This window comes from Scyliorhinus torazame, chromosome 15, assembly GCF_047496885.1.
Source record: "Scyliorhinus torazame isolate Kashiwa2021f chromosome 15, sScyTor2.1, whole genome shotgun sequence".
In the NCBI taxonomy this organism is placed as follows: Eukaryota; Metazoa; Chordata; class Chondrichthyes; order Carcharhiniformes; family Scyliorhinidae; genus Scyliorhinus; species Scyliorhinus torazame.
Window position 1 is genome coordinate 81866104 of NC_092721.1, and position 72089 is coordinate 81938192.

Genomic DNA, 72089 nt, shown 5'->3' on the forward strand with positions numbered 1-72089 from the left:
TAATGATCTGCGCATAATACCGGGCTTAATGTCATTTTAAAATCTCCACATATACTTACTGAGCCATCGTGTTTTAGTACAGGAACTATTGGTGCAGCTCAATCACTTGCAGTAACTGGTTCAATGAGTCCTGTTTGGACTAGTCTTTCAGCACCCTGGATTGTTTTACTATTGATTACTTATCACTGCTATGTCCTAAAAATACATGTTTAATGGTTAATAATGATTACTCGGTACTGTTCCTATAATTCATCTAAATCCTTAATAAAATAACTTATGTAAAACTACTCCAGTGGCATGCTAACTATTCAGTTTTAAGAGGTATCATCGCTGAACACCCCCTTCACTCACCATCTCCACCTCAGCCCCATTGATGCTGACAGGGGTGTGTCGAGTACTCTGCTTCCTGAAGTCAATGACCAGCTCCTTAGCTTTGCTGGCATTGAGGGATAGATTGCTGCCGCTGCGCCACTCCACTAGGTTCTCTATCTCCCTCCTGTATTCTGACTCGTCGTTATTCAAGATCCGGCCCACTATGGTCGTATCGTTAGCAAACTTGTAGATGGAGTTGGAACTAAATTTTGCCACACAGTCGTGTGTGTATAGGGAGGATAGTAGGGGGCTACGTACGCAGCCTTGCGGGCCCCGGTATTGAGGACTATTGTGGAGGAGGTGTTGTTTATTCTTACTGATTGTGGTCTGTGGGTCAGAAAGTCAAGAATGGGTCAGAAAGTCAAGAATCCAGTTGCAGAGTGAGGAGCCAAGTCCTAGGTTTGGAGCTTTGATATGAGCTTGGCTGGGATTATGATGTTGAAGGTGGAGCTGTAGTCAATAAATAGGAGTCTAATATAGAAGTCCTTGTTGTTGAGATGCTCTAGGGCTGAGTGTAGGACCAGGGAAATGGTGTCTGATGCGGACCGGTTGCAGCGGTATACGAATTGCAGTGGATCAAGACGTTCTGGCAGTATGGAGGTGATGCGCTTCATGACCAACCTCTCGAAGCACTTCATTATGACTGACGTCAGTGCTACCGGACGATAGTCATTGAGGCGCATTGCCTGGTTCTTCTTTGGCATTGGTATAATGGTGGTCTTCTTGAAGCAGGTGGGGGCCTCGGAGCGGAGTAGGGACAGGTTAAAGATGTCCACGAGCACTTCTGCCAGCTGGTCTGCGCAGGCTCTGAGTGCATGACCAGGGATCCTTTCCGGACCCGTCGCCTTCTGAGGGTTCACTTTCTGGAAGGCCGATCTGACTTCAGAAGCTGTGATGGTGGGTATGGGTGTGTTATGCGCTGCTGGGGCACTTGACAGCGGATCGATGGTTTCCTGCTCGAACCGAGCACAGAATGCATTGATTTCATCGGGGAGGGGTACGCTGCTGCTGGAGATACTGCTCGGCTTCACTTCGTAGCCCGTTATGTTGTTTAGGCCTTGCCACAACTGCCGAGAGTCTGCACCGCTAGTCTGTGACTCTAGCTTGGTCTGATATTCTCTCTTGGCATCTCGGATGGCTTTGCGGAGTTCGTACCTGGATTTCTTGTATGGGTCAGGGTCACTTGACTTGAACGACTCAGACCTGTCCTTCAGTAGGGACTCAATCTCGCCATTGAGCCATGGACCGTGATTCTCCGAGTCCTCGCGGGGTCGTAGAATCGCTGGGGGGGGGCGCGAGAATCCCGCCAGGCCGCTCCGACGTCGGGCCATCGATTCTCCGGAGACCGGAGAATCAGCGGCAATCGCGCCCGTGCGGTCGCTGCGGCGCTGGTCAGGGGCCGCTTTCAACGGTGGTGATTCTCCGCGCTTGATGAGCCAAGTGCCCGCCGAGTTCCACCGCCGTGGTTTACATATGGTCCCACTCTGCGGGACTTCGGTGTCCTGGCTGCAGGGGGGCGTCCTGGTTGGGACGCGGGGGGTATCCGACTCTGGGAGGGGGTGCCTCTACGGTGACCAGGCATGCGATCGGGGGCTACCGATCGCCGAGCGTGCTCATTCAGGGTGGGGTCTATGTTCCTCCGCGCCGGGCCCCTGTCGGGCTCCGCCATGTTGCCCGGGGGCCGGCGCTGAGATGGCAACCGCGTGCATGCGCCGGCACAGAGATAGCCATGGCACGCATGCGCAGACCCGCGCTGGCCGTGTAGGGCCGGCTTTCGGTGCTGGAGCAGCGCACAGCACTCCGGCGCCGTTCTACTACTGGGCCCGGAGGCCCGTTGATGCCGGCATCACTCACGTCGGCGTCAACACTTGGCCGCGATATCACAGAATCCCGGCTATGATTTCCGGTTGGGGAACATACGTACTGCTTTCTTTGGCACGCGGTCGTCCACATATTTGTTGATGAAGTCTGTGACTGTGGCGATATACACTTTTAAGTTGGTCGCTGAGTTCTTAAATATGGACCAGTTGACTGTCTCTAAGCAGTCATGTAGGAGCTCTTCTGTTTCTTCGGACCAGCACTGCACAACCTTATTAGCTGGATTCTCCCGCTTGAGTTTCTGCTTGTATGCCGGGAGAAGGAGCACCGTCTTATGGTCTGATTTTCCAAAGTGCGGTCGGGGGATGGTTCAGTAGGCGCCCTTGAATTTTGAGTAGCGGTGGTCAAGAGTGTTGTCGGCCCTGGTGGGACAGGAGATGTGCTGGTGGAATTTTGGCAGTACACTCTTGAGTTTGGCTTTGTTGAAGTCCTCGGCCACAATGAACAATGACTCCGGGTGTTCTGTTTCGTAGTTGTGTACAGTTTTTTGCTTCTAACTATATTTATTTATTTATTTAATATTTTATCTAAACTTAAATGTGACAAGGGGTACAAATTAAGATAATAATTCAATTATGATACTCTATGACTCTCACTCTGTAATTCTACACGTGTATTGCAATTAAACTCCCTCGCACTGTTCAACTCATTACTTCTTCAGGAAACTATGTGACATTATGCAATCGTGTTTATGAACTATTTAAAGTAAATTGCTTGAATTAAAATACAGGACTAAAAATTGGTTGAAATATATTAATGCATTGAGTAAGTAACATCGTAAACACATTTTTTTAAAGATGCACAGGATTGGATTTATACTTTCTCAATTTTGCACATGATAATTCTTAAATGTTGCTCAGTGATACCAAGGTCAAAAGTCAAAAGCCAAAGAATTAATTTTGAAAAGTAATGGGCGGGATTCTCTGAGCCCGTGCCGGGTAGGAGAATAGCCGGGGACGCGGGAAATTCCCACCAAGCCGCTCCGACGCTGGGAGGCGATTCTCCGGTGACCGGAGAATTTGCGCCAATCGCGCCCACCCGGTCGCCGCGTCGCCTGTCAGGGCTGCTGAAATAGATCCCCGTGGCAAATCTCCGTGGGCGATGGGCCGAACTCCTGCTGAGTTCCGCTGAGTCCCGCAGGTGTGGTTCCAACCTGGTACCACCCGGCGGGAGCTCGGACCCGCAGTCGCTGTGGACATCCTGGTGTGGGGGCGAGGGGATCTGACTCTGGGGGGTCCTCCACAGGGTCTAGGCCCGCGATCGGGGGTTTCCGATCGGCGGGCGGCCGTGATCTGGAGGGGGCCTGGCTCCTTCTGCACGGCCCGCTGTAACGTCCCCGACATGTTGCACTGCGCCAGAACGGAGACGGCTGCCACGCACATACGCGGACCCACGTCGGCCGAGCTAGGCCGCCTGTCTGCGCCGGAGCAGCGCTCAGCACTCCGGCGCACACTTGGCCCGGCCAATATTTCCCCATTTTTCTGGTAGCATTTTCAGAGAGTGTTTATGAGCTCTGCTCTTTTGTTTTTAGCTAAAACAACATCTCCATTAAGTTTTATCAATTCTGAAGCTGTCACCTCCAAGAAGGGTGAAATTATCTCTGCCCGCTTCCTTCGATTTTACATTTTTAATTCAAAATTCAATTTTTCAAGGAATTCTGTTTCTGTTTCTCTGTGTAGCATATTACAGGGATGTGGTTGACTCACTCCCCGTCCCCGCTAACCCCAGAAGGAAAGTCGGAAGGACCGTACCTGTTGGATGCCTGCCATGTATTTCTGATATGTCCCCCTGGTGGACAAGCTACAACTCAGAGCACAAATGCACAGATGGATTTAGTGCAGGAGAGTGTACAGTCTCTGCAGCTGTATTTGACAGTCATCATGGGCTGGATTCTCCGCTTTTGTCCCCACGCCATCGGAAAACTGTGGTCTTTTACGCCAGGAAAACTGGCGTCAAAAGGCCACAGAATCCCCATTTTGCTCGGGGCTAGCAGGCAGCCATCATAGAGCTCGCAGCTCTAGCTGCCAATACAGCCCCCCGCACGTCCGGGTCAGAGGCCATGCATGCTCACGGCAGAGGCCTGCAGCGGCCGCGCCGTGCTCCATGGCGGACTCCACAAAATAGTGGCCCGCATCAGTCGCTCACGTGCCCCGGACAGCCCACACACATTGCCCTCAGCCCAAAATGAAGTCCCGGACCGAGTTTGCAGCTGCCACGGGAGGATCCTGGACGGTGTGAGCACACGTAAGCCAAGCCGTCGGGAATTCGGCCGGTCAGCAACGGAGCATCGCGGGGCAGGCCTCAGGCAATGGCCTGAGGCGGTGGATACTCGGCGTGGTGTACTCCACAAGTACGCCAATTTTCGGGGATGCGGAGAATTGGAGAACTGGTGGCGCTTCCAATTTCGTGTGCGAAAACGGGTTCTCCGTCCCGTCGCTGAACGCGATTTCGGCGTCGGGGAGTGGAGAATCCAGCCCCATATTTGGTGCCTGTATCGTACAGGTGTTGAGGTTTGAAAGGGTCATGATTGTTTGCTTTCCAATGCATTCCAGTAATTCCAATTGTTCGTGTGCTGATTTTGCAAACCGAAGATGTGTAAATGTGTAGTCTCGTGATGCAACAGAAACAGGAAATGCTGGAAACGTTCAGCACCTCTGGCACTGTCTGCAACGGGAACAGAAGAATTAATTTGGCTAGAATTCAGGAATTATTTCTATCTAAGTCACTGGCTGTTCATTGGTGGTCCAGGGGCAGGATTTCCTGTCCCTTTCCAATGGTGGGGTCTTCTGGTCCTGCCGAAGGTGACGTCCACTGTAGGTTCCCCGGTGGAGGAACAGGGGAGCCATCCAAATTCCCATTTACTTCAGTGGAACCGGAAGATCCCAATGGTGAGCCATCACCATCATGGGAAAACACGCTGCTGTGGGGGTGGAAAATTCCAGCTCGCATTTTGGGGTTTGTACCAGAGGCTCTACCTCTCTCCATGGCCATTTTCTCAGTCTGTCCGACCTGACCCTGAGCTGAACCACAGACCTCACTTCCTCTCCATCACCATGACTGCCTTTTTCCATCTCTGGTTACATCACTCATCTTTGCCCCGTCTCACTTCATCTGCTGTAGAAACCTTCATCCATGCTTTTGTCACTTCCAGATTTAAAATCACCCATGTTTCCAGGCCAGCCGCACACTTTGCTCCTTCCATAAACATTCTGTTGACCTTATTCTAGCCCAGAAGGAGTCCTGTTAACCCATCACCCTGTACTCAGTGACTTACACTAACTCCTAATCCAGCAAGGTCTCAATCTCCTCATTGTTGCATCCTCCTTCAGTCCTACAACCACCAAGATATCTGTACTCCTCCAATTCTTCCTCTTGCACATTCCTGATTTTCATCAGTCCATCATTGACAGCCATGCCCTCAGCTGCTTGGGCCCTAACCCCTAGAAATTCTTCACTAACCATCTCTGACTCTCTCCCTCTCTCTTCCTCTTTAAAAATACTCCTTAAAAGCCAACCCATCGAACACACTTTGGGTCACCTTTCCTCATATTTTCTTAATTAGCTATGTGTCGGTGTTCTTTTTTGATAAATCTCCTATGAACAACAATGGGCTGCTTTACCAAGTTAAAAAGTGCTACATAAAAGCAAGTTCATGTTATTCCTGATGAATTATTGGTGGGTATTTACCTGCTTCCCTGGCTGTCTTGTTGTTGGGTTTGTATTTCTTTGAAGTCAGAGACAGAGAACTGTGGAAACCTCATGCACTTTATTTAACCTCCGGAGGTTCTGTTCAACCAAGTGAGAGGGTCCAAGCCTGTAAAATATCATCACATGGCTTTGTAGAACATTACATATCTTCTACTTTATCCTACTGCTTCTCTGATGCTTTATGAGGCACAATATCACTTACTTTTAGGATTTTTAATGCCTTTATACATCCTTGCTTTATAATTTCGATAAATTTTTAAAATTGAAATCATATTAACTGACTGCGCAATAACTACGTAACAAAATATTTGGCCAATGCTTCAGCAATAATTACTCTGAGGCATGAATTTTTGGTTTGAGTCATTGGGTTAATTAATACTCTCGCTCTATATAAAGATAGGCAGTGGACACTGTCTTGCATCGTAAACCTGTTCCCCACACGGTGAACAACCAAAATGAAGACAATGCGTGTCTATCTTACGGTGGTGCTCGAACTAGGCTTTCTAGCCTTTGTGTCATCTGCATTTCCATTGTCTACAGTGACGGAGAGAGGAGGTCCTAAGGTATGTAAAGAACTCAAGCATTCTTATTCTAATCTTTATTAGTGTCACAAGTATGCTTACATTAACACTGCAATGAAGTTATTAATATGAATGAAGGTGTATCTAATACTATTCTTTCTTTTAGATATCTAAGAGTATCAAATTAATATGATTAACCTGACCACATTTTTGTTTTGTTCTATTTCTGGTCCTTTGTGCTTTTGATTAAACATTGTTAACAAGACTATTAAAGGATATGAAATATTAAGCCTGCTAAAGCTGGAGTTAAGTCAGTATTTACCGAAGCTGTAGCTTTGCTACTCAATGGGAACATTAAATCTGTCCATTTCTGAATAAAGTACCAAATGCCACTGAGGATCCTAAGAATGCCGAGCTTTGCAACTTTTATTCCTGATTTTATCTTTTGCCCACTGCCTTTGCTACGCCCACGTAACGAGATAAGGGACACTTACGCAGTTAAGTGCTTGTGTGTTGCTTGGGAAATGTTGGGCCACATCTTCCGATTGAAGTGGCAGCAAAAGCAGAGAGTCCGAGAAAGCCTACATGAATCCATGCATGCCACCTCTGGAGGGCAGAGGTCAGCTGCCAGGACCACTCAATAAATACATCCAACCCTGCCCCTGCCATTGGAGACAGGGCTGCATAATCTAAAGTTGTCCTGAAATTTACACTATTCTGCCTAGACTTTCCTGTGGGAGTCCCCCTATTACAGCTGTGCATGTTGGCATTCCCCTATTACGGGAGTCCCTGGGGGGTCTCTCCCTATTTTGAGGGTCCCTTGAGGTGGGGGGGGGGGGGGTGGCATGTGGGGAGGATCTGCGAAAGGACACGTGGGAAGGGAGTGCATAGTTGGCGTAATTGTCCCTCGGATGTACTCCACCAGCTTGGCCCTAGTGTGGTGGATCTTGCAGTGGGCCAAAGGGGCAACCATTTGCCTTTTGCCCACCATGAGGTCCACCATGTCAGGTTCATGATTGCTGACATCACAAGTGTTCCGCTCCCATGTGATTCCGGCCATGGGGACTGGAGAATCACTGGAAATACAAATGGGTTATTAAGACCTTTTTACATTTACTCACATCCTCCCCACCAGCGTGCATCATGGACCTTGTTCACGCTGCCTGCTGGAGGGTCGGAACATTGCGTTCGGTTTGGACCCCGCCGCCGATCCCAATTTTCCCCTGAGAATCCGTCCCATTGTGTTTAAACTTAAATAATCGGGTCATCGGATTAGGGTGGGATAAGGATGATGGAGCTAATGGGAGGTGTTAGGGATGTACCAGGTCTCTCGCAAGCAGACAGAGTTTAGTTTTTGGCTGGAAGGTGAGCTGAGAAGCAGTTGCTGAGGAATACAGCCAGAGATTCTGCATTATTCAGAGTGTCAGGTCACTCTCTTCAAGCAGCCTCAAAAGATCTCTTTCCAATGTTTGGTAGTAATCAGGAGCGGTATTCTCCAATAATGGGGCTATGTCCCCACTCCAGCAGAAAGTCCAGAGTGATTCTCCTACCTGAAGCGGTCTAGCAGGACCCCGGAGTGTTCCTCGCAGCTCTGGCTGCAGATACGGAGCCTCGCACTTCCGGTCGGGAGTCCTCGCATGCGCATGGGGGCGGCCTTCGGCGGCCGCCACTCGTGACATGACGGACTCGCACCGCGGAGCGGTCCCAAAGATATAGGCCTCCACAAGATCGCGCGCGCCCATGGATCGGTGGCCCCCGATCGCTAGCCTGGCCGTCCATGTGGTCCCCCCCGATGAAGGATCACCCCGTCCCCCACCAGGGCGGCGGCGGACGCCACTGCCCGTTCCCGACAGACAAAACTCTGTGGAACAGAGAATCGCGGGAGCGGCATCACGCCGGTTTTTAGGCGTCAACGCCCATTCTCTGCCCCCCGCGCTGAAACTGGGATCGGAGGCTTGGAGAATTCCGTTCCCTGTCTTTGCTACCTCTAGTTCAAAGTGGATTTTGACCTGAGATGAATTTTGCTTGAGTGGAGACAAAAGATAGCAGTTTGGACTTAATGTTTTGTTTTATTGTTAAGCATTGTTTAATGGGTAATTGTGAACTCTTTTCTTGTATGGTGGTAAAGTTATTTTAATCCTGTGTTAGTAATAGCAAAGATGTGGAGATGCCGGCGTTGGGCTGGGGTGAGCACAGTACGAAGTCTTACAACACCAGGTTAAAGTCCAACAGGTTTGTTTCGATGTCACTAGCTTTCGGAGCACTGCTCCTTCCTCAGGTGAATGAAGAGGTCTGTTCCAGAAACACATATATAGACAAATTCAAAGATGCCAAACAATGCTAGGAATGCGAGCATTAGCAGGTGATTAAATCTTTACAGATCCAGAGATGGGGTAACCCCAGGTTAAAGAGGTGTGAATTGTCTCAAGCCAGGACAGTTGGTAGGATTTTGCAGGCCAGATGGTGGGGGATGAATGTAATGTGACATGAATCCCAGGTCTCGGTTGAGGCCGCACTCATGTGTGCGGAACTTGGCTATAAGTTTCTGCTCGGCGATTCTGCGTTGTCGCGGGTCCTGAAGGCCGCCTTGGAGAATGCTTACCCGGAGATCAGAGGCTGAATGCCCTTGACTGCTGAAGTGTTCCCCGACTGGAAGGGAACATTCCTGCCTGGTGATTGTTGCGCGATGTCCGTTCATTCGTTGTCGCAGCGTCTGCATGGTCTCGCCAATGTACCACGCTTCGGGACATCCTTTCCTGCAGCGTATGAGGTAGACAACGTTGGCCGAGTCGCACGAGTATGTACCGCGTACCTGGTACATTCTCCAAGGCGGCCTTCAGGACCCGCGACAACGCAGAATCGCCGAGCAGAAACTTATAGCCAAGTTCCGCACACATGAGTGCGGCCTCAACCGAGACCTGGGATTCATGTCACATTACATTCATCCCCCACCATCTGGCCTGAGAAATCCTACCAACTGTCCTGGCTTGAGACAATTCACACCTGTTTAACCTGGGGTTACCCCATCTCTGGATCTGTAAAGATTTAATCACCTGCTAATGCTCACATTCCAAGCATTGTTTGGCATCTTTGAATTTGTCTATATATGTGTTTCTGGAACAGACCTCTTCATTCACCTGAGGAAGGAGCAGTGCTCCGAAAGCTAGTGACATCGAAACAAACCTGTTGGACTTTAACCTGGTGTTGTAAGACTTCGTACTGTGCTCACCCCAGTCCAACGCCGGCATCTCCACATCTTTGCTATTACTAACACAGGATTAAAATAACTTTACCACCATACAAGAAAAGAGTTCACAATTACCCATTAAACAATGCTTAACAATAAAACAAAACATTAAGTCCAAACTGCTATCTTTTGTCTCCACTCAAGCAAAATTCATCTCAGGTCAAAATCCACTTTGAACTAGAGGTAGCAAAGACAGGGAACGGAATTCTCCAAGCCTCCTGGTTATCCTTTACGGATAACCTCAGCCAGTCCAGGAATTGAGGCCAAGCTGTTGCCCTTGTTCTGCATCAAACTAGCTGTCCAGCCAACTGAACTAAACTGGCCCCCGTTGTTGGAGTAAAGTTTGTTTTGATATACCATATGCTTATTTTTGCGTGGAATCATTCCTGGAGCGAAGTATCCTTTCTTCACTGTCTTACAAATTAAATAAAGTATTGGGGTTTCTGTCTGGTATCCTAGCAATTGTTGGGGTCTGGTCCAGGAACGTAATAATTTGCATTGCAGAGGCTGAACACCAGCTCTCAGACACTTCCTCCTATCTCCCACTGGACCATGACCCCACCACCAAACATCAAGCCATTGTTTACTGGATGGTCACTGACCACATTGCCTCTGATAGTTTTCTGTCCACAACCTCCAAACTCATAGGGCCCCAACCCCGCACAGCTATTTCTACATCTTTCCCAAAATCCACAAACAGGACTGTCCAGGACAGTCCGGGAGACCCATTGTATTAACCTGTTCCTACCCCAAAGAACTCATTTCTTCCTGTTTTGACTCAATCCTCTCTCCTCTTCTCCAGTCTCTTCCTGTCTACGTTTGTGATTCATCTAACGTCTTAAGTCATAACAACATTTTCCAGTTCCCTGGCCCTAACCACCTCCTCTTCACAACAGACGCCCAATCCCTCTACACCTCTGTCACCTTCCAGAGGGTTTTCCGTTTCTTCATCTCACAGATGCTTGAACAATCCCTGTCCACCACATCTCTCTTCTGCCTGGCCAAACTTGTTCTGGAACTAAATAATTCCCCCTTGTGCTTGTCTCACTTCCTGCAACAAAAAGGTGTGGCTATGGATACCCATATGGGCCCCAGTTATGCCAGGCTTTTTGTGGGCTATATGGAAGATTTGTTGGTCTAATCCTACTCTGTCCCGCTCCTGTAATTGTATTTCCGTTACATTGCTGACTGTATTTGTGCCACTGCATGCTTTCATCTGGACTTGGAAAAGTTTAACAACTTTGCTTCCAATTTCCACCCCTCTCTCACCTTCACATGGTCCATCTCTGACTCTTCCCCTCCCTTCCTTGACTTTTCTGTCTCACGCTGAGATTCTCTGTCATGTTTCTTGGTGGCGGGAAGCGACCCTCTGTTGGCCGGCAGTGGGATCTCCTGGTCCCGTCACTCTCAGTGGGATTTCCCATTGAATCCATTCCACATTACCGGGAATTCTGGAGCAGAGGTGCGCAGTCGGCAGGACCGGAAATCCCGCTGGCATGACCAGCCAGAAGATCTCGCCCTCCATTTCTGGCGATAGACTGACCACCGATATTCATTACAAATCCACTGACTCCCACAGCTACCTCGACTACAGATCCTCGCACCCTGCTTCCTGTAAGCTCTCCATCCCATGCTCCCAGTTTCTCCACCTCCACCACATCTGTCCTGATGATGGAATCTTTGAAAATGGTGCTTCTGAAATGTCTGCTTGTTTCCTTAACCGAGTATCCCCCCTCCACCCCACCCTGGACCTGTGTCAATTTTGACCCCTTTCTCAGACCTCTGCCCTCACCCCTTCCACTCTCTCCTAGAAAAATAATAGGGTCCCCCTTGCCCTCACATTCCACCACCAATTTGGTCAACTACGGCACAATGCTACCACGAACCACGGACAAATTCTCCGTCGGCTAACGTCGGAATTGGGAAACACGATTGGTCGGAGTATTGGTTTTGACGCCAAAATCATGACGGGCGCAAGTTTCACGCCAAATCACAATTCTTCGGTGCCTCGAAGGTGGCATCAATATGTTTCAGAACACATGTACAGTAAACGCCATTGGCTTATCATTAGCAGGCCTGATCAGGTATTCGCCAGGGCCTCCGCGATTTTCTACGTCCACCGGGGGAATTCCCAATGGCGAAATTCACTTTTGCTTTTAAAAATCGTAAAACAGGTGCCGTGGCTGCTGAGGGAGGGAGAGGGGGTACGGAAAGTGGCCAACATCATCATAGTTTGCCAATGGTTCTGTTGCTGGGTGGGGTGGCTTCTGCTAGGGCCAGGGCGATAGCGAGGGACGGCAGGAGGTGGGCTTTGGGATTGGGGTGGACGGGCATGGAGCACCATTGCCGCGGCCAGCAAGGCAGCCATGCAGCTGCACATGCCGCTGACTGCCAACTATGAACTTAGTGGCAAAAAACGTATGGGTTGGGTGGACCCCCTGGACCCCTCCCCCTCCCCCCCATACCCCACCCCAGGTGCCCTCTGGCCCCAGCCGACTCATCAACGGGATGGACGTGCTCCAGCACAACCTGTGCTAGCTTGTTGGCTGGGATGAGTGTGTGTGGAGAATCGTGTGTATATGCAGCTGCAGCTTGTCAGTCTCCCGAGTGTCAATCATGAATCCGGTGAATCCCGCACCGTTTCTCATTGGAATCGATTGTGTTCCACATGGCGCCGGTGCTAGCCCTTCAATGGTCGCTGAATCGGTCCAGTTTCAGTGCCAGCTTTGTTGTTGTGGAAGTCCACAAATCCTGCCCCGGCATCAACACTTAGTTTCAGGAACAGGGAATTCTGCCACACATCATGGGCGGGATTCTCCGCCGGCGGGATGCTCCGTTTTGCCGATAGCCCGGGGGTTTCCCAACAGCGTGGGACTGCCCCACAATGGGAAACCCCATTGACTGGCCAGCGTAACAGAGAACCCACCAGCGTGGTGAAGCTGAAATGTGGCACAGTGGGGTGGAGAATCTAGCACCATTTCCTCAGCCTCCCTGACACGTTGCAGCACTTGGGACCCAATATGGAGTTTGGCAACTTTGGATTGTGACCTTGCACCTCAATCTTTAAGCTTTAATTTTTAAAATTAATGAATACATGTATTGCCTCAATGCAAACTCTCCACCTCCCCCTCAGGCCATCTGTCTTTTTTCTTAAAGTTGCTACATCTTGTTGCAAACACTCGTGGCTACGGCTTAATATCTGACACATTCTACCTCTCTAGTTCAGATGAAGAACCAAATGGACTCTGAACATTAACCTGTTTCTCTCCCGACAGATACTGCCACACCTGCTGAACCTTTCCAGCATTCTTTGTTCTTGTTTCAGATTCCAGCATCTGTTGTATTTTGCTTATTTTCCTGAATTGTCCAAGTTTGTCATCCTGGCATCAAAGCAGCTGGTGATGCCAACATAGTGCCAATTCAATGTGTTTGTGGATGTCGCACGGTTGTGTGTGCCCATATCAGTGGAGAATGTTGGCAGGGTTTCAGTGGGAACAGCCGGCACTGGAACCTGCTCCCGGGGAATACACATCCTCCTTCAATGTATTTGCATTTTACATCGGGAGAGATTATTGAGACTAAAATTTCCCTGTATGAAGGGTGTCGTGTTGGGTGTTCCGATAAACAAACGAACCAACGCGGTTGTAGATGGTATAACTCTGTTTTATTATTCTGTACAATAATAACTATTAACTTCTGGCTGTGGCTCGTACTTCACCAGCTAACCTGTGGACCCAGCTCTATCACTATCTTAGTGAGGCACTCAGCACATGGTCTATGTCTGAGTGGTGCGCTGTGAGCTCTGTGCTCTGAGCTATCTCCTGGTAGACTGAGCGGGAACTGTGGTGTTCCCTGTTTTATAGTGCGTGTGCTCTCACTGGTGATTGGCTGCGATGTTGTGTGTGTGTTGGTTGGTCCAACTACCTGTCCATCAGTGTGTGTGTGATTGCACCATGATATGTTAATATGGATATCATGACATCCCCCCTTTTCACAAGGATATGTGCCTACATGATAATAAATAGAAATGTGTACTGAGTGCATCTGAGTATGTGTGTGCAATATTTACAACATGTACATGAGGCTAAACTATATACAGAGGAAGGTGTCAGGTGCAACAGAGCAACGAGGTTGTACCACAAACAAAACAAGTGCAATCATCGAATATCGAAAGAGAACTCCTGGAACGACAAGAAAGAAACACGTTAACAGTACTGTAAAACAATTCAGTGAGTCCAATGTGCAAACAGACTCATAAGTCCAGTCTATTAGGTGGGCGACGCATTCGGGTTGACCGCCTCAAGGGTGGGTCAGGATCCACCGGCTGAGGAATGGGCCTGGCCACGGGCGAGAGAGGAATAGGCAGAGTGGCAGGAAACTTAACAAAGTCGACATCAGGGACAACAGGAGGGCGTGGCACCGGTGGATGATCACGTAGCGAGCGCGGAAGCAGCTGAAGGGCCCGCCGATTACGCCGGCGAATGGAGCCATCAGGCAGGCGAACCAGGAACGAGCAGGGAGCCACGCGGCGGAGAACCTCGGCGGTTGCCGACCAGCCACCCTCTGGTAGGTGTATGCGGACGTTGTCTCCAGGCGCCAGGGCAGGAAGATCAGTTGCCCGAGCGTCATGTGGCACCTTCTGCTGAGCACGCTGCTGTCGCATCCTTTGCAGTACTGGAGCATGGTCGGGTTTAGGAACATGAATGGACAGCACAGTGGTCCTGAGGGTGCGACCCATCAACAGCTGGGCTGGCGACAGGCCCGTGGACAGTGGGGCCGAGCGATAGGCCAGCAGGGCTAAACAGAAGTCAGATCCGGCATCAGCAGCCTTGCAGAGGAGCCGCTTCACAATATGGATGCCCTTTTCCACCTTGCATTCGACTGGGGATGCAAATGGCTGGATGTCAGGTGTGTGAAGTCGTATGAAGCGGCAAAAGAAGACCATTCCTGGCTCGCAAAACAGGGCCAGTTGTCAGACATGATGATGAGCGGAATTCCATGGTGAGCGAAGGTTTCTTTGCATGCCCGGATGACAGCTGATGACGTCACGTCGTGCAGGCGTATGACCTCCGGATAATTTGAAAAATAGTCAATTATGATGACGTAGTCCCTGCCGAGCGCATGAAAAAGGCCCACACACACCTTTGCTCAGGGGGACGTTACCAACTCATGGGGCTGAAGGGTCTCAGTGGGTTGCGCCGGCTGAAACCTTTGGCAGGTGGGGCAGTTGAGCACCATGTTGACGATGTCGTCGCTGATGCCCGGCCAGTACACAGCCTCTCGGGCCCTCCGCCTGCACTTTTCAACTCCGAGATGGCCTTCGTGCAGTTGTTCGAGGACAAGCCGGTGCATGCTGTGTGGGATCACGATCCGGGTCCAGCTTTAGGAGAACACCGTCAATGATGGCCAAGTCGTCCCGGACATTGTAGAATTGTGGGCACTGCCCCTTGAGCCACCCTTCCGTCATGTGGCGCATCACACGTTGTAGAAGGGGGTCAGCCGCAGTCTCACGGCGAATGTGGGCCAGACTTGCATCAGTAGCCGGCAGATTGGCCGATGTGAAGGCTACTTGGGCGTCGACCTGAAAAACGAACCCCTCCGATTCGGGCGGTGTGTTCACTGCTCTAGACAGGGCATCCGCGATGATGAGGTCCTTTCCCGGGGTGTAGACAAGTTGGAAGTCGTACCTCCAGAGCTTGAGCAGAATTGCGCTGGAGGCGAGGGGTCATATCGTTGAGGTCCTTCTGAATGATGGCGACCAGGGGGCAATGGTCGGTCTCCACAGTGAACTGCAGAAGACCATACGCATAATCGTGGAATTTGTCGATGCCGGTCAACAAACCCAGGCACTCCTTTTCAATCTGCGCATAGCGCTGTTCTGTGGGGGTCATGGCCCGTGAGGCATGGGCGACCGGGGCCCATGATGCAGTGTCGTCCCGTTGCAGGAGTACCGCCTCAATGCCGGACTGGCTGGCATCAGCCGAGATCTTTGTGTCCCGAGTGGTGTCGAAGAACGCCAATACCGGGGCGGGGGTGATCTTGATCTTGAGCTCCTCCCATTCCTTCTGGTGTGCGGGCAGCCACTGGAATTCCATTGTCTTCTTGACCAGGTGGCGAAGAGCCGTTGTGTGCAAGGCAAGGTTGGGAATAAACTTCCCCAGGAAGTTGGCCATTCCGAGGAAGCATAACACTGCCTTCTTGTCTGCCGGCTGCGGCATGGCTGCGATAGCTGTCACTTTGTCTGCATCCGGACGCACCCCTGACCGGGATATGTGGTCCCCCAGAAACTTTAGCTCAGTTTGGCCAAAAGAGCACTTGGCTCGGTTGAGGCGCAGGCCCTGATCTCGTATCCGTGCAAAGACACGCTGGAGACGACTGATGTGCTCCTGTGGTGTGATGGACCAGATGATGACGTCGTCAACATAGACTCGTACCCCTTCGATGCTCTCCATCATCTGTTCCATGATGCAATGAAACACTTCGGATGCCGAGATGATGCCAAACGGCATCCTATTGTAGCAGTATCTGCCAAAGGGAGTGTTGAAAGTGCACAGCTTCCTGCTGGACTGACCCAGTTGAATCTGCCAAAAACCCTTTGAGGCATCAAGCTTGGTGAAAATTTTAGCCCGGGCCATTTCGCTCGTGATTTCTTCCCGTTTGGATATGGGGTAATGTTCCCTCATGATGTTGTTGTTCAGGTCTTTCGGGTCGATGCAGATCCGGAGCTCGCCGGAGGGCTTCTTGATGCACACCATGGAGCTGACCCATGGCGTTGGCTCCGTGACCCGGGAAAGCACTCCTTGGTCCTGCAGGTCCTGCAGCTGCTCCTTGAGGCGGTCCTTGAGTGGTGCTGGGACCCTACGAGGTGCGTGAATGACCAGGGTGGTGTCCGGTTTGAGCCGTATTCTGTAAGTGTAGGGCAGTGTGCCCATGCCCTCGAAAACCTCCTGGTTGAGGGCAAGGAGCGAGTGGAGCTGCGCCCTAAAGTCTGCATCCGGGAAATCGGACGTGCCTTCTGGAGACAAAATGTGTACCCACTGAACGAGGTGGAGGATCTTGCACGGCTGTGCGCCTAACAGAGAGTCCTTCGAGGATCCAACTATCTCAAAAGACAGTGTGGCTGTGTATGAATTGTGTGCAACCTCCAGCTGGCAGGACCCCATGGCCGGGATAACGTTTCCGTTGTAATCGACCAACTGACAGTGGGATGGCAGAATCGGTGGTTTGACCTTCAAGGTGTGGAAGGCTGACCATGCAGTGAGATTGGTGGAGGCACCAGTGTCTAAGCAGAATGTGATTGGTGATCGGTTGACCATTAGGGTGGCACACCATTCATTGCCCGGATTAATGCTGTGCACTGGCATCGGCTGGTGGGTCCGACTTGGGGACATCCGGTTCTTGTTTATTACCGCAACGCGGAAGGGTTCCCGGTTGTCGGTATCACCGGTCTGCACGTCGTCAGGGTATGATTCCGTGTATGGGGGCTGGATGGCCCGCACGTCCCTGCGAAGCTGGCGGAATTGCGGAGAGTTGGCAGGTTGAGCTGCTTGACAGCAGGCAGCGTAGTGGCCCATCCTGCCACAGCGGAGGCATTGTCACGCTTTGGCCGGACATTGCCGCTTTAAGTGTGCGGATCCACAGTTGCCGCACGTCGTGACATCATGGCGTTTGTTGTGCCACCGCGCATGCACGGTGCGGTCCTGCGTCGAGCGCGCCTGCGCATCCCGTCCCTCTGCGTCGAAGTTCCCTCTTCTTTTGCCGCATACAAGCGCGGGAGGCCTCGGAAAGCGCACAAAATGGCCGCTCTCGTCCGGGCCGCGGGCCGGGAGGGACTCGATCGACTGGACCCCTGCCATGCCGATTCGGCCGCCTGGAATTGGGAGTACCGTCTGGTCGCGTTTTCGTGGAGGATGCAGGTCTCGATGGCAGTCGCTAGGGTGAGGTGCTTTATTTTGAGGAGCTGCTGGCGTAGGGTGTCCGAGGTGACCCCAAAAACTATCTGATCCGGAATCATGGAGTCGGAGGTGGCCTCATAGCCGCAGGACTGCGCGAGGATACGGAGGTGTGTCAAATAAGATTGAAAAGGCGCATCCTTACCCTGCAGGCGCTGCTGGAAGAGGTACCTCTCGAAGCTCTCATTAACATCCACGCTGAAGTGTTCTTCAAATTTTAGAAGGACCGTCTTGTACTTCATCTTGTCCTCGCCTTCCGCGAATGCCAGGGGGTTGTAGATATGGATGGCGTGTTGCCCCGCCGTAGAGAGGAGGAGGGCGATCTTCCTGGTGTCCGATGCATTCTCCCTGTCTGTGGCTTCTAGGAAGAGTTGGAAGCGCTGTTTAAACAGCTTCCAGTTGACGCCAAGATTTCTAGCGATCCGGAGCGGCTGCAGCGGGCTGATGGTTTCCATGGCGCAGGATGGCGGGTTTCGGAAGAGGTGCAGGTAGGTCTCACAGTCACTGGTGAGTTTCCAGTCCTGGTATCATGTTGTGTTGTGTGTTCCGGTACACAAACGAACCAACATGGTTGTAGATGGTACAACTCTATTTTATTGTTCTGTACAATAATAACTATTAACTTCTGGCTGCGGTTCGTACTTCACCAGCTAACCTGTGGACCCAGCCCTGGCAATATCTTAGTGAGGCACTCAGCACATGATGTATGTCTGAGTGGCGCGCTGTGAGCTCTGTGCTCTGAGTTATCTCCTGGTAGAATGAGCGGGAACTGTGGTGTTCCCTGTTTTATAGTGCGTGTGCTCTCACTGGTGATTGGCTGTGATGTTGTGTGCGTGTTGGTTGGTCCAACTACCTGTCCATCAGTGTGTGTGTGATTGCACCATGATGTGTTAATGTGGATATCATGACAAAGGGCTTTAAAAATGAATTTCTGTAATGTAAATACTATGATATTTAACAACTTCGAAATCATTTAAAACTATCGAGTGTATTTATTTGGATGATACAAAGATTAGGAAGAAGTTTCTCTTTGAATGAAAGATGAAAAATGACTGATTCCCTTAAATAAGAACCCACAAACAAAATTGCAGTCTCAAAACCCACAATTTTTAAAGTTGTATGTTTTTGTGATTTAAGTCATTGGGGGGATTGGTAATTATGGGTAAAAAATAGGCATTGTTTGTTTTTCATTCAAAAGGGAATTTCAACTTTTAATAACAATAAAAGAATTAATGCTATCAATTCAAAATAAATTATTTTCTTGCACCTAGAATGCACAGAAAGCTTATCATCTTAAAGTAATTGCAGACCCAAAGACTCCTCGTTGTGGAGTGTCTGATATGGAACAATTCAGTACTTTTGGCAACACTATATTTGAGAAGAAGGACCTCACTTACAGGTGTGACTCTTGGTAATTTGGCATTGCCTGTTTATTAAATAATTTTGGTGAATTTTATGAGTAATTATAATTGCAAATGCACCAGGCACAAATGACACATCTTGGCTCGTTCTGCATCAGTTCCACTCTGGTAGAACATGGGACAAGAATGCTGCCATGCTTAGCTTGGGCAGGCATTTTAAAGTCAAAAAATTGTATTAAATAACCAATTTTCAATGAAACCAGAGCCTCTAAACTATATTCCAGATGCTCAGTGCTCAGGGTTTAAATGTCCAGTTTGAAACTTCTGAAAGGCACTCCGCTAGATAGCTGTTGGAAATAACATTTCACCAAAGTCAAACAGCACATTGTTAGTTTCTGGGCTTTTAGGAGAAAATAAATTTAAAGTTTGAAATGTATCTGGTCTCCAATCTGAGTGTGATATAGACACTCTAAATGTCCAACACTAAAGTGGTATTCATTATACTCACCAGGCAAACTGGAACTGGAGGAGGAATGGGATGGTTAAAAAGAACATGCACACTTAGATCAGTTCCAGCTTAGGTACAGAAGATGTAGACATCTTTTCCTTGCCCTTCATACCTCAATAAACAGGCTAATGTGACTATATCTAGACATATCCAGAGATCTGCTTGGAAGATCACTACCTTGGTGTGAAACTGTGCCAGAAATGAGCAGATTCATGAAACCACATCTTCAAACATCTTTGTCGAACAAATTATGTCACTGGCTGCCAGGGTGATCATTGCCTTGTACTTATTTAGCGTTGCTCTTTCTGAGTAACACACTGAGATATCTGTGACATTTTCAGTTCATAGCTGACTCCGGTTTGTGACAGTTGCATTATTTATCCAGGCAACGATTTAAATATTTTCCCTCTCTAATTCATGTTTTCAACAATAATGTACTGGTATGCACTTTTCCTTAAAGTGCAGGGTATCATAAATGGTTTGTATTTGACCATGCAAGCTGTTTCCATGATGGAGATTGTTCTGACCCTCTTGGGAGTGAAGGACTGTGTTTCCCCCTTAAACAGATGAGTTTGAACTCCCCCGGTAATTGTGGGCGGTGCTTCCCCTTAACAAGGATGCAGGTGGCCCTTTGGGGAGAGAAGTAGCAGTTTTCGTGATCTTGTGTATATCGGAATGAACCAGTCGTTCATTTCTGTCCTACCGTGTCCCTGTTGTTTCTCTCATTTGGCTTCTACTCTGGCGACGAGGGTAAAGTGGAGCTGCCACATCCGCTGTGCGTTATGCAAACAATCCCTTTCGTTCATGCCCACAGAGGCTTCCAATCTGAACGGAGAGATGCCACACATCGGGAAACTCAACCAATTTGACGTGGGTACTGATGACTGAGAACAGGTGCAATATTTTTTACGGTCAAACAGAATTGTTGGAGATGAATGACAGACCGTTATCCTGCTGGCGTCAGTCAGGGGGGACACCTATGCACTCATCACGAGCCTCACACATCCAGACAGACCAGACTCCAAGCCTTTCACCATATTGGTGGCCCTGCTCAAGGTACATCTTAACCCGCAACCCCCGATACTCGTCTGCTGGTTCTGTTTTCACATGGCCTTGCAGACCCAAGGAGAATCAAATGGCAACATTTTGGCACGCTTGAGGCGGTGGACATCACCATGTCCCTAGAGAGCACAGAGAGCAGCGTCCAAAGGTTTTGTGCCCGCCCAGTACCATACGCGCTGCGATCCAAGGTCGACGCAGAGCTGGATCATTTTGAACACTTGTGTATCATCCACCCCGTTCATTTCACTGATCAGCTGCACCAGTGGTCCTGGTGATGAAACCCGATGCTCCATACATCTGTGGGGTGACAACAAGGTGACCATTTGTTAAAAAATGGACAACGGAGGAAGAGCTGGAGGATGGAGCACAGTCATGCCGGAGAACCAGAAAGGCCTTCATCCTCATCGGATTCTCACAGGACGAGGCTTTGTCCATCCGCTCTCAATTTACCCTCAAACCCTCCTTTCCCCCAATACCCCCCACTCCATAGTCCCCTCCTCCCCCTAATCCCTCCTTCCACACAATCTCCCCACCCCCCATTCCAGGGTGGGATTTGGGGGCGCAGCCAGGACATGGTGAAGGTTAGAGGCTTCACATGCATTTGATTTTTCAATTCTCCCCAACTATCCCCCCGCCCTGTGCCCAATCAGTGTTCCTCTCTCTTCTTGATCTTTTGTGGTCTATTAATACGTCTAGTTATGTCCCCAGGATGCAGATCAGAGCTGGAGGCAGCCTGCTGCTTTTTGCTGTGGCCTTTAATGCCCTTGGCGAACAGCCGCTGGAGGGCCTCGAGCCGGGGTTCCCCAGCCGACTTACCAGTGTCACTGGCATCGCCATATCACCCTGTTCTACCCGCTGCCCTTGAGATGCAGTGGTGTCAGGTGGGGAAGGTGCAAAAGAACTGGAGACCGTCATCGTCTCCTTGGTGCAGGCCCTGGATCGGCCTCCAGCGTCCCCCTCCTGCCCAGAGGGCATTGGGAGTCTTCATGGCACAGAGGGGCAGCTGGAGTGTGCTCCAGATGTCTCTGAGTCATCTGGCCCTGACAATCCTGGTGGCTCCCTGTTTGTCTAAATCATGGTGCCAACGCCCACAGTGATGCTCCTCAGTAATTGGGCCATGCTCTGCAGTGTCCCAGCAATGTCCACCTTCGACTGGGACATGTCCCTCAGTGACTGAGACATGATGTTAATGCCCTCAGCCAGGATCGTCACACACTGAACCAGGCCTTGGGCACCACCATTCAAGACGCAGAGGTCGTGCTCTAGGCTTTCCACAGCGGTCACCCCTCTAGCGTGTTGACCTCGGTGCCAAGCATTGTCAGGATCATCTCCTGTGCCCGTAGCCTCCCGGACTCCTACAATCGACTACACATTTGCTGGAACGTCGCTGACATCCTCTCCTGAATATCACGGCTGTGTCTCATCATCTGCATCAGCTCTGGAAGACCCTTGTCCAGAGACTCGGCATCTGACTGGGACCTCGCTGAATCCAGGGATCCAGCAGACCTCTGACTAATGACTCTCTTGGATGTTCCTGTCTCCACCTGGTGTGCATCAGCAAGTGTGTGGTGCTCACCAGATTGTGCCCCAGAAGCTGAGGGTTGTGCCTCTGCGCTGACGGAAGTTGGGGGTGATCACTGTGACGATGGTCTCCTCGGAGCTCTCCTCCAAGGTGTTCTCTTGGGTGGCAGGGAGGGAGGAACGACTCTGGAAGGCCCGATCCCATCAGATGGACATCCGGCAACACAGTACACACGTGGTCAGTGAGAGGGAGGATCATTCTATTTGACATGAACAACTGACTTGAGGCAGCTCGTCTGGATGAAGGGGCAATGGATCATTCCCTCTACGGTGCAGGCCCACTTTGCTGTCAGTGATTACTCTCTCCTCGGTCAACCCCACAATTACCAAGGCCCATTCCTCATGCTGGTGAGGACTTGAATCTCTGGTACTCTGCGCCCCCCCCCCCCCCCCCCCCCCCGTCCCCCACCTTGGCCTTTCCTGCTTATTATGGTCTATCTTCTGCGGAGACAAAGAGAGGGCATTGTGAGCCGCACGCTTGATGGGTCAGGTTGGTCTGTAACAGGTGGCATGTGTGGACACTGCACCTGGACATGAAAGTGTCATGCTGGTGGGTACCAGTGTGTTCTGAGGAGCAAGCATGAAGATCGGAAGTGGGGAGGGTGCGAGGTATCAGTGAGTGATTTGTGGGGGTGACACAGCGGTGGGTGGGGGTGGGGGGGGTGGTGTCGGGGATGTGCGAGAGTTGGGAATTTGAGGGGTGGCAGGTAGAACTGATGCCAGGAGAGAGGTAGGAACTTACCCTTACAGCTCAGTGGAGGTTGTTAGCCACCTTCCCACATTGTAGTGCGGTCCTCCGAGTCATGCTGCCCGCACGGACAGTCGCTGTCACTGCCTCGCAGGTGGTGTTAGTAACCCTGCTGTTGGTCGCGGTCCCCTCGGGGGAACAGGGTGGCCTGCCTCACATCGACTGCATCGAGAAACCTGACCAGGTCAATATCCCCAAAGCAAGGAACAGGTCTGCACGCTGTGTTGTGTTGTGTTGTGACTGGGAGTGGGTGGTGAGGGAGCGTTTAGAGCTCCCCCTGGTCAGCAGTGAGATACTGAGGAGCTAGTCTGGCGAATCAAGTTGTGAGATAGCCAGTAATGGCAAAAGTCTCCTGGGGGCTCATTTCCTGCTCTAAGTGTCGTTAAGTACTGCCCGTGATCTCGCCAACACAGCCGTTGAGAAACACGCCGCCAAACACGCCCAAGATCACACTTAGAAATGTTTCCATTAAATCGCCCCCATAGTCTTTCCATGGAAACTGCCACCTGAACTCCTTGTTTGGATGCTAATGTTTGTCACCATAAAAGTGACTGGAGCAGGTGGCTTGAGCTGTTTTCTGAAGGACAAACACTCAGAAACAATTACATATAATCAGCATAATTATCCCTATAGTTTTTCAAGATCGTAATTAACTTTGTCTCCACACAGATTAAAGAACTATACATCTGATTTACCGCGGGATGTTGTGGATATTGCTATGAAAGAGGCTTTACAACTTTGGGCTGATGTTACTCCACTGACATTTACTCAGACAACATCCCTTGCTGATATTGAAATTCTATTTGCTTCTGGAGGTATGTTCAAATTAATTATTATTATTAATTAGACAATAAAGTCAGCAACTGCTAATGTTGTGTTCCCCCGTCCCCCCCCCCCACCCTTTACCTGTCACCACCTTCCCCCCAACCCACTCAGCCACCCTGCTGGGGCCTGCTGGCATGGGCTCAGTAACACTCCTGGACTCACCTCACCGCCCGGGCTCCATCGCTGAATGACTTCTCAGGGATTGTAACGCCAGCAGTGACCACTTTATGGGGACCAGAGTTGCTGTCGGCCTTTTGATTAACCAGCAAATCCTGGAGGCAGGACATCTGCTTGGAACAGAGCAAAAGCTCAACCAACTCCAATCAGCAGGTGAATGGCCGTTAAATGGTGGTGGGGCGCGTTAGCTGGGGCAGGCACACTTCTGACTTTTACGTCAGAGCAGCCGAGACCTCGCCATCCCCAGTGTAAAATGTAGCCCGTGAGTTCGAATCCCTGCTCAACAAGTGGTGAATTTAATTTCAAGAAATTGGTTAATTGTGGAGTAATACACGGGGTCAGCAAATCAGTGAACTGTTATCACCAGCAATCGTAAACTTTATTTCATTATTCAAATGATTGCATATGATCTTTTCATCCTCAACTAGAAACTCATCTTTACTGATGTGTTTGTTCAATTTTACTTGTTAGATCATGGCGATTTTAATCCATTTGATGGACCTAATGGGGTTCTGGCCCATGCCTTTTCTCCTGGACCTAATATTGGAGGTGATGCTCATTTCGATGAGGATGAAAGGTGGACAAATACAAGTAGTGGTAAGTGTTCTTCCCCATTACTTAAAACTCAATGATCCAAATTCCTGGAGACCTTGTTGGTGGGAGACGGCCACTGCTGCTGTTAGTGCATCTTGGATTGAAAAGCAGTGAATTGCTGTGCCTAATGTTGATTGTATATTGTCTGCATGTTGTAGGTTGCTTCAGTTACTAACTGGTCAGGACATTAATGAAAGTGAGAGGTGTGGGTAAACTTATTTCAACCCATTTTCAGGCCCAAAATGTGCTGTGCTCATAGAATGCACGAGAGGATCAGGTCTGAGGTTTGTCCAAAGCTGGGCCTCTTCCCACATCTGAAGACTTCCAGCAATTTGAGCCTCCTGAGGCAGCTCGTCGGTTTCCTGTGGAGCAGTTTAAGCCAGCTGTGAAGTCAGCGGTTTCCTGATGTATGGGTGGGAAGGGAGGTGGTTGGTGTGAGTAGGGAAAACGGGCTGACAGAGAAAAAACAAAAATGTTGAAGCTTACTGAAGTTACTTAACGCTGCGTACTGAGATAATCTCTGGATCGAAGTAACTAAAAAAAGAAAGTTGACTCCTGATGTGTTGCTGTGGGAGTGAGAAATGCCATTGTGGCCTCACTGATGCCTGTTGTACGGCAGATCCACTTTCATCAGAGATGCTCCATGTTAGGGAGAACTACTGAAGTCTGTCAGCTTTCCAGTGCTACCTCATAATGTGATGTCAGTCCTGCCATTAGAAATCTGTAAGGGTTGGAGAGCTGACATCAAAATGTTATACCCCAATTGCCTTATTTAAAGCATCTAGTCCATCCTCCAGCATGTTCCCAATCCACACTTTGTACCTGACCCCACTGCCATTCCTTGGAAGAAATTTCCACTCGAGTGTAGGGAGAATCTCGATCACTTGAAGAAGAATGATTGGAAAGTAACTACTAATTATCACTGTCAAAAACTGCAGGGGTCACAGGTTAAATGCGATGTAAACTTTCCAATTTCAATACTTTCAGTGGCCTAACAGACTTTGTTATTCGTGCCTGTCACCGGGTCAGATTGGTTAGATTCCCATCTTGTCCACTGGCACAACTTGTATGATTGAGAGCTGAAATATATAATCGGGACATCGTTGGAGACTTTGATATACTTCACTTCTCTTTCACCAATGCTATCAATAAGAGTTAGAGAGAAGGACGAACTTGGATTAAAGTAAAACAATGAATGTCTTAAGAACCACACAGACAAGGAATTACTCTTTTTGAGGCACTGTTACAATTTTGGGATATTTGGCAACCAGGTCACCAAGAGTTAAACAACCAGATCATTGGTTCTGGTAATCTTGGCTGAGTTTTAAATGATTTGGGGAAATCTTCTGCTCAAATCTTGTTAAATTACTTGATTCCTCCAACATTGCAGCAGTCCCATGGAGATGTCAGCCTGGAGGATATGCTCAAACTGCTAAACAGGGGCATAAACCCGCAGTCTTTATTCAATGGCCAGAGTGCTACCTATGAGCCACAATCAATAGTTAGTCAAAATAATAATCTTCAGCAAATTTGAATGTGATGCTCAGATATATAGTGAGACGCCTTGAACAGCATTTTGTCTAGTTGCAGGTGGGAACAATGGCATTGGTGCATCTCTGGGTGAGGTTGATGGAGGCTGCATACTCTGTCTGCTGCCAGCCCTAAAAGTGAACTTGCAGCATATTTCAGAAATCAATGCGATCATTCTCGGGATTGTCAATCCCCAGTGTGTGGAAAAGCTGCAAATTTAAGTGTGGATGAATCAAATCTGTATCAGGTGTTTCAGATCTGAAAACGTATCTAACTGTGTATCAGTTGAATTGCCAGTTTTACTCTACTGCTGTAGAGTGAGAAGACTCCGCTTGTCTTTATTCTTGTGATCATTTTCTGGCCTATTTGAACCTTGGATCACTTTGAAACAATATCAATCTGTGACCCACCTGAAACATAGGTATTTATGCAGTTGTTTTGTTTCTTGATTTTAGAAGCAATTTAAATGAAAGATTGACAGAATCAAAATATCTATGAATAGAGATCATGAAAAAATTTGCTTCATACACTTGTTAAAAAAAGTTTGAACAAAATATTTTAACATTGTTTTTCTAGGAATCAACTTGATGCAAGTTGCAACCCACGAATTCGGACACTCGCTCGGACTCGGTCATACTAATATTTCCGGCTCTGTGATGTTTCCCTTCTACACATTTGTGCCACAAGATAGTTTTGGTCTTTCAAACGATGATATTGAAGGAATCCAGTCTTTATACGGTACTATATTATTGATTTCCTGACTTTAAATTAATCCAATTTCACATGCATTTCACTCGAAGTTGTCAAGCAAAATTGAGCATTTCATCTTTTAGGGAAATATCAAAGCAGATGACTAAACTTTTGAGAAAAGAAGTGGACTTGAAGGAGCATCTGAAAGGAAGAAAGAGAGGTTTAAAATGCAATGTGGTTTACACAGAGAAGTTGAGAGCCTTGGTCACTGATGGCATAGAATCATAGAAATGTTACAGCACAGAAGGAGGCCATTTAACCCATCTTGTCCATGTCCCTTTCTAATCCCACATTCCTGAACCCGTTCCATAGCCTTGTAGCTTAGAGCATTGAGGTGCAGATCCAGGTACTTTCCCAAAGTGTTTAAGGTATCTGCCTCCATGACCAACTCAGGCAGCGAATTCCAGACTCCCACTACACTCTCCGTAAAAAAAGTTCCTCCTCATGTCCTGACCACTCTATCTCTTCCCCTCAATTTTGTATGCCTTAGTTAAGTCACGCCTCAGCCTTCTTTGTTCCAAGGAATATAACCCCAACCTATCCAATCCCTCTTCATAGCTACACGTATCTAGCCCTGGCAACATTCTTGCGAACCTCCTCTGCACTCTCTCCAGAGCAATAACGTCCTTCCTGTAACGTGGTGAACAGAGCTTCACACAATACTCCAGTTATGGCCCCACCAGTGTTTTATACAATTCCAACATTTTATCCTTACTTTTAAATTCTATACCTCTGCCAATGAGGGAGAGCATTCCATATGGTGTCTCTACAACCTTGTCTACTTGCACTGCTGACTTTACGGACCTGTGTACTTGTACGTCAAGATCTCTCACGTCATCTACCCCTCTTAGTATATTCCCATTTATTGTGTACTCCCTAGAACTGTTTGACTTCCCTAAATGCAAGACCTGACACTTCTCTGTGTTAAATTCCAACTTTAATCGCCCAAGTTGATAGTAAATGGATTGAAAGCTGGAAGGTTCAAGGGTCAGAATTAGAAGAGCACAAATATTTTGAAAGGTTGTAAGGCAGAAGAGGTTCCAAAGCTAGGGAGAGGCAGGATCATCAAGGGTCTTGAAATCAAGAATGGCACTTATAAAATTGTCTCATTGCTTAACTGGGAGCCAAACCAGAGTAGTAAGTAAACCCAAAATAAATACACACCAGCCACCCTTACACCACCAATATTTGGCGCACTGTTTAACTGGATGACTCTATCCTCTGGAAAATCTCCTTAAGACCTTTCTCCATTCCATTGTTCTCACCGCTTTTAAAATCAGCTCAAAACTATTCTCGACCAAGCTCTTGCCAATTCTCCTAATTCTTCCACATGATTAGCTGTTAGTTTTGTTTTCTCTTTTACAAATTGTTGGGTGTAATTTCCACAGGGATGTATCGATCTCTTGCCGTTACCTCAGCAGATAAACAGAGGAAACTTTGAAGCAACAACATAAACATTTCATAATGTCATTTTTCTGGAGTTTCTGCTGATTTTCCAGTTAAACTATCTAGGATACCTGGAGACGCCCTCTGAAAATTTGAAATGATTTGATAAAGGATCTTAAAACGGTTACAGCACGGCAGGTGGCTATTCAGGCACCGGCCCACGCCCTTCCACAACATCCCTCCCCCCACCGCACTCACTCACACACACGCAGAGTTTCCATCCTCCTCAAGATTTTGAAAACTTCCATCAAATCTCTCAATTTTCTCTTCTCTAACAAGGACAAACCAAGCTTTTCTAATGAAGCCACATCACTGAAGTCCATGCTTGTAAATCTTTCTTTCACCGTCTCTAAAATCGTCACATCCTTGTGAAGTGCCCAGAGCTGGACAAAAGAATTAATTGTGGCCAAACCAATGTTCTATAAAACTGATCTGTGTTGCATTATTTTCAGTTACGAGTAATGCTATTGTTTGACCATTGCATTTAAGTTCTAGGCGTTCTAGTGCTTTGGGTGTTGAAAGGCAAATGAATTATGAATCATTTAATCTATTTTGATTACTTTCATCGTAAGGGAAACAGATTTTAAGACATAACAATGTTATGGTATGTGCTCAAGTGAAGTTTGAACAAAGGTAGTATATACCAAAAAATGTTATAGTCCAATTGGCGTTTTTAATTCATTCAGTGGGTATAGAATTTGCTGGCAAGGCCAGCATTAACTGCCCATTCCTAATTGCCCTTGAGAAGGTGATGATGAGCTGCTTTCTTTTTTCCTTTAAAAAAAAAAAATTTAGTGTATCCAATTCATTTTTTTTCCAATTAAGGGGCAATTTAGCGTGGCCAATCCATCTAGCTTGTGCATCTTTTGGGTTGTGGGGGCGAAACCCACGCAAACACGGGGAGAATGTGCAAACCCCACACAGACAGTGACCCAGAGCCGGGATCGAATCTGGGACCTCGGTGCCGTGAGGCCGCTGTGCTAACCACTGCACCACCGTGCTGCCCGATGAGCTGCTTTTTGAATTACACACAGCGCATGTGAGATTGAGGCACTCTGACGGTGCTTTCTGACAGTTCCAACATTTTCAGCCAACAACAATGATAATTCCGAGTCAGGATAGTGTGTGACACGGAGGGTAACTTGAGAGCATTTCCCTGCTGACCTTGTCCTTCATGGTGGTGAGGTAACGAGTTTGGAAGGAGTAACTGAAGGAACCTTAGGGAGTTGCTGCAGTGCATTGGTGGTAGAAGGGAGTGACCATTTATGGATGGATTCCCAATCAATCAGGCTGCCATGGTGCTGAGCTTCTTGAGTTTTGTTGGAGCTGCACTCATCCAGGCAAGACTATAAGATGGAGGAACAGAAGTAGGCCATTCAGCCCATCGGGTTTGCTCTGCCATTCAATGAGATCATGGCTGATCTGATATCATCCTCAAATCCACTTTCCCGCCTTAACCCCATAACCCTTGATTCCCTTACTGATTAAAAATCTGTCTATCTCAGCCATTGGAGAGTATTTCATCACACCCCTGACTTGCTGTACAGAACCTTAGTTAGGCCACACTTGGAGTATAGTGCTTAATTCTGGTCACCACACTACCAGAAGGATGTGGAGGCTTTCGAGAGGGTGCAGAAGAGATTTACCAGGATGTTGCCTGGTATGGAGGGCAGTAGCTATGAGGAGAGGTTGAATAAACTCGGGTTGTTCTCACTGGAACGACGAAGGTTGAGGGGCGACCTGATAGAGGTCTACAAAATTATGAGGGGCATAGACAGAGTGGATAGTCAAAGGCTTTTTTCCAGGGTAGAAGGGTCAATTACTAGGGGGCATGGGTTTAAGGTGTGAGGGGCAAAGTTTAGAGGAGATGTATGAGACAAGTTTTTTTACACAGAGGGTAGTGGGTGCCTGGAACTCGCTACCGGAGGAGGTGGTGGAAGCAGGGACGATAGTGACATTTAAGGGGCATCTTGACAAATACATGAATAGGATGGGAATAGAGGGATACGGACCCAGGAAGCGCAGAAGATTTTAGTTTTGACGGGCAGCATGGTCGGCACGGGCTTGGAGGGCCGAAGGCCTGTTCCTGTGCGGTACTTTTCTTTGTTCTTTGTTCTATGTGCCCTGTAGATGGTGGACAGGCTTTGGAATGTCAGAAGGCAAGATATTCATTGCAGAATTCCCAGCCTCTGACAAGCTCTTTTTTTTTGTTCATGGGATGTGGGTGTCGCTGGCTCGCCCAACAATTATTGCCATCCCTAATTGCCTTGAAGGGGCAATTAAGAGTCAACTACATTGCTGTGGGTCTGGAGTCACTTGTAGGCCAGACCAGGCAAGCACAGAAAATTACCTACGCAAAGGACATTAGTGAACCAGATGGGTTTTTACAATAATCGACAATGGTTTCATGATCACCATTAGTTTTAATTTCAGATTTAATTGAATTCAAATTTTGTCATCTGCCATGATGGGATTCAAACTATGTCCCCAGAGACCCTGGGACTGTGGATTACTAGTCCAGTGACAATATAACTACACCAGTGCCTCTCCGTAGAGGCAAAGTATCTTATGCTGGTTCAGTCAATGGTGAGCTCCACTCCAGGGGTTGACAGTTGGGAGTTTACTGATAATAATGCTGTTGGATGTCAAAGGGGTGACAGTTAGATTACCTCTTTTTGTAGTTTCTCATTGTTCAGAATCAATGTGACATGAATATTAACTTGCCATTTAACAGCCAAACTTTGCACAGTGGTTCGAGCTGTTGCTTCACAGTGCCAGGGACCCGGATTCGATTCCCGGCTTGGGTAACTGTCTATGCGGAGTCTGCAAATTCTCCCCATGTCTGCGTGGGTTTCCTCCTGTTCTCCAGTTTCCTCCCACATGTCCCAAAAGACAAGTTTGTTATGTGAATTGGACATTCTGAATTCTCCCTCAGTGTAGCCGAACAGGCTCCGGAGAGTGGCTACTGAGGGCTTTTCACAGTAACTACATTGCAGTGTCAATGTAAGCCTACTTGTGACACTAATAAAGTTATTATCGTTTTTTAAAATAAATTTAGAGTACCCAATTAGTTTTTCCAATTTTGGGGAATTTAGTGTGGCCAATCCACTAAAATGGCGAACGGCAAAGGCTGATGGGAAAGTCAGCCAACATAGACAGAAACCAGCAGCTGCAGGTTTGCTGTGTATTTACCTCTGAAAAGGCCAGACAACATCGATACCAGCGACCATCAGCATAACAAAGTAGCAGCCATCTGCATACTGATGAGCAATCCCCGGGAACAATAAGTAACATTATGGACACACAAAGCAAAGCCAGACTCCTCGGCGCCAGCAGGAGCCAACACAAAGGAGGTGAACGAGCACCTCAAGACCGCCCATCGATCAGGGAACCGCTCCAGCATTGGAGAAAATCGAACCAAGCGATTGGGACAAAGTCCAATCACTTGGGACCAGGTACAGGGTCTGTCCCGAAAGGCGGGAAGCACCTGGGGACTATAAGAGTTAAGCCCCAAGTTCAACTCGCTCTCTTCAGCTCTCTTCACCTCTGCGTCCTGCCCGGGTCACCCAGCAACACAAACCAACATTGACCGTGACCGGTGCAGTGACTCCCGACAAAGTAAGTCTTAATTCAACGCTTGCTACGAGATAGGCGCTCCTAGCTACCAATCCGTACCAACTTCGAATCCCGCAGACTCAGAACCCGAACAAAAGGCCATTTGTTCCCCTGACCTGGTGGGCCAGTCCGAAGTTAAGTATTGGCCTGTTAGTTATAGAAGTAGCTTAGACGTGGAATTTGTGCATGAGTAACGATTACTGTGTATAATAAATGTGCTTTGATTTGAATCTTACTAATCGGTGTATTGGGTTATTGATCATTACTCGAACTTGAACCTCGTGGCGGTATCATAAAGATACCTGGCTACTCGAGAGCAAAGGTAAATCGGTGTTTTGGGTTATTGATCATTACTCGAACTTGAACCTCGTGGCGGTATCATAAAGATACCTGGCGACTCGAGAGCAAAGGTAATAAAACAGAGCAATTGAACCAAGGAGAAAATCAGCAACATTATTTGGCGACATCTGACGAGACCCGATCTAGAAGTGGCATAACCACTCCGGGAGAACCCAAGAATTTGAATTAGAGATCCAATTGGGAACAGTAAACCACAAGCGTTCAAGCAGTTCTGATCAATACTCATAATTCGGAAGTGTGTGTATGCATGTGTAACTATCAGGGCGATAAGGTAAAACTGATAGATTTTTTGTTGCGACAAAACTGTCAGGAGTCTGTATATTGGAAAGTAGTGAAAGCCGTACCCGTATTTACAGCACCGCCTTAATACCCCTGTCCCAAATTTGAAGAGCAGCATTCGGATAGGAAAGATGGCAATGCAGGCAATGCAGCGCCTCATGAACCCAGAGGAATTTGCGGTCGCAGCGACCAGCAGCAGTAGAGTGGGACAATTTCCCATTTGGGAGGAAGTGATCAGGAAATATCTCAAAGGGAAAGGATGGCCCCTTTGGAATGAATTCTGTGACAACGAGGAATCAGGTCCCGGGAGTATAGGACATACTTGGTGGGAGAACCTGAGTGAGATCCACAAAAAGAGCTTAGGGAAAGCTCGCAAGCCGATGGCAATCGTGTCCTGCTTGGCACAATTGTGAGGCACAGAGGAGGTCGTTAGGATGCTCCGGAAAGAGGTAGAGGGCATACATCGAATGAGTAAGGTCGATGTAAGCGAGGTAGAGTGAGAGAATTTAGAATTGAGAAGGAAGTTGGCAGCAAAAGATGGAGAGGTGGAGGATGCCAAAAGGGCACACCAGTCTTGTCTGACGCACTTAAGCAGCTTCCAGTCTCAATATGAAAAGGCCTATCAGGACACGCAACGTGAAGTTCTGGTACGTGAAGAAACAGAAAAGTAGGTAGAAGCATTGCAGAGACAGTGCAGCGACCTAAAGGCAGCGTTAAGAGCACTCCATGCTGCCACCACAGAGCAAAGACAAAGCACGCTAGATCACGCAAAGTGGCGGCAGCAGATTGCAGAGTTACAATCGCTGCTTTCAGTTCAGAAAGGCTTCCAGGAAACCTTTGGAGCGAAATTAGATCAGGAAGACGGCCCTGATTGGGAAGAATTGAATGAAACAGCGCAGAGATATGTTCAAGGAATATGTGCGCAGGGAAAGCCACAAAAGAGGAAAGCGCTCCAACCCCCCACAGAGCAGATAGTTCAGGCTCCAATGAACTCAGTCACCACCCACCGCACAGCCACATCGGACGATGCGGAATTTCTATACTCCACCCCCTTAACAGTGATCCAATTACGGGACGCGTGCAATAAGTGGGGCTGTTTAGCACTGGGCTAAATCGCTGGCTTTGAAAGCAGACCAAGGCAGGCCAGCAGCACGGTTCAATTCTCATAACAGCCTCCCCAAACAGGCGCCGGAATGTGGCGACTAGGGGCTTTTCACAGTAACTTCATTTGAAGCCTACTTGTGACATTAAGCGATTTTCATTTTTCATTTTCATAAGATCACACTGTTCCTCCCCACCATTTCTTTGCCACCATAAAGCATCAGGCGACCATGTACGGCCTGGATGGGCGAGTGCATGTAAAGTTTTAAGTTTAGACCCTTCAGTAGCAGCAGCCCTTCCTGACCCACAGAATGTAGGAGGAGGCACCCTTACAGAAATGCATACCGCGATCCTGGATGCGATCGGGTATAACCGGGGTGACCCCGTAGATGGCCTCAACAAATGTAGGCAAAAGAAAGCCGAGCACCCCACAGCGTTTGCTGGATGCCTGTGGATCCACTTTGCAGCAGTCTTTGGAGACTTAGACCGCGCCCATTTGTCCCCAGACAACATGGCCAAATGGACCCGCACCCTTATCTCCCATGCCACAGAAACAGGACAGAAAGCTTGCGCCAGTTATGATCCCTCAGAGGAGGCCCATTACGAGAAGTGGGTAGTGAAAAGATTGTCCCGTGTTTGGGAGCAATCTATACAAAGCAAACCCGCAGTCAAGAATCCCGAGGAAAAGCAGGCCGCCGCAGATATACAGGCAGTTACCACACACCAGAACCCCGCATGGGTAAATGAAGGAAAGAACAGCCCCCCACCCAAGTCACAGGAGTGTTACAACTGTGGACAGTTGGGACACTTCGCAAGAGAATGCAATTCCCCAGCAGACGGGCACTCTGAGTAAGAAGAAGACAGAGCCCATTCATAGCGTTCGCGCCCGTTCAGATCAGACGGACCTGACCGGAACGGACTGACGGTGTTCGGGCTCCCCCAGTTGGGTCTGCGACACCATTTGGGATAGGTCCGGGCGACAGGTAGTTGCAGCGAAAATTCGGGGACAGCCCTTCGAATTTCTATGGGACACAGGAGGGTCCCGCACCACAATAAATTCCTCCACCCTGTTTCAAAAAGACACGTGGCCCACTACAGCCACCATAACCCTCAGCGGCTTTACAGGCCACTCACAGCAGGGACACATCACGGCCCCGGTACCCATTCAAATCGGCAACATTACCACCAAGCACCCCGTGGTTTTAGTTGACCTGCCCCACACAGCAGAACACATTCTGGGAATCGATTTCATGAATTCCCACAATCTTTCATTTGATCCAGTCAACCAGTGTGTCTGGAAAATGGCGACATCCGCAAGAGCCCCCGCAACGCTCAACATAGGAGAATACGCAAACAAAATTAGCGCAGTAGGCAAATATTGGTTCAACCCGACCACGCTTAGTACGGACAAGCAGGTTAGGGCAGTTCTGCAAAAGAACAGGGCAGCATTCGCGACCCACAAGCACGACTGTGGACGGTTGACTGGCTCCGTACAAATAACAGGACCTGACCCTAGACTCCAAAAACAGTATGGATTTCCCCAAGAGGCAGAGGGAGAAATCTCAAAGGTAATAGAAAGCTTATTAGAGCAGGGCGTACTTAGATCGGTTGCCTCCACTAATAATGCTCTGATTTGGCCAGTGAGAAAGCCCGATGGATCATGGCGACTGACCATCGATTACCGGGAACTCAACAAAATCACTCCCGCAGCAACCCCCACAGTAGCCACAAGTCCCGAGACCATGCTCAAGCAGGGACTCAATTCCCGATTCTTTACGGTTTTCGATGTCAGTAATGGATTCTGGTCCATTCCATTGGCAAAGGCGTGCCAGTACAAATTTGCCTTCACCTTTAAAGCACAGCAGTACACATGGACATGCCTGCCACAAGGCTTCCACAACTCACCCTCCATTTTCCACCGACAGCTTGCAAATGGTTTAGCCAAATTCTCTCGCCCCAAATGTCTGGTTCAGTACGTAGACGACCTACTACTGCAGACAGGCACCAAGGAAGAGCACATTGAGCTTCTGTCCGAACTCCTGGAACTCTTACACTCAATCGGTTGTAAAGTCAACCCCAAAAAGGCCCAGATTTTGGAAGATAAGGTGATTTATTTGGGAACAATTATCACGCATGGTAAATGCGAGATCGAGCATAAAAGGATGGACTCGATTGCTAAATTGCCCCTTCCCCAAAACTTTTCAGCCCTCCGGTCGTTTTTAGGACTGGTTGGCTACTGCCGAAACCACATTAACGGTTTCGCCAGCAAGGCAGCACCCCTCTCAGACTTCCTAAAGAAGGGAGCCCCCTGGGAATGGCTTCCGCAGCACACGGATGCTGTGGATGCGTTGAAGCAATCACTCATAGCAGCCCCTGCACTACAAGTTCCAGACCCGCTTTCCCCTTACGCTATAGAGGTAGCAACCACAGACTGCACCCTTTCGGCCGTGCTCCTCCAGGAACGGCACGAACAGTTAAGGCCCGTAGCTTACGCCTCCAGAATTTTAGATGCTGTGGAGCAGGGATTTTCAGCCTGTGAGAGGCACCTGCTCGCAGTATTTTGGGCAGTTCAGTATTTTTCATATATTACCGGACTGAACCCCATCACAATTCTCACCGAACACCCCCCACCCAACTTTTACTGGACGGACGACTCAAGGACGGTACAGTAAGCCAGATTAGAGCAGCTAGATGGACCCTTCTCTTGCAGGGACGGGACATCACTGTTAAACGGACAAACAAACAGACAAAGACGCACACCTTTTTAGCAGACAACTTACAGTACCCCGGAACCCACCATGAATGTGAAATTATCTCTCCACACCACAACACCCTTTATTGCTAAAACACCCCCCAGAAAGATAGATAGTTCAACTCAGAGCCCCCAGCACACAGACACGTGTGAGCCCATAAAGATCTATGTGGATGGATCTTCCACAGTCTTGGATGGGAAGCGCATAACAGGTTGCGGTATATATGTCGACGACGCGCAGGGACGTGCCCTAGAAGAAATAGCAATAAAACAGCCAGACCACTTAGGAGCGCAGGCAGCAGAGCTTGCGGCCATCACATATATAGTGGAACACCCAGATTCCTTCCCCAGCCCAGCAGACATATACTCAGACAACCTCTATGTCTGCAACAGCCTCACGGAATTCCTGCCCCTGTGGAAAGCAAGAGGATTTGTTTCCGCAGACGGAAAACCCCTCCCCTCAGCCCCATTGCTCCGTCACATTTTAGAGAGAGCACAGAACAGGACTTTTGGGATAGTCAATGTTCGCAGTCACCATCGTTCCTCCCCCCCTGGAAATGTAAAAGCCGACGCACTGGCTAAAGCAGGTTCCAGACATGGATATTGTTGGACACCCCCCGAAAGCGCACCAGTGAGTGTAGTTCAGGTCTCGCAGACAAAGATCGAGGATCGAGTGGAGGTCCAGAAGCAGGACAGCAATCTCAGGGAGATTGTAAAAGGAAAATATCCAGCACCCTACGAGAGATTTAAAAATGATCTGACCATACATGACGGTGTGGTGTTAAAAGACACCCTTTATGTGGTTCCTGAACAGGACAGGAGTCAATTGATTTGTTTGTTCCATGACTGTCATGGACATCAGGGAATCGATCCCACTACAGCCCACCTCAAGCAGCTTTGTTGGTGGCCGAGTTTAAAGGACGATGTTAATCACTACATCGAGAACTGTCTTATCCGCGCCCAGAATAACCCGGACGGATATGCCAAAATGGCTCAGCTTAGCCACACCCGACCCGTTAACGGCCCTGGACTAACCTCCAGATTGATTATATTGGACCATTGCCCCCTTGCAGGAATGGCTATAAATATGTACTCGTGGTGATAGACACGTTTACGAAATGTGTGGAATCATTCCCAGCCCGCACAAACACAGCAAAAACCACAGCCAAGATATTGACCCACCACATCTTTACAAGATGGGGACTCCCCCGCAGCATTGAATCCGACCAAGGCTCCCATTTTACGGGCCGTGTCATGCAGAACGTCCTCACGATATTTGGCATCACCCACAAATTCCACATAGCATACCACCCTCAGTCGCGTGGTATCGTGGAGCGCATGAATCGGACCCTAACATCCACCCTCAGAAAAATGGTCCAGCAAAACAACACCACTTGGGACTCAGTCCTCCTCTTTGCGCTGATATTTTTTAGTAATACAATTTCAACTTCCACAGGTTACACCCCACACACTCTCATGACCGGACGCCCCATGAAAGGCACAGAATCTTTATTAGGTTTACACTTGACCAGCCCCGAGGTGATGGCTCTCACACACGAGAAAGCAGTAGAGCAATTAGTGGAAAATGTTAAAATGGCTCAGCTAGCAGCCGCAGTGAAACTGGGCATAAGGAAGAAACAAAGCAAGGCTTGTTTCGACAAGACAGTGCATGCGACTGAGTACAGTGCAGGACAGCAAGTCATGCTCTCCGTATACAATCCCAGCACATTCCTGTCACCAAAGTACTCAGGTCCGTACTCCATTGCGGACAAAGTAAGCCCTTCCGTATACAAGATAAAGTATCCCAACGGTAAGACTGCGTGGTTCCATATCAACCAGCTGAAGGCATATGGAACACAGTGTAACCACTCACACCACGTCATGCTCGACGCAGCACACCACACCCCGCCCACAGCCAACGTAACCCTACCAACCCCCACCACGTCCAGCCCAGCCACGGACTCGACCTCGACTCCACCCCCAAAATATACACTCCGCCCCGGAACGCCCACCGACTGCAGCAGCAGAGACAGCAACTGTGACTCGGACGATAGCCACAGCACGCCTCCCTACTATCCCCATGAAACAGGACCCACACCCAGCGAATCCAACTACGATCTGAGTGATCCCTTCATGATCACTTTCCTAAACAAACCCCACCACCGACCACCGACCGACCATGACAACCCCGATTCCGTCCCCACACAACTAGACGCCACCTATTGGCACAGAGACAACTCATACAGACTCGTCCGAAACGACGAGAGCGACCCCAAGTCACACCATGCAGCCCTATCAACCTTAATACATTCAAGTGTTTGGCACCCGGGAGAAGATGACGACTTTGAGTCTGACTCCCAAAACAAGAACCCCTTTGCGACCCTGTTCGCAACCGATAACTGAGGTGTCCAGATGATGTTTTAAAAGGAACCGCTTGGGAGAAACGGTGTCCTTTCTGATGGAACTTGCAGCATGTTTTATGTTGTTTGTAGTGTTTTGTTAAATGTCGTATGTCAGACAGGAAAAAAAAAATTTCCACGGCCCCACGCCTTTTCAGCCGAAACCTCTGGGGACTTGCCCACAGAGACTCGCTATTGGCCAGACGCTAGTTCAGAGGAACTAGTTTGTCTGCAGAGACTTGTTAAGGTCCCAGACGCCAGTTCAGCGGAACCCGTCTGTCAGCAGACGCCCATTCATAACTGCTCTTCTGGTTCAAGGAAGGAACCAATACGGCAGCCCCCCCCACCATGACTACATTTCTTGCCCGTTCTTGGCGGTTGCTCAGGCAGTGGAGAAACGGCTTGGGACCCGGCCTGCCTGGGAACCCCCCTCTGGTCAGCTACGCTCGGATAGGGGAGACACGGCATTGGTAGCCATCCTAACCGGGGGCTCCATCCAACTCTTACCCGTCGCGGCCCATACTCACCTCATTTTGGCAATTTTAGTTCAAAAAGTTTTGTTTTGTTTCAGGTAACCCTTAGGTTGCCAACCACATGCTATTTACATCCTGAAACATTTGGATGGTAAATTGCACAGTCTGCGAGACGGCTCACACTGGTTCATTATTTGAAAGTGTGTCTTGTCCTAAAATTCGATTTTTGGAAAAAACAAAATGAGGGAGTCACACATAGTGACCAATTATAAAGGGAATAATTGGCACTAAAGGACAGACAGACTATTGAACGAGATGTTAAACCAAGATAGTTACAGACACTATGCTTGTTTCCACAGAACTCCAGGACCGGAGAAGAGAAGAGAAGAGAAGTGAAAGACGAACAGCCATGAGGACTTCCTTCAGATGGTTCATCGTAATAATGGACATTTGGTTGCGCGTGAACGCGAACCCCATGACCTCAAGCCCCCCAGCCGTTAATGTTTCACTTCCCCACAGTACCCAGAGCCCAGTCACCAGCGACACCGCACCATCTTGGTGTGCCAGGTTTATAATCTGGTACTCTCTGTCATATGTAATAGAAACCTTACTGGTATTGGCGATACTCTGCTGCATCGTGCAGACTATGCGTCTAAGAAAATGGAGAAGGAGAGCCTACCGCGCTCGCACCCCGGTATATAGGATCAGATCCCTTATTTTCGGATACGACCAGACCCCCGGCCCCCGCGATCTATCATAAAGAGCATTCATTTGCGGTTTTATTGTAAATAAAGAAATGTAAAGAAATGTTCATGAGCAAATTGTACGATCCTGAGCTTGACTGCCAAGCCAGGAAACATGTGTATAAACTGCTATGATTTTGTTTGTATGGTTGAGGAAGTTAGAGTGATGAAATGTTTAAGTGAGAGTAGTCTATTAAGGATAGTTAGAGGTTCCCAATTTTTTGTTTTGTAATGCATGTCCCTGTTTGACATAGCGCCCCTTAGAATTGTCAGTTAAAATTTTTTTGGATATTTATGGTCAGTGTAGAGGCCATGAAAGAAGTGCTCCCCAGGTAAGGGAATGGAAAGCAACATAGTTATGTGATCCTTCACGCTTCGCGTTAGGATCACAAGGAGGGATTGTAGCCACCTAAATTGGCCAACTCCCAATTTAAAATGGCGAACGGCAAAGGCTGATGGGAAAGTCAGCCAACATAGACAGAAACCAGCAGCTGCAGGTTTGCTGTGTATTTACCTCTGAAAAGGCCAGACAACATCGATACCAGTGACCATCAGCATAACAAAGTAGCAGCCATCTGCATACTGATGAGCAATCCCCGGGAACAATAAGTAACATTTTGGACACACAAAGCAAAGCCAGACTCCTCGGCGCCAGCAGGAGCCAACACAAAGGAGGTGAACGAGCACCTCAAGACTGCCCATCGATCAGGGAACCGCTCCAGTATTGGAGAAAATCGAACCAAGCGATTGGGAAAAGTCCAATCACTTGGGACCAGGTACACGGTCCGCCTCGAAAGGCGGGAATCAGATTTTCTCCTTGGTTCAATTGCTCTGTTTTATTATCTTTGCTCTCGAGTCACCAGGTACCTTTATGATACCGCCACGAGGTTCAAGTCCGAGTAATGATCAATAACCCAATACACCGATTAGTAAGATTCAAATCAAAGCACATTTATTATACACAGTAATCGCTACTCATGCACAAATTCTACGTCTAAGCTACTTCTACAACTAACAGGCCTATACTTAACTTCGGACTGGCCCACCAGGTCAGGGGAACAAAAGGCCTTTTGTTCGGGTTCTGAGTCTGCGGGATTCGAAGTTGGTGCGGATTGGTAGCTAGGAGCACCTATCTCGTAGCGAGCGTTGAATTAAGACTTACTTTGTCGCGAGTCACTGCACCGGTCACAGTCAATGTTGGTTCCTGTTGCTGGGTGACCCGGGCAGGACTCAGAAGTGAAAAGAGCTGAAGAGAGCTGAAGAGAGCGAGTTGAACTTGGGGCTTAACTCTTATAGTCCCCAGGGGCTTCCCGCCTTTCGGGGCGGACCCTGTACCTGGTCCCAAGTGATTGGACTTTGTCCCAATCGCTTGGTTCGATATTCTCCAATACTGGAGCGGTTCCATGATCGATGGGCGGTCTTGAGGTGCTCGTTCACCTCCTTTGTGTTGGCTCCTGCTGGCGCCTAGGAGTCTGGCTTTGCTTTGTGTGTCCAAAATGTTACTTAATGTTCCTGGGGATTGCTCATCAGTATGCAGATGGCTGCTACTTTGTTATGCTGATGGTCGCTGGTATCAATGTTGTCTGGCCTTTTCAGAGGTAAATACACAGCAAACCTGCAGCTGCTGGTTTATGTCTATGTTGGCTGACCTTCCAATCAGCCTTTGCCGTTCGCCATTTTAAATCGGGAGTTGGCCAATTTAGGTGGCTACATCCTGCACATCTTTGGATTGTGGGGGTGAAACCCAAGCAGATAAGGGGAGAATGTGAAAATTCCACATGGACAGTGACCCAAGGCTGGGATTCTAACCTGGATCCTTAGCGCTGTAGGCAGCAGTGCTAACCACTGTGCCACTGTGCTGCCTACAAATAAAGGTTATTATAATTATTATTATATCAGCAAAACGATTACTACTTCGTGAGTTAGAACTGAACTTAACACTGTGTAATCAGCAGAAAACACCGAAAACACACCATTTCTTACCATATAAAAGATTGAAGATCATTAAATAAGCAGCCATACTAGGTTAATTGCTGTCAAGGGTCGTCACACCTAGCTCATCCTCTGGAATTCACTTATTTTGTTCATATCTGTTCCAAGGTTGTACTGAGGTCAGGAACAAACGCTCCTGGTGAGATCCAAACTGAGGAACAATGAATAGTTTTTTGGGGAGTAAGTGTTGCTTGATAGCAATGTTATCAGCCCCTTCCTTCAATTTGCTGATGGATGGGAGCAGACTGATGGGGCAGTAATTGACCAGAGAGGATTTGTCTTGCTTCTGCTGAACAGGACATCCCTGGCTAATTTTCCACTTTGTCAAGTAGATGCGACGCTGTTGTTGGACTGGAGCACGAGTCTTAACAAGGCCCATGGCTATATCCTGTCTCTTCAATCATGTATTGATTTCTCATGGAGCAAATCAAATTGGATGAAGACTGCCAGCTATGATGGTGGAGACCTCAGCAGGGGCTGAGGCTGACCATCCAATCGCCACTTCTGGTTGAAGATGGTTGCACATGTTTCAGACTTGTCTTTTTCACAAAGATGCTGGCCTCTTTCATTACTGACGATGGACTGTTTTGTAGGCCACCTTCTCAGTTAAATTGTTTAATTATCCACCATGACTCAGGGCAGGATTTGATCTGTTGTTTGTAAGATCACAATATATAAAACATGCTGCTTCCCCCCATTTAACACTGATATGTCCTATTTTGTACCTTCACCAACTTGACAACTCATTTATAAATATGCTTGGTGATGCTCCTGGCATGGATCTCTGAATTTGACGTAGAGTGTGTCAATCTACCCACAGAAAACTCAGGTGCTCTGTCTTCAGTGTTCTGGTGTTAAATTTGGAATCTGATTTCCAATAAGGCTTGATGTGAGCCTCCTGTCCATAGAGGTGTTCATCAGGGAGAACTAGTCACAGATCACATATCTCACTTCATTACCCCAATTAACTTTGAAGTAGGGAAACATTTTAAAACATAACCATCTTATGAAACCTTAAACAGATAACACAGTACCTGCTGCATTCCCCTTTATTGCAACTATGTCCTTCAGAATACAGCCAACGACGCCGAGGTCCCAGGTTCGATCCCGGCTCTGGGTCACTGTCCGTGTGGAGTTTGCACATTCTCCCCGTGTTTGCGTGGGTTTCGCCCCCACAACCCAAAGATGTGCAAGGTAGGTGGATTGAACACGCTAAATTGCCCCTTAATTGGAAAAATGAATTGGGCACTCTAAATTTTTTTTTAAAAATACAGCCAGTCATGGTATTACTGAGCTACTCTCCGTGATGGGCATTGAAGTATCCAACCCAGAGTACTTTCTGTTGCTTTTGTGCCCTCAGTATTTCTTCCAAATGGAATTCAGCACAAAGTACTGATTCATTAACTATGTTGGTCTATCAGGCGTAATCACCAGGTTTAATTGTCCATGTTTCACCTGATACCACGACTCTTAATGGGGTCAGAAGTCAAAGTTGAGGATCCCTGAAGCTCCTTCCTCTTGACTCTATATGTGTTGTCATCTCTGGTTGTCTGTCCTGCTGATGGGACAGGAAGCAGCCAAGATTGATGACTGGAAGAGTCTCGGACATTAGCTGAAAAAGTCAGCTGAGGCTCAAAGGATGAAAATAAATTTAAAGTGCCATTAAAACTTTCCTTCAAATTACTGTATTTACATTCTAACAATTTTCCTTTAATTTCACGTTATTTAAATATTCATATCCCTTTCAATTTAGGTGCTGCAGTTGGGACAGGCGAAGCAAGAAGCAAGACGTCGACACAATCTCCAAGCCAGACTTCGACACAGACACCAACTCAGACATCGACACAGTCTCCAAGCCTGACTTCAACACAATCTCCAAGCCAGACTTCGACACAGACACCAACTCAGACATCGACACAGTCTCCAAGCCTGACTTCAACACAATCTCCAAGCCAGACTTCGACACAGACACCAACTCAGACAATGACACAGTCTCCAAGCCTGACTTCAACACAATCTCCAACCCAGACGTCGACACAAGCACATAGCCAGGCGTCAACACAATCTTCAAGCCTGACTTCGACACAATCCCCAAGCCTGACTTCGACACAAGCACCTTTAAGGGCCCTTCCTGTTGATTCCTTTATTTCCCATTTCTTTTACTTTGTCGTTATCATTTTAATCCATGGGTATTTAATGGGCGTCTAAGTCGCGCTGAGGAAGTGAAGAATTCTAAAGTTGCAAAATCGCACACTGTGCCAGTGAAGATTTAGATTTTCAACAGCAGAACTCAGAATTAATGACACCTGAGTATTTAGAGGGATTTGCTTCGATTGGTTGGCTGATGGGCCATGAATTGGCCAAAAGCCATATTCTGCCGGGCACCAGGTGGTGATTGGGTCCTACCCATGTGGGATGGTTTTCAGGGAACCTAGGAAGGGACAGCGGTCTCTCTTTCTTTTTCTCTTTCTCTTTGTCTTTCTCTCTTTCTCTTTGTCTTTCTCTCTCTCTCCCCCGCTCTCTCTTTCTCTTTCTCTCTCTCTTTTTCTCTCTCTTTCTCTTTCTCTTGCTCTCTTTTTCTCTCTCTCTTTTTCTCTCTCTCTTTTTCTCTCTCTCTTTCCCTCTCTCTCTCTCTCTCTCTCTTTCTCTTTCTCTCTCTCTTTCTCTTTCTTTCTCTCTTTCTCTCTCTCTCTTTCTATCTCTCTTTCTCTCTCTCTCTTTCTCTTTCTCGCTCTCTCTTTCTCTCTCTCCCTCTCTCTCTTTCTCTCTTTCTCTTTCTCTCTCCCTTTTTGGCTCACTATCTCCAAAAATGCTACCTACCTGCTGTATTCTGAACCTGAGGATACGTTTTTGAGACCTTTATGAATCTACAGACTGAAAACAAAATTCTCCAACTAAGGGCGAGACTGAAGAAAGGTGAATTGGAAGATGTACATTGGACACAGAGACTTTTATTCTTTTTATTTTTTTTCACACCTTTCTTCCCTCTCTGTGTTTATTTGTCTTGTGTGTATGTAGAGGGTGGAGTAATTACACTGGGGGGTTAGGAATTAGATCATACTGACCTGTTGTATTTGCTGCATATTTAATTATAGTTATTGTTCTTAATAAAATGAATTGTGTTTAAATTTACAAACCTGGTGATTTAGAGAATATGTTGAAGCTTGGTTTCGGGTTTGTGTTGAAGTCTGGTTTGGGGATTGTGTGGATGTCTGGGTTGAGGATTGTGTTGAAGTCTGGTTTGGGGATTGAGTTGAAGTCTGGTTTGGAGATTGTGTTGAAGTCTGGTTTGGAGATGTGTTGAAGTCTGGTTTGGGGATTCTGTTGAAGTCTGGTTTGGGGTTTGAGTTGAAATCTGGTTTAGAGATTGTATTGAAGTCTGAATTCAGGATTGTGTTGAAGTCTGGTTTGGGGATTGTGTTGAAGTACGGTTTGCGGATTGTGTTGAAGTCTGGTTTGGAGATTGTGTTGAAGTTTGGTTTTGGGATTGTGTTGAAGTATGGTTTTGGATTGTGTTGAAGTCTGGTTTGGGGATTGAGTTGAAGTCTGGTTTGGAGATTGTGTTGAAGTCTGGTTTGGAGATGTGTTGAAGTCTGGTTTGGGGATTCTGTTGAAGTCTGGTTTGGGGTTTGAGTTGAAATCTGGTTTAGAGATTGTATTGAAGTCTGAATTCAGGATTGTGTTGAAGTCTGGTTTGGGGATTGTGTTGAAGTACGGTTTGCGGATTGTGTTGAAGTCTGGTTTGGAGATTGTGTTGAAGTTTGGTTTGGGGATTGTGTTGAAGTATGTTTTTGGATTGTGTTGAAGTTTAGTTTGGGGATTGTGTTGAAGTTTGGTTGAGAGATTGTGTTGAATTCTAGTTTGGAGATTGTGTTGAATCTGGTTTGGGGATTGTGTTGAAGTCTGGTTTATGGATTGTGTTGAAGTTTGGTTTCGAGATTGTGTTGATTTATGGTTTGGAGATGGTGTTTAGGTCTGCTTTGGGGATTATGTTGAAATTTGGTTCAGAGATTGTGTTGATGTCTGGTTTAGAGATTGTGTTGGAGTCTGGTTTGGAGACTGTGTTGAACTCAGGTTTAGAGATTGTGTTGAAGTCTGATTTGTGGATTGTGTTGACGTCTGGTTTGGAGATTGTGTTGAAGTCTGGTTTGGGGTTGTGCTGAAGTCTGGTTTGGGGATTGTGTTGAAGTCTGGTTTGAGAATTGTGTTGAAGTCTGATTTGGGGATTGTGTTGAAGTCTGGCTTGGGGACTGTGTTGATGTCTGGTTTGGAGACTGTGTTGAAGTTTGGTTTGGGGATTGTGTTGAAGTCTTGTTGGGGGATTGTCTTGAAGTCTGATTTGCGGATTATGTTGAAGTTTGGTTTGGAGATTCTGTTGAAGTCTGGTTTGTGGATTGTGTTGAAGTCTGGTTTGGAGATTGTATTGAAGTCTGGGTTTGTAATTGAGTTGAAGTCTGGGTTGTGGACTGTGTTGTAGTCTGGTTTGGGGAGTGTGTTGAAGTCAGGTTTGGAGATTGTGTTGAAGTCTGGTTTGGAGATTGTGTTGAAGTCTGGTTTGGAGATTGTGTTGAAGTCTGGTTTGCAGATTGTGTTGATGTCTTGTTTGGGGATTGTGTTGAAGTCTGGCTTGGGGACTGTGTTGATGTCTGGTTTGGAGACTGTGTTGAAGTATGGTTTGGAGATTGTGTTGAAGTCTGATTTGGGGATTGTGTTGATGTCTGGGTTGGGGATTGTGTTGAAATCTAAATGGAGATTGTGTTGAAGTCTGGTTTGGAGATTGTGTTGAAGTCTGGTTTGGGGATTGTGTTGAAGTCTGGTTTGGGGATTGTGTTGATGTGTGATTTGGGGATTGTGACAAAGTCTGGTTTGGGGATTGTTTCGAAGTCTGGTTTGGAGATTCTGTCAAAACCTTATGTGGATTGTGTCAGAATCTGGTTTGGTGTTTATCTAATAATAATTATAATATTTATTGTCAACAGTAGGCTTTAAACACTGCAATGAAGTTGCTGTGAAAAGCCCCTAGTCGCTACATTCCGGCACCTGTTCAGGTACACTGAGGGAGAATTCAGAATGTCCAAGCACATCTTCAGGATTTGTAGAGGAAACCAGAGCACCTGGAGGAAACCCACGCAGACAAAGGGAGAACATGCAGACTCCACACAGACAGTGACCCAAGCAAGCAAGCGAACCTCAGACCCTGGAGCTGTGAAGCAACAGTGCTACCCACTGTGCTGCTGTGTTGCCATTGTGGAAGTCTGGAGTATTGTGTTCAGTTTTGGTTTCTTCATTTGAGGCAGATGTGGTGGCATTGGAGGTGTTTCAGAGGAGGTTTACCAGTTTGATTCCAGAGTTGAAAGGGTTGACGTATGAAGATAAATTAAGCTGTTTTGGCTGGAGTTTTGAAGGAGGAGAGTGGTGTATAAAATATTAAAGGGGATTGATAAATTAAACGTTGACTAAATGATCCCCCTTGTGGGGCAATCTAGAATGAAGGGTCACAGAAATTGGTTGCGAGGCGGTAGAACAGAGATGAGGAGGAATTACTTCTCGTAGAGGGTGATGAATCTGTGGAACTCGCTGCCCCATAGTGCGGTGAAATCTGAGTCATTAAATGGTTTCAAGAAGGATATAGATATATGTTTGATTTTTAAAAAGCGTTAAAAGGATATGGGCAACAGGTGGGGATGTGGATTTGAGACCAGAAAGAGATTAGCCATGATCTGATTGCATAACAGAACAGGCTTGAAAGGCTGAATTTCCTACTTCTGCTCCTAATTACTATATTTCGATGTATCTATGGCTTGGACATTGTGTCAAAGTCTGCTTTAGATATTGTGCTGAAGTCTGGTTTGGTGCCTGTGCCGAAGCCTGGTTTGGTGCCTGTGCCGAAGCCTGGTTTGGTGCCTGTGCCGAAGCCTGGTTTGGTGCCTGTGCCGAAGCCTGGTTTGGTGCCAGTGCCGAAGTCTGGTTTGGTGCCTGTGCCGAAGCCTGGTTTGGCGTGTTACGACACATTGGGATAGTGCATGGTCAATTCCAGCCCCACTTGACCCAGGGCCACAACAACATTGAAATTAACTAGTAATTCTTGGAAAATACCCAAAGTCTTTGTTTGGCCCTTGGTTGCCAAATCTCCAAACCAGACTTCAACACAATCCCCAACGCAGACTTCAACACAATCCCCAACGCAGACTTCAACACAATCCCCAAACCAGACATCAACACAATCCCCAAACCAGACTTCAACACAATCCCTAACCCAGACTTCAACAGAATCTCCAAACCAGGCTTCAACACAATCCACAACTCAGACTTCAGCACCAGATTTCAACACAAACCCCAAACCAGACTTCAACACAATCCCCAAACCAGACTTCAACACAATCTCCAAACCAGACTTCAACACAATCCCCAAGCCAGACTTCAACACAATCGGCAACCCAGACATCAACACAATCCCTAAACCAGACTTCAACACAATCCCCAAACCAGACTTCAACACAATCTCCAAACCAGACATCAACACAATCTCCATGTAGATTTCAACACAATCCCCAACCCAGACATCAACACAATCACCAAATTAGACTTCAACATGATCTCCAAATCATACTTCAACACTGTCTCCAAACCAGACTTCAACACAGTTCCCAACCCAGACTTCAACACAATCCACAAATCAGACTTCAACACAATCTACAAACCAGACTACAACACAGTCCACAACCCAGACTTCAACACAATTACCAACCCAGACTTCAATACAATCTCCAAACCAGACTTCAACACAATCCCCAAACCGGACTTCAACATATTCTCCAAACCAAACTTCATCATGATCCACAAATCAGACTTGAACACAATCCCCCAACGAGACTTCAACACAGTCCCCAGACCAACTTCAACACAGTCTCCAAACCAAAATTCAACACAATCCCCAAAATGGACTTCTACACAATCGCCAAACCAGGTTCAACACAATCCCCTAACCAGACTTGAACACAATCTCTAAACCATTCTTCAGCACAATCCCCAACCCAGACATCAACACAATCCCCAAACCAAACTTCAACACAATCTCTAAACCATACTTCAGCACATTCGCCAAACCAGACTTAAACACAATCCCCAAACCAGACATCAACACAATCCCCAAACCAGACTTAAACACAATCCCCAACCCAGACTTCAAAACAATCCCCAAACCATACTACAACACAGTCCCCAACCCAGGCTTCAACACAATTACCGAACCATTCTTCAACACAGTCTCCAAACCATACGTCAAAACAATCTCCAAACCAGACTTCAACACAATCCCCAACCCAGTCTTCAACACAATGCCCAAACCAGACTTCAACAGAATCTCCAAACCAGGCTTCAACACAATCCACAACTCAGACTTCAACACAATTCCCAAACCAGGCTTCAGCAAATCCCCAAACCAAACTTCAGCACAACCCTAAACCAGACTTCAACACAATCTCCAAACCAAACGTCAACACAACCCCCAAATCAGTCTTCAACACATCCCCAAACCAGATTCAACACAATCTCCAAACCAGAATTCAACACAATCTCTCAACCTAACTTCAACAAAATCCCCAAACTAAACTTTAACACAATCCCAAACCAGATTTCAACACAAACCCCAAACCAGACTTCAACACAATCCCCAAGCCAGACTTCAACACAATCGGCAACCCAGACATCAACACAATCCCTAAACCAGACTTCAACACAATCCCCAAACCAGACTTCAACACAATCTCCAAACCAGACATCAACACAATCTCCATTTAGATTTCAACACAATCCCCAACCCAGACATCAACACAATCACCAAATTAGACTTCAACATGATCTCCAAATCATACTTCAACACTGTCTCCAAACCAGACTTCAACACAGTTCCCAACCCAGACTTCAACACAATCCACAAATCAGACTTCAACACAATCTACAAACCAGACTACAACACAGTCCACAACCCAGACTTCAACACAATTACCAACCCAGACTTCAATACAATCTCCAAACCAGACTTCAACACAATCCCCAAACCGGACTTCAACATATTCTCCAAACCAAACTTCATCATGATCCACAAATCAGACTTGAACACAATCCCCCAACGAGACTTCAACACAGTCCCCAGACCAACTTCAACACAGTCTCCGAACCAAAATTCAACACAATCCCCAAAATGGACTTCTACACAATCGCCAAACCAGGTTCAACACAATCCCCTAACCAGACTTGAACACAATCTCTAAACCATTCTTCAGCACAATCCCCAACCCAGACATCAACACAATCCCCAAACCAAACTTCAACACAATCTCTAAACCATACTTCAGCACATTCGCCAAACCAGACTTAAACACAATCCCCAAACCAGACATCAACACAATCCCCAAACCAGACTTAAACACAATCCCCAACCCAGACTTCAAAACAATCCCCAAACCATACTACAACACACTCCCCAACCCAGGCTTCAACACAATTACCGAACCATTCTTCAACACAGTCTCCAAACCATACGTCAAAACAATCTCCAAACCAGACTTCAACACAATCCCCAACCCAGTCTTCAACACAATGCCCAAACCAGACTTCAACAGAATCTCCAAACCAGGCTTCAACACAATCCACAACTCAGACTTCAACACAATTCCCAAACCAGGCTTCAGCAAATCCCCAAACCAAACTTCAGCACAACCCTAAACCAGACTTCAACACAATCTCCAAACCAAACGTCAACACAACCCCCAAATCAGTCTTCAACACATCCCCAAACCAGATTCAACACAATCTCCAAACCAGAATTCAACACAATCTCTCAACCTAACTTCAACAAAATCCCCAAACTAAACTTCAACACAATCCCAAACCAGACTTCAACACAATCCCCAACCCAGGCATCAACACAATCCCCAAACCAGTCTTCAACACAATCCCCAAACCAGACTTCAACACAATCCCCAACCCAGACTTCAACACAATCCCCAAACCATACTACAACACGGTCTCCAAACCAGACATTAACTCAGTCCACAACCCAGACTTCAACCCAATCCCAAACCAGACTTCAACACAATCTACAAACCAGACTTCAACGCAATCTCCAAACCAGACTTGAACACAATCCCCAAACCAGACTTCAACACACTCCCCAACCCAGACTACAACACAATCCACAACCCAGACTTCAACACAATCCCAACCCAGACTTCAATACAATCTCCAAACCAGACTTCAACACAATCCCCAAACCAGACTTCAACAGAATCTCCAAACCAAACTTCAACATAATCCGCAAATCACACTTCAACACAATCCCCCAACGAGACTTCAAAACAGTCCCCAAACCAAACTTCAACACAGTCTCCAAACCAGAATTCAACACAATCCCCAAACCAGACTTCAACACAATGCCCAAACCAGGTTCAACACAATCCCCAAGCCAGAAATCAACACAATCTCTAAACCATACTTCAGCACAATCCCTAAATCAGTCTTCGCCACAATCCCCAAATCAGACTTCAACACAATTCTCAAACCAGACTTCAACACAATCCCCAAACCAAACTTCAACACAATCTCTAAACCACACTTCAGCACAATCCCCAAACCTGACTTAAACACAATCCCCAAACCAGACATCAACACAATCCCCAAACCAGACTTAAACACAGTCCCCAACCCAGGCTTCAACACAATTTCCAAACCATTCTTCAACACAGTCTCCAAACCATACGACAAAACAATCTCCAAAACAGACTTCAACACAATCCCCAACCCAGACTTCAACACAATGCCCAAACCAGACTTCAACAGAGTCTCCAAACCAGGCTTCAACACAATCCACAACTCAGACTTCATCACAATCCCCAAACCAGACTTCAGCACAACCCCAAACCAGTCTTCAACACAATCTCCAAACCAAATGTCAACACAATCCCCAAATCAGACTTCAACACATCCCCAAACCAGATTCAACACAATCTCCAAACCAGAATTCAGCAAAATCTCTCAACATAACTTCAACACAATACCCAAACTAAACTTCAACACAATCCCAAACCATACTTCAACACAATCCCCAAACCAAACTTCAACACAATCTCCAAACCAGACTTCAACACAAACCCCGAACAAGACTTCAACAGAATCTCCAAACCAGACTTCAACACAGTCTGCAAACCAGACTTCAACACAATCCCCAACCCAGATATCAACACAATCCCCAAACCAGTCTTCAACATAATCCCCAAACCAGACTTCAACACAATCCCCAAACAGGCTTCAACACAATCCCCAAACCATACTACAACACAGTCCCCAACCCAGGCTTCAACACAATTAACAAACCATTCTTCAACACAGTCTCCAAACCATACGTCAAAACAATCTCCAAACTGGACTTCAACACAATCCCCAAACGAGACTTCAACACCACCCCGAAACCAAACATCAACACAACCTCCAACCCAGACGTCAACACAATGCCCAAACCAGACTTCAACAGAATCTCCAAACCAGACTTCAACACAATCCCAAAAGCAGACTTCAACACCATCTCCAAACCAGACTTCAACACAATCTCCAAACCAGACTTCAACACAATCCACAAATCAGACTACAACACAATCCCCATCTCAGGCTTCAACACAATCTAAAAACCAGACTTCAACACAATCCCCAAACGAGACTTCAACACCACCCCAAAACCAAACTTCAACACATTCTCTAAACCAGACATCAACACAATCCCCAAACCAGACTTCAACACAATCCTCAAACCAGACTTCAACACAATCCCCAAACCAGGCAACAACACAATCTCCAAAACAGACTTCAACACAATCCCCAAACCCGACTTCAACACAATCCCCAACCCAGACATCAACACAATCTCCAAACCAGACTTCAACACAATCCCCAAATCAGACTTCAACACGATCTCCAAATCATACTTCAACACAGTCTCCAAACCAGACTTCAACACAGTCCCCAACCCAGACTTCAACACAATCCCCAAATCAGACTTCAACACAATCCCCAAACCAGACTTCAACACAATCTCCAAACCAGACATCAACACAATCTCCATTTAGATTTCAACACAATCCCCAACCCAGACATCAACACAATCACCAAATTAGACTTCAACATGATCTCCAAATCATACTTCAACACTGTCTCCAAACCAGACTTCAACACAGTTCCCAACCCAGACTTCAACACAATCCACAAATCAGACTTCAACACAATCTACAAACCAGACTTCAACACAATCTCCAAAACAGACTACAACACAGTCCACAACCCAGACTTCAACACAATTACCAACCCAGACTTCAATACAATCTCCAAACCAGACTTCAACACAATCCCCAAACCGGACTTCAACATATTCTCCAAACCAAACTTCATCATGATCCACAAATCAGACTTGAACACAATCCCCCAACGAGACTTCAACACAGTCCCCAGACCAACTTCAACACAGTCTCCAAACCAAAATTCAACACAATCCCCAAAATGGACTTCTACACAATCGCCAAACCAGGTTCAACACAATCCCCTAACCAGACTTGAACACAATCTCTAAACCATTCTTCAGCACAATCCCCAACCCAGACATCAACACAATCCCCAAACCAAACTTCAACACAATCTCTAAACCATACTTCAGCACATTCGCCAAACCAGACTTAAACACAATCCCCAAACCAGACATCAACACAATCCCCAAACCAGACTTAAACACAATCCCCAACCCAGACTTCAAAACAATCCCCAAACCATACTACAACACAGTCCCCAACCCAGGCTTCAACACAATTACCGAACCATTCTTCAACACAGTCTCCAAACCATACGTCAAAACAATCTCCAAACCAGACTTCAACACAATCCCCAACCCAGTCTTCAACACAATGCCCAAATCAGACTTCAACAGAATCTCCAAACCAGGCTTCAACACAATCCACAACTCAGACTTCAACACAATTCCCAAACCAGGCTTCAGCAAATCCCCAAACCAAACTTCAGCACAACCCTAAACCAGACTTCAACACAATCTCCAAACCAAACGTCAACACAACCCCCAAATCAGTCTTCAACACATCCCCAAACCAGATTCAACACAATCTCCAAACCAGAATTCAACACAATCTCTCAACCTAACTTCAACAAAATCCCCAAACTAAACTTCAACACAATCCCAAACCAGACTTCAACACAATCCCCAACCCAGGCATCAACACAATCCCCAAACCAGTCTTCAACACAATCCCCAAACCAGACTTCAACACAATCCCCAACCCAGACTTCAACACAATCCCCAAACCATACTACAACACGGTCTCCAAACCAGACATTAACTCAGTCCACAACCCAGACTTCAACCCAATCCCAAACCAGACTTCAACACAATCTACAAACCAGACTTCAACGCAATCTCCAAACCAGACTTGAACACAATCCCCAAACCAGACTTCAACACACTCCCCAACCCAGACTACAACACAATCCACAACCCAGACTTCAACACAATCCCAACCCAGACTTCAATACAATCTCCAAACCAGACTTTAGCACAATCCCCAAACCAGACTTCAACAGAATCTCCAAACCAAACTTCAACATAATCCGCAAATCACACTTCAACACAATCCCCCAACGAGACTTCAAAACAGTCCCCAAACCAAACTTCAACACAGTCTCCAAACCAGAATTCAACACAATCCCCAAACCAGACTTCAACACAATGCCCAAACCAGGTTCAACACAATCCCCAAGCCAGAAATCAACACAATCTCTAAACCATACTTCAGCACAATCCCCAAATCAGACTTCGCCACAATCCCCAAATCAGACTTCAACACAATTCTCAAACCAGACTTCAACACAATCCCCAAACCAAACTTCAACACAATCTCTAAACCACACTTCAGCACAATCCCCAAACCTGACTTAAACACAATCCCCAAACCAGACATCAACACAATCCCCAAACCAGACTTAAACACAGTCCCCAACCCAGACTTCAACACAATGCCCAAACCAGACTTCAACAGAGTCTCCAAACCAGGCTTCAACGCAATCTCCAAACCAGACTTGAACACAATCCCCAAACCAGACTTCAACACACTCCCCAACCCAGACTACAACACAATCCACAACCCAGACTTCAACACAATCCCAACCCAGACTTCAATACAATCTCCAAACCAGACTTTAGCACAATCCCCAAACCAGACTTCAACAGAATCTCCAAACCAAACTTCAACATAATCCGCAAATCACACTTCAACACAATCCCCCAACGAGACTTCAAAACAGTCCCCAAACCAAACTTCAACACAGTCTCCAAACCAGAATTCAACACAATCCCCAAACCAGACTTCAACACAATGCCCAAACCAGGTTCAACACAATCCCCAAGCCAGAAATCAACACAATCTCTAAACCATACTTCAGCACAATCCCCAAATCAGACTTCGCCACAATCCCCAAATCAGACTTCAACACAATTCTCAAACCAGACTTCAACACAATCCCCAAACCAAACTTCAACACAATCTCTAAACCACACTTCAGCACAATCCCCAAACCTGACTTAAACACAATCCCCAAACCAGACATCAACACAATCCCCAAACCAGACTTAAACACCGTCCCCAACCCAGACTTCAACACAATGCCCAAACCAGACTTCAACAGAGTCTCCAAACCAGGCTTCAACACAATCCACAACTCAGACTTCATCACAATCCCCAAACCAGACTTCAGCACATCCCCAAACCAGTCTTCAACACAATCTCCAAACCAAATGTCAACACAATCCCCAAATCAGACTTCAACACATTCCCAAACCAGATTCAACACAATCTCCAAACCAGAATTCAACAAAATCTCTCAACATAACTTCAACACAATACCCAAACTAAACTTCAACACAATCCCAAACCATACTTCAACACAATCCCCAAACCAAACTTCAACACAATCTCCAAACCAGACTTCAACACAAACCCCGAACAAGACTTCAACAGAATCTCCAAACCAGACTTCAACACAGTCTGCAAACCAGACTTCAACACAATCCCCAACCCAGATATCAACACAATCCCCAAACCAGTCTTCAACATAATCCCCAAACCAGTCTTCAACACAATCTCCAAACCAAATGTCAACACAATCCCCAAATCAGACTTCAACACATCCCCAAACCAGATTCAACACAATCTCCAAACCAGAATTCAACAAAATCTCTCAACATAACTTCAACACAATACCCAAACTAAACTTCAACACAATCCCAAACCATACTTCAACACAATCCCCAAACCAAACTTCAACACAATCTCCAAACCAGACTTCAACACAAACCCCGAACAAGACTTCAACAGAATCTCCAAACCAGACTTCAACACAGTCTGCAAACCAGACTTCAACACAATCCCCAACCCAGATATCAACACAATCCCCAAACCAGTCTTCAACATAATCCCCAAACCAGACTTCAACACAATCCCCAAACAGGCTTCAACACAATCCCCAAACCATACTACAACACAGTCCCCAACCCAGGCTTCAACACAATTAACAAACCATTCTTCAACACAGTCTCCAAACCATACGTCAAAACAATCTCCAAACTGGACTTCAACACAATCCCCAAACGAGACTTCAACACCACCCCGAAACCAAACATCAACACAACCTCCAACCCAGACGTCAACACAATGCCCAAACCAGACTTCAACAGAATCTCCAAACCAGACTTCAACACAATCCCAAAAGCAGACTTCAACACAATCTCCAAACCAGACTTCAACACAATCCCCAACCCAGTCATCAACACAATTCCCAAACCAGTCTTCAACACAATCCCCAAACCAGACTTCAACACAATACCCAACCCAGACTTCAACACAATCCCCAAACCATACTACAACACAGTCTCCAAACCAGACTTCAACTCAGTCCCCAACCCAGACTTCAACCCAATCCCAAACCAGACTACAACACAGTCCACAACCCAGACTTCAACACAATCCCAACCCAGACTACAATACAATCTCCAAACCAGACTTCAACACAATCCCCAAACCAGACTTCAACACAATCCCCAACCCAGACTTCAAAACAATCCCCAAACCATACTACAACACAATCCCCAACCCAGACTTCAACAGAATCTCCAAACCAAACTTCAAATAATCCGCAAATCAGACTTCAACACAATCCCCCAACGAGACTTCAACACAGTCCCCAAACCAAACTTCAACACAGTCTCCAAACCAGAATTCAACACAATCCCCAAACCAGACTTCAACACAATCCCCAAGCCAGGTTCAACACAATCCCCAAACTAGACTTCAACACAATCTCCAAACCATACTTCAGCACAAACCCCAAAGCAGACTTCACCACAATCCCCCCAAAAGACTTCAACACAATCCTCAAACCAGACTTCAACACAATCCCCCAAAGAGACTTCAACACAGTCCCCAAACCAGACTTCAACACAATCCGCAAACCGTACTTCACCACCATCTCCAAACCAAACTTCAACATTATCCCCAAACCAGACTTCAACACAATCTCCAAACCAAACTTCAACATAATCCCCAAACCAGACTTCAACACAATCTCCAAACCCGACTTCAACAAAATCTGCAACCCAGACATCAACACAATCCCCAAACGAGACTTCAACACCACCCCGAAACCAAACTTCAACACATTCTCTAAACCAGACATCAACACAATCCCCAAACCAAACTTCAACACAATCCTCAAACCAGACTTCAACACAATCCCCAACCCAGTCATCAACACAATTCCCAAACCAGTCTTCAACACAATCCCCAAACCAGACTTCAACACAATCCGCAACCCAGACTTCAACACAATCCCCAAACCATACTACAACACAGTCTCCAAACCAGACTTCAACTCAGTCCCCAACCCAGACTTCAACCCAATCCCAAACCAGACTACAACACAGTCCACAACCCAAACTTCAACACAATCCCAACCCAGACTACAATACAATCTCCAAACCAGACTTCAACACAATCTCCAAACCAAACTTCAACATAATCCCCAAACCAGACTTCAACACAATCTCCAAACCCGACTTCAACAAAATCTGCAACCCAGACATCAACACAATCCCCAAACGAGACTTCAACACCACCCCGAAACCAAACTTCAACACATTCTCTAAACCAGGCATCAACACAATCCCCAAACCAAACTTCAACACAATCCTCAAACCAGACTTCAACACAATCCCCAACCCAGTCATCAACACAATTCCCAAACCAGTCTTCAACACAATCCCCAAACCAGACTTCAACACAATCCGCAACCCAGACTTCAACACAATCCCCAAACCATACTACAACACAGTCTCCAAACCAGACTTCAACTCAGTCCCCAACCCAGACTTCAACCCAATCCCAAACCAGACTACAACACAGTCCACAACCCAAACTTCAACACAATCCCAACCCAGACTACAATACAATCTCCAAACCAGACTTCAACACAATCCCCAAACCAGACTTCAACACAATCCCCAACCCAGACTTCAAAACAATCCCCAAACCATACTACAACACAATCCCCAACCCAGACTTCAACAGAATCTCCAAACCAAACTTCAAATAATCCGCAAATCAGACTTCAACACAATCCCCCAACGAGACTTCAACACAGTCCCCAAACCAAACTTCAACACAGTCTCCAAACCAGAATTCAACACAATCCCCAAACCAGACTTCAACACAATCCCCAAGCCAGGTTCAACACAATCCCCAAACTAGACTTCAACACAATCTCCAAACCATACTTCAGCACAAACCCCAAAGCAGACTTCACCACAATCCCCCAAAAAGACTTCAACACAATCCTCAAACCAGGCTTCAACACAATCCCCCAACGAGACTTCAACACAGTCCCCAAACCAGACTTCAACACAATCCGCAAACCGTACTTCACCACCATCTCCAAACCAAACTTCAACATTATCCCCAAACCAGACTTCAACACAATCTCCAAACCAAACTTCAACATAATCCCCAAACCAGACTTCAACACAATCTCCAAACCCGACTTCAACAAAATCCGCAACCCAGACATCAACACAATCCCCAAACGAGACTTCAACACCACCCCGAAACCAAACTTCAACACAGTCTCCAAACCAGAATTCAACACAATCCCCAAAACAGACTTCAACACAATCCCCAAACCCGACTTCAACACAATCCCCAAAACAGACATCAACACAATCTCCAAACCAGACTTCAACACAATCCCCAAATCAGACTTCAACACGATCTCCAAATCATACTTCAACACAGTCTCCAAACCAGACTTCAACAAAGTCCCCAACCCAGACTTCAACACAATCCCCAACCCAGACTTCAATACAATCTCCAAACCAGACTTCAACACAATCCCCAAACCAGACTTCAACAGAATCTCCAAACCAAACTTCATCATGATCCACAAATCAGACTTGAACACAATCCCCCACCGAGACTTCAACACAGTCCCCAAACCAGATTCAACACAATCTCCAAACCAGAATTCAACAAAATCTCTCAACATAACTTCAACACAATACCCAAACTAAACTTCAACACAATCCCAAACCATACTTCAACACAATCCCCAACCCAGGCATCAACACAATCCCCAAACCAGTCTTCAACACAAAATCTCCAAACAAGGCTTCAACACAATCCCCAACTCAGACTTCAACACAATCCCCAAACCAGACTTCAACACAATCCCCAAAACAGACTTCAACGCAATCTCCAAACCAAACTTCAACACTATCTCCAAATCAATCTTCAACACAATCTGCAAACCAGACTTCAACACAAACCACAGACCAAACTTCAACACAACACCCAAACCAGACTTCAACACAATCCGCAAACCGTACTTCAACACCATCTCCTAACCAAACTTCAACATAATCCCCAAACCAGACTTCAACACAATCTCCAAACCAGACTTCAACACAATCTCCAAACCAGACTTCAACACAATCTCCATTTAGACTTCAACACAATCCCTAACCCAGGCATCAACACAATCCCCAACCCAGACATCAACACAATCTCCAAACCAGACTTCAACACAATGTCCAAACCAGACTTCAACACACACCCCAAACCACGCTACAACACTGTCCCCAACCCAGACTTCAACACAATTACCAAACCATTCTTCAACACAGTCTCCAAACCATACTTCAAAACAATCTCCAACTCAGACTTCAACACATTCTCTAAAACAGACATCAACACAATTCCCAAACCAGACTTCAACACAATCCCCAACCCAGACTTCGACGTTCTCCATCGAGACTTCAACAGAATCTCCAAACAAGGCTTCAACACAATCCCCAACTCAGACTTCAACACAATCCCCAAACCAGACTTCAACACAATCCCCAAACCAGACTTCAACACAATTTCCAAACCAAACTTAAACACTATACCCAAATCAATCTTCAACACAAACCCCAAACCAGACTTCAACACAATCTCCAAAACAGACTTCAACACAATCCCCAAATCAGACGTCAACACAATCTCCATTTAGACTTCAACACAATCCCCAACACAGACATCAACACAATCCCGAAACCAGACTTCAACACAATCTCCAACCCAGACGTCAACACAACCCCAACCCAGTATTCAACAGTCCCCAAACCAGACTTCAACAGAATCTCCAAACAAGGCTTCAACACAATCCCCAACTCAGACTTCAACACAATCCCCAAACCAGACTTCAACACAATCCCTAAGCCAGATTTCAACACAATCTCCAAACCAAACTTCAACACTATCCCCAAATCAATCTTCAACACAATCTGCAAACCAGACTTCAACACAAACCACAGACCAAACTTCAACACAATCCCCAAACCAGACTTGAACACAATCCGCACACCAGACCTCAACACAATCCCCAAACCAGACTTCTACACAATCCCAATCACAGACTTCAACACAATCCTATCTTCAAACCAGAGTTCAACACAATCCGCAAACAAGACTTCAATACAATCCTGAAACCAAACTTCAACACATTCTCTAAAACAGACATCAACACAATTCCCAAACCAGACTTTAACACAATCCCCAAACCAGACTTCAATACAAACCCCAAACCAGACTTCAACACAATCTCCAAAACAGACTTCAACACAATCCCCAAACCAAAGTTCAACACCATCTCCAAACCAGACTTCAACACCATCTTCAAACCAGAGTTCAACACAATCCGCAAACAAGACTTCAATACAATCCTGAAACCAAACTTTAACACATTCTCTAAAACAGACATCAACACAATTCCCAAACCAGACTTCAACACAATCCCCAAACCAGACTTCAACACAATCTCCAAAACAGACTTCAACACAATCCCCAAATCAGGGGCGTCATTCTCCGACCCCCCGCCGGGTCGGAGAATGGCCGTTGGCCGCCGTGAATCCCGCCCCCGCCGAAGTCTCCGAAGGGAGAAAAGTCGGCGGGGCGTTAATGGCGCCGCTGCCGCGGAGAATGTCACGGGTCTGCGCAAGGCAGCCGATTTTCGGCCTGCCGATATTCTCCCTTCCGGAGTCCCGTCGACGTGATGACCGTTCACGTCGACGTGAATCAAACCTCCTTTTCATCGGCGTGACCCGGTGCTCCAGGCTCACGCCGACCAGCGAGGAGGTGAGTGACGGCCTGGGGGGTTGGCTCTGGGCAGGAAATGGCGTGGCCGCAGACTGATTGCGTGAGGAGACGTGTGTCTCGGCTTGTGTGTGTGTGTGTGCGGCGGGGGGGGGGGGGGGGTGGTTAGAGTAGGCTGGGCTCCGGGGGAGTGCCGGGAGGGGGTCCGTGCTGGGGTGGAGGTTGGGGGGGGTCCGTGCTGGGGTGGAGGTTGGGGGTTGGGGAGGGGGTCCGTGCCGGGGTGGAGGTTGGGGGGGGGTCCGTGCTGGGGTGGAGATTGGGGGTTGGGGGGGGTCCGTGCTGGGGTGGAGGTTGGGGAGGGGGTCCGTGCTGGGGTGGAGGTTGGGGGTTGGGGAGGGGGTCCGTGCCGGGGTGGAGGTTGGGGGGGGGTCCGTGCTGGGGTGGAGGTTGGGGATTGGGGGGGGTCCGTGCTGGGGTGGAGGTTGGGGAGGGGATCCGTGCTGGGGTGGAGGTTGGGGGTTGGGGAGGGGGTCCATGCCGGTGTGGAGGTTGGGGGGGGGGTCCGTGCTGGGGTGGAGGTTGGGGGGGGTCCGTGCTGGGGTGGAGGTTGGGGAGGGGGTCCATGCTGGGGTGGAGGTTGGGGGTTGGGGAGGGGGTCCGTGCCGGGGTGGAGGTTGGGGGGGGGGGTCCGTGCTGGGGTGGAGGTTGGGGGTTGGGAGGGGTCCATGCTGGGGTGGAGGTTGGGGAGGGGGTCCGTGCTGGGGTGGAGGTTGGGGGTTGGGGAGGGGGTCCGTGCCGGGGTGGAGGTTGGGGGGGGGTCCGTGCTGGGGTAGAGGTTGGGGAGAGGGTCCGTGCTGGGGTGGAGGTTGGGGGGGGTCCGTGCCGGGGTGGAGGTTGGGGGTTGGGGGGGGGTCCGTGCTGGGGTGGAGGTTGGGGGTTGGGGAGGGGGTCCGTGCCGGGGTGGAGGTTGGGGGGGTCCGTGCCGGGGTGGAGGTTGGGGGTTGGGGGGGGGGGTCCGTGCTGGGGTGGAGGTTGGGGGTTGGGGAGGGGGTCCATGCCGGAGTGGAGGTTGGGGGGGGTCCGTGCTGGGGTGGAGGTTGGGGGTTGGGGGGGGTCCGTGCTGGGGTGGAGGTTGGGGAGGGGGTCCGTGCTGGGGTGGAGGTTGGGGGTTGGGGAGGGGGTCCGTGCCGGGGTGGAGGTTGGGGGGGGGTCCGTGCTGGGGTGGAGGTTGGGGGTTGGGGGGGGTCCGTGCTGGGGTGGAGGTTGGGGAGGGGATCCGTGCTGGGGTGGAGGTTGGGGGTTGGGGAGGGGGTCCGTGCCGGGGTGGAGGTTGGGGGGGGGGTCCGTGCTGGGGTGGAGGTTGGGGGTTGGGGGGGGTCCGTGCTGGGGTGGAGGTTGGGGAGGGGGTCCGTGCTGGGGTGGAGGTTGGGGGTTGGGGAGGGGGTCCGTGCCGGGGTGGAGGTTGGGGGGGGGGAGTCCGTGCTGGGGTGGAGGTTGGGGGTTGGGGGGGGTCCGTGCTGGGGTGGAGGTTGGGGAGGGGGTCCGTGCTGGGGTGGAGGTTGGGGGTTGGGGAGGGGGTCCGTGCCGGGGTGGAGGTTGGGGGGGGGTCCGTGCTGAGGTAGAGGTTGGGGAGAGGGTCCGTGCTGGGGTGGAGGTTGGGGGGGGTCCGTGCCGGGGTGGAGGTTGGGGGTTGGGGGGGGTCCGTGCTGGGGTGGAGGTTGGGGGTTGGGGAGGGGGTCCGTGCCGGGGTGGAGGTTGGGGGGGTCCGTGCCGGGGTGGAGGTTGGGGGTTGGGGGGGGGGTCCGTGCTGGGGTGGAGGTTGGGGGTTGGGGAGGGGGTCCATGCCGGGGTGGAGGTTGGGGGGGGGGGTCGTGCTGGGGTGGAGGTTGTGGGTTGGGGATGGGGTCCGTGCCGTGGTGGAGGTTTTGGGGGGGGTCCGTGCTGGGGTGGAGGTTGGGGGTTGGGGAGGGGGTCCGTGCTGGGGTGGAGGTTGGGGAGGGGGTCCGTGCTGGGGTGGAGGTTGGGGGGGGGGGTCCGTGCTGGGGTGGAGGTTGGGGGTTGGGGAGGGGGTCCGTGCCGGGGTGGAGGTTGGGGGGGGGGGGGCCCGTGCTGTGGTGGAGGTTGGGGGTTGTGGGGGGCCCGTGCTGGGGTGGAGGTTGGGGAGGGGGTCCGTGCTGGGGTGGAGGTTGGGGGTTGGGGAGGGGGTCCGTGCCGGGGTGGAGGTTGGGGGGGGGGTCCGTGCTGGGTTGGAGGTTGGGGGTTGGGGGGGTCTGTGCTGGGGTGGAGGTTGGGGAGGGGGTCCGTGCCGGGGTGGAGGTTGGGGGGGGGGGTCCGTGCCGGGGTGGAGGTTGGGGGTTGGGGTGGGTCCGTGCTGGGGTGGAGGTTGGGGAGGGGGTCCGTGCCGGGGTGGGTGATGGGAGGGCAAATGAGTTGGTCCACCTGGCCAGGTGCCAGCCTCCAACAGTTGGACCCATGCGGTCCATGCCACCTGGCTGGGGGGAGGAGGGGATATGGGGAATGATGACATGTCGTCGTTCCCCTCCCCCCCACCAGGCCGTCATGTTTTCAGACCATCCAGCGATGTTGGCCACCGTGGTGGCAGCCGCTCATGTCTATGTTGCCCTGGATGAGGAGGAGGAGGAGGAGGAGGAGCGTGCCAGAGAGGCGGCGCAGGCTGCCGCAGAGGGGCAGGCGGCAGCCGCCCAGGCTGGAGGGACACCTGACCGACAGGACGAGGAGGGGGAGGAGGACGTCGCGGCCCCACGGCAACGGAGGCACCCGAGGGCGCCCCGTGTGTACCGGCCCCGGCAGTCATACCAGGACCTCACGGACCGGGAATGCAGGAGGAGACTCCGGATGAGCCGGGAAACCGTGGCACACATCTGCCACCTGCTGGCACACCTGTCACCGCGTGGCACTGGCGGGGGACACCCTCTCCCCGTGTCCGTCAAGGTTACGGTGGCCCTGAACATTTATGCAACGGGGTCATTCCAGGCACCGAGTGGGGACCTGTCCGGCATATCGCAGACATCGGTGCATCGGTGCATCTGGGCAGTGACAGATGCCCTTTATGCCATGGCGCACCGCTACATCCGCTTCCCCGTGGACCGGGCCAGCCAAGATGCCCGAGCCGTGGGCTTCTCTGCCGTTGCCGGGTTCCCCATGGTCCAGGGCGCGATCGATGGGATGCACGTCGCCGTGCGGCCACCTGCAGAGAACAGGGCCGTGTTCACTAATAGGAAGGGGACCTATTCAATGAACGTACAGGTGGTCTGCGACCACCGCATGATGATCCTGCATGTCTGTGCCCGCCACCCAGGCAGTGTACACGACTCATTCGTGTTGTCGCGGTCATCCATCCCCGGCATGTACGAGGGACGCCATCCCCGGCTGAGGGGCTGGTTGCTGGGCGACAGGGGCTGCCCATTGCGATCGTGGCTGATGACGCCTATACGGAGGCCACGCAATGAGGCGGAGAACCGCTACAATGATGCCCATGTAGCGACAAGGGGAGTGATCGAGAGGTGCTTTGGCGTGCTGAAGATGCGTTTCAGGTGCCTGGACCTCTCTGGGGGCGCCCTCCAGTATCGGTCAGATAGGGTCGGCCGCATCATTGTGGTGTGCTGCGTCCTGCACAACATAGCCCAGCAGAGGGGCGATGTGCCGCAGGCAGAGGAGGGCGGAGTGGAGGAGCAGCATGACGAGGCCCAGTCCTCCCAAGATGAGGGGGATGGGGGCAATGGTCAGGGCAGACGGGGTAGACACAGGCGGGTGGCTGTCCACCGTTACCGGCTGGCGCAGCGGGCACGGGACAGACTGATAGACGCCCGCTTCACTGATTAGATGGGCGTGGGAATCGGGTAGTATGGCCACAGACCGCACACCATGACAACAGCCGACCACCCACACCCCCCACCCATCCACCCACCCAGCACCCTCACCCCCCTCCCCAACCCCACACACCCCACCCACATGCACACAACCCCCCCCCCCCCCAATTGCCGATCCACCGGCGGCACAACGGGCCGGGCTCACCCAGTTGCGGGTGTACGCGTGTCTATCGCAGGCCATGGAGGATGATGACAACCCGCCTCCGATGAGCTCCTGGCTCTACATCGTTGGACTATGTCTGACCCATGGCCACAGTACCACCATCCACCCGGACCATCCCTGCATGCGGCTGTGACACTGCAGCGCACGGTCCCGTCCTCTGCCCGGGGGATGTTGATGGCAGCCCAGGGGAAAGGGGGCACACTCACCTGGGGCTGAGGTAAGACCACCCCTCACACACACACTTGCGCTCAACGTACATGACACGCCCGCACACTTTGGACAGAGCACAAAGGCAGCTTCGGTAGGTGTAACATTGACTTTAATAACCAAAGGAGTTCATGCACGTGCCCTAGCCCCTAAAACTCATCTGTGCCCTGCACCCGTGCCAACTTACTCAATGTCTAATTGTTTGGCCTTACGGGCCCTTTGACTACGTCTACGTGGTTCCCCAGACGGTACAGCAGAACTGGAGGTGGACTCCTGTGATTCCTGCCCTCTGACACTGGATCCCTTTGGCGGCCGTTTCCTGGGGCGTCCTGGCCTAGATGGGCCAGGCTGCGGCCCGGGCGACTGGGATGGCGAGCTGCCAGCCTGTCCTGCCCGTTGCCCACCCGATGCACCTGGGACGGAAGGGGGGGAGTCCGAGGTGTCGCGGTGTACCGGGACCTCCCCTACAGAGGGAACCGGGACGGACCACACCACCTCCTCCTCCCTCAGGGTGCCCGATGGCCCCCAGGCCTCTACATGGGTGGGGGATGCGAACGGACTGGCCATCCGACGCGCCCCCGACATCTGGCGCTGCCAGTCCTGGAGGCCCGTGCTGGTATCGACAGGGGTCTGCAGGTTTGCAGCCATGGAGCCCAGGGGGTTGTCGAACCCTGTCTGTGACAGTGCGACGCCGGCTCGCACATGGCCACTGGCGCCGATGCCCTCAGCGATGGCCTGCTGAGACTGGGCCATGGCCTGCAGAGACTGGGCCATGGCCTGCAGAGACTGGGCTATGGCCTGCTGAGACTGGGCTATGGCCTGCTGAGACTGGGCCATGGCCTGCTGAGACTGGGCCATGGCTTGCTGAGACTGGGCCATGGCCTGCTGAGACTGGGCTATGGCGTTGAGCGTCTCTGCCATCTGGCACTGGCACTGGCTCATGGCCTCCTGTGAGAGGGCAGCCATTTCCTGGGCCACAGACACCGCCTGCACGGAAGGCCCCAGGCCTCGCAAACCGTTCCCCATGTCTGACACCGCCGCACCCATTGCCTCCACCGCGGACGCCACCCGTGCGGTGTCAGCCTGGGTGGCACGCATGACCGGGACCACTCCCAGCTCCTGGACGCGGGTGGACTCCTCCACCTGCGACCGCAGCCGCCGCAAGCCGCCCGTCACCCTATTCGCTCGTCTCCGTGTCGGTGGTTGCTTCGGATCTATGTGTGGGTGTGGTAACTGCAGGAACCCGGGATCCATCTGGGCGGCAGATGTTCGCTTGGCCTGGGCTGCCCTCCGACCGCCCGGTCCCTCTGCTGCTCCTACCTCCACCTGCTGTACCGGGACGGCTGTGTTGTGCGCACCAGTGAGTGTACCAGACGTCTCATCACTAAAGTGCCCAACCGTGGTGAGTGTTTCTGCGATGGTGGAGGGTGTTGGTGACAGCAGTGGCGTTGTGTCGTGCTCTTCGTCCCACTCTGAGTCCATGGCACTTTGGGGTGGGGGTTCGTCTCCACCCATCCACTCTGAGTCACTCTCCGGTATTTCGTCTTCCCGGGTAGGGGTGTCCTGGGTAGTGCTGTCCCGGGTAGTGCTGTCCCGGGTAGTGCTGTCCCGGGTAGTGCTGTCCTGGGTAGTGCTGTCCCGGGTAGGGGTGTCCTGGGTAGTGGTGTCCCGGGTAGGGGTGTCCTGGGTAGTGGTGTCCCGGGTAGTGGTGTCCTGGATAGTGGTGTCCTGGGTAGTGGTGTCCTGGCTCGGATGTGACGGGGGCCTGTGGCTGCCCCCCTCATCGCTGGGTGGTCGCTCCCGCACGTGACGGGGGTGTCGTCTCCCTGTTGCTCCAGGTCTCTCCGTCTCCCGTGGTGTGCGAGGGGCATCCTGCGGGTGTCGCTTGCTGGAGGGTCCAGGTCTCTCCGTCTCCCGTGGTCTCCGAGGGGCATCCTGCGGGCGTCGCATGCTGGAGGGTCCGGGTCTCTCCGTCTCCCGTGGTGTGCGAGGGGCATCTTGCGGGCGTCGCATGCTGGAGGGTCCGGGTCTCTCCGTCTCCCGTGGTCTCCGAGGGGCATCCTGCGGGCGTCGCATGCTGGAGGGTGCGGGTCTCTCCGTCTCCTGTGGTCTCCGAGGGGCATCCTGCGGGCGGTGTGCATCTGCGGGGATGGGTGCCTGGACGTTTGGTCCTGCGATACACAATGAAGCATGCATGGTTAGACATCAGGCAGTGATCAGGTGATACGGGGGAGGGGGATATAGGGGAGGGGGGATATGGGGACGGGCTGTTGGTGGCTCACTTGCTCGTGGGGCCCCGACCTCTGCATCAGCAACCTCCCGGTCCTCAGGTCCGCCAGCCAGTTCCAGGGCCCTTTCCTCGTGTACGGTCAGTGGCCTCTCATCAGCGGGCCCTCCTCCAGTCCTCACATGCTCCCTATTGTTGTGTGCGCGCTTCTCCTGTGGGGGGGGGTGGTGGCAGGGGTAAAAGGCAACAGTGTTAGGCAGGTATATGAATGCACGCCATCGGTTGCGCGTGCATTGCAGAGGTTAAGGTTAGGGCTGGATTCACTTGGGGATATGGGGGATATGGGGGAGGGGGGATATGGGGGAGGGGGGATATGGGGGAGGGGGGATATGGGGGAGGTGGAGATATGGGGGATATGGGGGAGGGGGGATATGGGAGAGGGGGGATATGGGGGAGGGGGGATATGGGGGAGGGGGGATATGGGGGAGGGGGGATATGGGGGAGGGGGGATATGGGGAATATGGGGGAGGGGGGATATGGGGGAGGGGGAGATATGGGGGATATGGGGGAGGGGGATATGGGGAGGGGGATATGGGGGATATGGGGGAGGGGGGATATGGGGGAGGGGGGATATGGGGGAGGGGGGTATGGGGAGGGGGGATATGGGGGAGGGGGCGATATGGGGAATATGGGGAGGGGGATATGGGGGAGGGGGGATATGGGGGATATGGGGAGGGGGGATATGGGGGAGGGGGGATATGGGGGAGGGGGGGATATGGGGGATATGGGGGAGGGGGATATGGGGGAGGGGGGATATGGGGGAGGGGGGTATGGGGGAGGGGGGATATAGGGGAGGGGGGATATGGGGAGGGGGGATATGGGGGAGGGGGGATATGGGGGAGGGGGGATATGGGGGAGGGGGGATATGGGGGATATGGGGGGGTGATATGGGGGAGGGGGGATATGGGGAGGGGGGATATGGGGGAGGGGGGATATGGGGGAGGGGGGTATGGGGGAGGGGGGATATGGGGGAGGGGGGATATGGGGGAGGGGGGATATGGGGGATATGGGGGAGGGGGGTATGGGGAGGGGGGATATGGGGAGGAGGGATATGGGGGAGGGGGGATATGGGGAGGGGGGATATGGGGGAGGGGGGATATGGGGGAGGGGGGATATGGGGATATGGGGGAGCGGGGGATATGGGGGAGGGGGGATATGGGGGAGGGGGGATATGGGGGATATGGGGAGGTGGGATATGGGGGAGGGCGGATATGGGGGAGGGGGTATGGGGAGGGGGGATATGGGGGAGGGGGGGATATGGGGGATATGGGGAGGGGGGATATGGGGGAGGGGGATATGGGGAGGGGGATATGGGGAGGGGGGATACGGGGGAGGGGGGATATTGGAGATATGGGGGAGGGGGGATATGGGGGAGGGGGGGATATGGGGAGGGGGGTTATGGGGGATATGGGGAGGGGGGATATGGGGGAGGGGGGATATGGGGGGGGGTATGGGGGATATGGGGGAGGGGGGATATGGGGGAGGGGGGTATATGGGGGAGGGGGGGATATGGGGGAGGGGGGATATGGGGGAGGGGGGATATGGGGGAGGGGGGATATGGGGAGGGTGGGATATTGGGGAGGGGGGATATGGGGAGGGGGGATATGGGGAGAGGGGATATGGGGAGGCTCACCCTGCCTGCTCTGACGAGGTCGTTCACCTTCTTGTGGCACTGGGTGCCTGTCCGTGGTGTTTGGGCCACAGCGGTGACGGCCTCTGCCACTTCCCTCCACAGACGCCGGCTGTGGCGTGGGGCAACTCTGCGGCCGTGCCCGCGATACAGGGCGTCCCTCCTCTGCACCACCGCGTCCAGGAGCGCCTCCACATCGCGTGACTCGAACCTCGGGGCTGAGCGACGGCTAGCCATCCAGTCGGGTGTTGCGGTCGGGTGTTCCGGTCGGGTGGGGGGGAGCAGCGCGGCCTTATGAGCCGTCACGCCGTGCAGTGCGTATGACGCTGCACGGCGTGAACCATTGCGCAAGCGCGGATCCCGTCACGTCGCTGCTAGCCCATTTCGGGCTGGAGACTATCGGCCCATTTTTATGACGTGACGCAAGTGGGATTTGCACCGTTTTTTGCGCCGATCGGCGTACTTTCCGCCGATAACGGAGAATTTCGCCCCAGATTTCAACACAGTATCCAAATCAGACTTCTGCACAATCCTCAAACCAGACTTCAACACAATCTCCAAACCAGACTTCAACACACTCCCCAAACAACGCAACAACACAGTCCACAAACCAGAATTCAAACCAATTACCAAACCATTCTTCAACACAGTCTCCAAACCATACTTCAACAGAATCTCCAAACCTGGCTTCAACACAATCCCCAACACAGACTTCAACACAATCCCCAAACCAGACTTCAACACAATCCATAAACCAGACTTCAACACAATCCCCAAACCAGACTTCAACACAATACACAAACCAGACTTCAACACAATCCCAAACCATACTTCAACACAATCCCCAATCCAAACTTCAACACAATCTCCAAACCAGACTTCAACACAATCCACAAACCAAACTTCAACACAATCCCCAAACCAGACTTCAACGCAATTTCCAAACCAGAATTCAACACAATCTCGAAACTAAACTTCAACAGAATCTGCAAACCAGACTTCAACACAATCTCCAAACCAGGCTTCAACACGATCCACAACTCAGACTTCAAAACAATCCCCAACCCAGACTTCAACACAATGCCCAAACCAGACTTCAACACAATCTCCAAACCAGGCTTCAACACAATCCACAACTCAGACTTCAACACAATCACCAAACCAGACTTCAGCACAACCCCAAACCAGTCTTCAACACAATCTCCAAACCAAATGTCAACACAATCCCCAAATCAGACTTCAACACATCGCCAAATCAGATTCAACACAATCTCCAAACCAGAATTCAACAAAATCTCTCAACCTAACTTCAACAAAATCCCCAAACTAAACTTCAACACAATCCCAAACCAAACTTCAACACAATCCCCAAACCAAACTTCAACACAATCTCCAAACCAGACTTCAACACAAACCCCAAACAAGACTTCAACAGAATCCCCAAACCAGACTTCAACATAGTCTGCAAACCAGACTTCAACACAACCCCCAACCCAGACATCAACACAATCCCCAAACCAGTCTTCAACACAATCCCCAAACCAGACTTCAACACAATCCCCAACCCAGACTTCAACACAATCCCCAAACCATTCTTCAACACAATCCCCAAACCATTCTACAACACAGTCCCCAACCCAGGCTTCAACACAATTACCAAACCATTCTTCAACACGGTCTCCAAACCATACGTCAAAACAATCTACAAACCGGACTTCAACACAATCCCCAACCCAGACGTCAACACAATGCCCAAACCAGACTTCAACAGAATCTCCAAACCAGCCGTCAACACAATCCCAAACGCAGACTTCAACACCATCTCCAAACCAGACTTCAACACAATCTCGAAACTAAACTTCAACATAATCCACAAACCAGACGACAACGCAATCCCCAACTCAGGCTTCAACACAATCCCCAAACCAGACTTCAACAAAATCCCCAAACCAGACTTCAACACAATCTCCAAGCCAGACTTCAACACAATCTCCAAACCAGACTTCAACACAATCCCCAAACCAGACTTCAACACAATCTCCAAACCAGACTTCAACACAATCTCCATTTAGACTTCAACACAATCCCCAACCCAGACATCAACACAATCCCCAACCCAGACATCAACACAATCTCCAAACCAGACTTCAACACACACCCCAAACCACGCTATAACACTGTCCCCAACCCAGACTTCAACACAATTACCAA

General features: G+C 49.3%; 1 protein-coding gene and 1 long non-coding RNA gene across 2 annotated transcripts; both read left to right on the top strand.

The window, feature by feature from the left end:
- The first annotated feature begins 6455 nt into the window (after nucleotides 1-6455).
- On the top strand, nucleotides 6456-23747 carry LOC140391650 (uncharacterized). The gene is made up of 3 exons (XR_011935150.1): nucleotides 6456-6521; nucleotides 18950-19077; nucleotides 23608-23747. It is a non-coding gene; the product is annotated as an uncharacterized lncRNA (long non-coding RNA).
- Nucleotides 23748-23990: 243 nt separating this feature from the next.
- LOC140391310 (uncharacterized) lies at nucleotides 23991-44594 on the top strand. Its single transcript, XM_072475903.1, has 4 exons — nucleotides 23991-24093; nucleotides 24412-24537; nucleotides 26641-26802; nucleotides 43728-44594. The coding sequence occupies exons 1-4, from the start codon at nucleotides 23991-23993 to the stop codon at nucleotides 44180-44182; spliced, it is 846 nt and encodes a 281-aa protein (XP_072332004.1). The 3' UTR covers nucleotides 44183-44594.
- The last annotated feature ends 27495 nt before the right edge of the window (nucleotides 44595-72089 follow it).

Bases quoted from the DNA above. Each gene is read 5' to 3' on its own strand.
- LOC140391310 (XM_072475903.1), top strand. From the start codon at position 23,991: ATGGGGACCAGAGTTGCTGTCGGCCTTTTGATTAACCAGCAAATCCTG. The intron at 24,094-24,411 runs GTGAATGGCCGT...TTTACTTGTTAG, and splicing joins CAACCAACTCCAATCAGCAG to ATCATGGCGATTTTAATCCA. The intron at 24,538-26,640 runs GTAAGTGTTCTT...TTGTTTTTCTAG, and splicing joins GTGGACAAATACAAGTAGTG to GAATCAACTTGATGCAAGTT.